Source organism: Nothoprocta perdicaria, unplaced genomic scaffold (assembly GCF_003342845.1).
Source record: "Nothoprocta perdicaria isolate Ctin4 unplaced genomic scaffold, notPer1 scaffold_150, whole genome shotgun sequence".
Taxonomy (NCBI): domain Eukaryota; kingdom Metazoa; phylum Chordata; class Aves; order Tinamiformes; family Tinamidae; genus Nothoprocta; species Nothoprocta perdicaria.
Genome location: NW_020454650.1, coordinates 982,780 through 1,046,008, shown reverse-complemented (window position 1 = coordinate 1,046,008; position 63,229 = coordinate 982,780). Strand labels below are relative to the sequence as shown.

General features: G+C 46.2%; 3 protein-coding genes across 3 annotated transcripts in view; 1 reads left to right on the top strand and 2 right to left on the bottom strand.

Annotated features, from left to right (window-relative positions):
• The first annotated feature begins 2,527 nt into the window (after positions 1–2,527).
• On the top strand, positions 2,528–31,899 carry CDCP1 (CUB domain containing protein 1). The gene is made up of 9 exons (XM_026034837.1): positions 2,528–2,609; positions 17,001–17,204; positions 18,562–18,918; positions 19,881–20,249; positions 24,048–24,275; positions 25,030–25,410; positions 26,820–27,185; positions 28,369–28,450; positions 29,802–31,899. The coding sequence occupies exons 1-9, from the start codon at positions 2,528–2,530 to the stop codon at positions 30,250–30,252; spliced, it is 2,520 nt and encodes an 839-aa protein (XP_025890622.1). The 3' UTR covers positions 30,253–31,899.
• A 10,381-nt stretch (positions 31,900–42,280) lies between these two features.
• On the bottom strand, positions 42,281–50,898 carry CLEC3B (C-type lectin domain family 3 member B). The gene is made up of 3 exons (XM_026034863.1): positions 50,787–50,898; positions 45,375–45,473; positions 42,281–44,077 (listed from the first exon to the last, which is right to left on the bottom strand). The coding sequence occupies exons 1-3, from the start codon at positions 50,896–50,898 to the stop codon at positions 43,677–43,679; spliced, it is 612 nt and encodes a 203-aa protein (XP_025890648.1). The 3' UTR covers positions 42,281–43,676.
• Positions 50,899–59,013: 8,115 nt separating this feature from the next.
• EXOSC7 (exosome component 7) overlaps positions 59,014–63,229 on the bottom strand; it is an 18,474-nt gene continuing 14,258 nt past the window's right edge. The window contains exons 6-8 of the mRNA XM_026034845.1: positions 62,731–62,854; positions 61,993–62,148; positions 59,014–60,442 (exon numbers count right to left, since the gene is read on the bottom strand). Coding sequence (XP_025890630.1) covers positions 60,338–60,442; positions 61,993–62,148; positions 62,731–62,854 — 385 coding nt within the window. The 3' untranslated portion in view covers positions 59,014–60,337. The remainder of the gene's footprint in view (positions 60,443–61,992; positions 62,149–62,730; positions 62,855–63,229) is intronic.

Genomic DNA, 63,229 nt, shown 5'->3' with positions numbered 1-63,229 from the left:
AAAAAAAAAAAAAAAAAAAAAAAAAAAAAAAAAAGCCTTGAACTAAAAGACTGAATTAAGACAGAATTACAGAATTATAAGAATATTCATCTTCTTAAGCAAAAGTCAATAGTTATTTCAAAGGAAAATTCGGTAAAATTATATATGAAAAGAGCGTCTTTTACTCTCACTCCATCCCCACTCTGTTTTCCTTCTTCTTCAAATATAAAAACAAAGCTGAAGTGATTAGAGTGATATCCATGCTGACTAAGTTGCTGTTGGGCTGAGCAGATCAACTCATGTAACCACAGCGGCATTCTTTCTTTACCTCTGGTCCTTACGATTTGCTGGCAGACAGAGAAAAGTTGGACTTTAAAAGGATGCCYAATTAAGAGAATTCACCTTCAGACCACTCTTTAGCTGCAACATCATGACAGAGGACACACCGCCATCATTTGTGCTATATTCTGAGGTTGAGACATTCTAGGGTAGACATTTGGAAAGCCTTGTTAACTTTAAAGCTGCCAGGTCTCCCAGGTCCCCACTAGAGAGTACTGGCACAGTTGGCCTTAGGTGCTGATGAAGATTGCCTCGTTTTCCAGCTACAGCAACTTGTAAGGAAGTGCATTAGCTAAACGTGTCTTGGTAAAGTCAAGGGAAAATGTGTGCAGAGGTTCTTCAGAGTTTCTTCAGTTCTACAAAGAGTCAATGTTTTTTGACATGGAGTGGTTATTTCTGCATGTTTTCCCATGCTGAATATTCTAAGGTCCTTAATCCAGCTATCTGCGCTGTTCATGAAACATGAGATGTGCAAATCTGTTTGGAAGGCACCCTCCTATCCATCCAGTCTGGCCATGGCTGTTCAGTCCCCTCAGCCCTACACAGATGTGCTCTCTTCTCACCTCAGGAAAGTCCTAAGAACTGTTTGTTCCTCAGTCCCCCATCTCTAAACCACAAGGAACTTAACTTAGTTGTTTCACGGAGATGTCATAAGACTGATTACCTAATCTCTATAGAGCTTGCAAAGAGAATTGTATGACGTGCTTCCTTGGAAACGTGAGGGAGAAGAGAAGATGACTGACAGAATATAAGAATTGCCAGACTGAAGGTGATTTCCTGGTCCTGTGATCCTATAATAACACTGCAAATGGTACATGACTGTTAAGAATTATAACGAATGTAAAAACACAACATCCATTTTAAGAAGTCTACCATGTTTTGGCTTTTGAAAAAAAGCRCCGAGTAACATAAAGCTGACATATTGAAGCTGAATTAACTTCAGTAGAAAACTACTGGCCTTTCTTAAGATTTGAAATATGAAGAAGTACAACTAATATAAGCTAAAATTTATCACTTCATCAAAAATCTTTCTTTTTATGCAACCAATAATATTTGTTTTGCTTCAGATAAAATTAAAAACTTTATGCTTTCTTCTTATGTCAATGAAGTGGCACTAGAACTGATTTAAGACATTTTTCCGTTCCTTCTCATATGGCTGTGAACACTCTATGGTTATGGTTATTTCTATAATAACCAGGTGCCTTTTGGGGCCAACACAAGTGAAAGCAGGTTGGCTGGTGCAACAGTATTGCCAAACAAGCTCTCCCCAGGCAATGGCATAAAATTATTTAGAAGCTGAACGGTCCAACCTCCAGAGCTAGAAGTAGCAAGGTACTTACTCACTAGGTGAACACCTGCCTCCGACTTTCTCAGGATATACTGGTTTCTGCATAGAAATTTTAATTGCAAAATCCCCAAGCATTTAGCAAGCAGAGTACAAGCAGCTGCTCACTGAAAGGACTCTGTGAAATGCGGTGACTTGAAACAGCACCTATACTCTACTGCAGCAGTGACAGATAAGGGCAGTTTCGGCTGAACCTGAGGGACGCTTTGGCAAGCAAGTACGCAGCATTAGCCAGAATTTGTGCTCTCAACAAAAGTGCCACAGGGATTTAGTACCAAGAGCATCTTCTGATAGGAATTAACGATATTACACTTGGGTATGGAAGAGTAGTGGGTTTAGTGTCAGGAAGAGCAGGATCCACGGCTGCACTGCCTCTYGACTTACCGACCTGAGAGCGCAGTTTGCGGAACGCCCCAAAGCCCCCAGCCAACCTGGACTCCGCAAGCGGCAGGAATTTCCTGAGAAAAAACCATCCCAGAAACACCCCAACAAGCCACCTCGCGGGACATCCACAACGCTTTGCGATGCGAGAAATTTTCATGAGAGAATTTTTTTGCCACCCTCCCCTTTTGTTTTTCTTTTCCTCGGGCTAAACCTGCTGACCTCTTCCCAGCCCAAACGCTGCCCGCGCTGCGGGAAGGAGGAGAAAGGAGGAAGGAGGAGGAGGAGGAAGGAGCAGAAGGAGGAGCGTCACCTGCGGCCGGAGGCCGGGCTGGCCCGGCCCGGCCCGTGGCGTCGCGCGCTCCTCCCGGCCAGGTGCGCGCTGGAGCAGGAAGCGGCGGAGCGGAGCGGAGCGGAGCGGAGGGACGGCCGAGCCGCTCGCTCGCTCGCTCGCTCGCTCGGAGCCCGCGCCCATGCGGCGAGATGGCGGCGGGCCGGGCGCTCCTCGCGCTGCTGCTCCTCGCCGCGCTCCTCTCGGCCTCGGCGCAGCTCCCGCGGCGGGAAGGTAGGGCCGGGAAGGGCAGGGAAGGGAAGGGCCGCGGCGGGAAGGGAGCGTAGGGCTGGGAGGGGAAGGGAGAGGGGAGCAGCGCGGGCGCCGCGCTGCCAGGCGGGTCCCTCAGGGAGAGGGGGCGCCGCGCGAGCCCCTAACGGCCGCGGGCCCCTAACGGCCGCGAGCCCCTAACGGCCGCGAGCCCCTAACGGCCGCCGCGGGGGTCGCCTCACAGGGCGCCCCGTCGGGGTCTCGGCGGGAAGGAACCGACGCCCCCCAGAGGCTTGCCTGTCGGTTTATTTTATTTTACTTGATTTTACTTGATTTTATTTTACTTTACTGTTGTCCCCCGCTAAGCTTTCGGGAGGTGCACGGTGCCCCGTGGCGAGGGTGGCACGGCGGGGAGCCGCTCAGTGCGGCCACCCCCTGCCCACGCCTGGGGGGTTTCCTCTCCTCTCCATGGAAGGTGGTTAAACCCCCTGCTCTCCCGGTCTTTTTCAGTGCTGGCTTTAAAAATTATTTCTTAAAGTGCCGCAGCAGTACCACAAACATTTCTTCTAACTTATTTCTTATTTTTTTTTTATTATACACCTGGTCTGCGGAAAGGAATGTGCGTTGGGTGTCTTTCCTCCTATAAATGTGTAAAGTTTTACAGGTCCTAGTAATCCTTGTCTGCTTCCCGGAATGAAAAGTTTCCTCTGGTGTGAATGACCCCACTTTTGCAGGGAAATGGGAGGAATTCCTTCAACATTGTTTCCTGCTCTGCAGTTRTTATATATACTTTAAAACTTGTTGAAATAAGGGCCTGCTGCAAGAATCTGTCATTTGCAGGCTTCTTTTTCTTTTTCATAAATACTACTAAATCTTCTTAATAGACCACCTGATAAGCTGTGCATGCTGGCCATCAGAAAGGGCTGTATTTGCCCAGGTAGTCTGAGGCGAGATTGCTGCTCCCTCCCAAAGCTGGTTCTCCCTCGAGCTTCCTTGCTGTTTGCAGCAATCCTGTGTATACAACTCGCACAAAAAAAAAGGAGCATTAAGTCCTGTCCACAAGCATGAAGGAATTCAGCTTACATACACAAACAGAGCATGCGGGATTATCTTCAGTTTCAACATCTGCATTGCCAAAAATGGAAGCAATGGAAGTTCAAACCTGAACGTGCCATTTTGTAGCTGTTAGTCCTCACAAAGAGTCTCCAAGTAYGACTTTCACGAGTACAAAATAACTGCCAAGGTATCTGTAGTCATTACGAACAAGCTGGAGTCTGAAGTGAAATTTAYGTCTCTAACATTTCTATCACCTTGGTTATGTTTACGTGTGGCACTCGACCATCAATCATTACTCTAAACATGTGGTTTAAATTTTGACTGTGTAATCTGACAGCACTGAGGTTTACGTTTCAAGCTATTTAGTCTAGCCCTTTTAAATAAAATATTCTTAATTATGTATAGCCTGTAGGAATAAAATTAATGGCAGCTATTTCCCTCTCCTTTCAAAGGATAAAGAATACTTTATTGAGGTTAACTGTGTTTTCTTTTTTAAACAAAACAAATTTGAAAAAGTTTAATTTTTTTTCTCAAGAAGAAGAGGAACTAGACTTTCCAAAGTTCTTTCATCATTAAGGAAACTAATCAAAAAACTGTCAAGTGCATTTTTTTCCTATATGAGTCCAAATCTTTGCTAGGATATGTGGCAGCCTATTAGTCATATTTTTCATCAGAACCACCCTCAGAGTGTCTGCTCACGCATTCTTTCTTGCTTTGTAGCTGGGCTACATCATCAACACTTTCTATACCTTTTTTTTTTTTTTTTTTTTCTCTCCATGAATCTTCTCAGTGCCGCCCATGAAGCTTCACAGATCTTCCTCTTGAGGTGCAGTACAACTCTGTCCGAGCCAATGTCTTTGATTTTTGCTTGTTACCGTCATGTACCCAAACTTCTCCTCTATTAGGTTTATAACATCTCCACTGGGATTATGCATTCACCCATACTGTTGGCATTTCAAAACATTACACCAGCTTTTTGCAAAAACAGAAGACTTGGCTCCATGGCAGGAGTGAAATTTGCCCATAGCATTATTATCTTGTTGTTGTTGGACCTAATAGTGGGCAGGGTATTGGCTGTGTGGTTGTACAGGGCGCTCTGGGTGCCGCATCTGCCCTTGGAGAGCATAGGGAGGCTAACACGGCAAAAGCAAATCGGATGGGAAGGCACAGGGGAGTTGAAGTAAGATGGTGAGTTAGATGAGGAAAATCTAGGCTATTCTTATTTTTGAAAAACTTCTTTAAAGACAAAAATCGTGTGTGCCCTGGGTCTTTCTTAGCTTAATTTAGAGGAAATGGGGAGCGAAGGGGGGAAACAGTTCTCTTCACAACCAGAGAAGTTATACAAAACACCCTGGTATATCTAATGGTTGGTGGTTGCCAATGGAGGTCCCCCTTCCTGCTTTGTCCCCCATCCTCCCTATCCGTGTGTTTCCTTGCCCCTCTTCTGCACGAGCCGCAGAGCTTGTGCGTGCCGGGCTGCTCTGTGGTCCTCCCRTATTCACTCATGCAGCATCTTCCCCTTTCCCTCTAGGAGCCTTTCCATGCGCRTGTCAAACAAGACAAGTCAAATTTATTTTCCTTTCTTTTTTTTCCCCCTCTTGATTCAGTGTTATGCACAACATAAATAATTAACTGAAACACAGGCTAACTTAAAGGTGGAAAATTACATAAAGAAGTTCATGGCAGTATAGCTGTGTATAGATGCTGGAGTATGGATCAAGTGTTAAAAACCTGACCTTTTAAATGTGATTTCGAATTCAAATATGTCTCTTGAAAGCACTAATAATGAAATTAATCAGACTTTTGTAAAGTCTGCGAGGCTGAATTGTTCTAAACATAAAATCTTGATGATTAAAATTTGTAGATATATTTTTGCATGTATTTATTTTATTTTTTCAGATTTCAGTGAATTATCAGGTAATGTTACTTTGGTTTATGCTCCACCTTTCAGGTAAGTTTTCTCCTCRGCTGACTGATTAGAATTATACATGAATCCTAATATGCAAAACTGCTTCTTTTCAGAAAGCAAGCTATTATCAGCTGCTTTTTGGTGTTCTGAAGTAGCACTGATGTTATAAATAATAGGCCTAATTTTATTCCTGTGAAAGTCAGCGGAAGCTGGATTATTTCCGTTTTGAATCACTCTTCTGTTTACTCGACGAAGATCTCTCCTTTTAAGACCACAGTTGATGTGCAGGAGTATTCAGTTGTACTTTATTACCTTTGAGCGCTTAATGTTTTCTCTCTAGAAATTGAGGTGTGTATATAGCAAGTTTCTTGTTTTGGGTTTTTTTTTTTGCTTGTCTTCTGGTCCTGCTAGCTTAAATTTTTCACTTGGAAATAAAAATATGTTTATTTTCCTCAATGGTAGAYGATTAGTGTTTTGCTCATGGTGCCTACTGCTTCCCTTTTCTGCTGTTGCACTGATTCCCAGGTCTGCGTGGCTGCCTTGCGAACAGCACTGGGAGGACTAACCCAACTGAAAAACAGTGCCAGAAAGGGGGGAAACAGGCCAGAAAGGCTGTTTTTTTTTTTTTTACTCACTCATCAGCACTATACAGTGCTGTGCGTGGGCACAGAGCACTTGCTCTTAGGTGATGAGCGGCACAAGGGATAAGTGCAGAGGGGCAACAGCAGAGAAATGAAGTGGGAATCTGGATACCACTTGTGCCTGTAGTTCTGTGTCGACCCTGGACCTGTGGTGTGGAGGAAAGAACTGCTTCACCTGGATGGCTGCACTMTGCTTGTTTTCTTTCTGCCTCACATTGTTGTCTTGCACAAATCCTTGCAGTCTAACAGGATTTTCTAGACAGGAGTCAGGACTTGCTTTATGAAATAAGGGGAAAACCTTTCCTTTACCAGGTAGCAGGTATGTGCYGTAGCAGTTGTTCTGACTTGTTAATGACTTAAATGAGTTTGTCTTATCTGTAATACTGGAAGAGGAAAAGCAAGTGAGAGGAGGAGAATTAACCTCTAGCATGTTGAAATTCGTAGTACCAATATACAGGCAAAAGACAGTGCTTGGTTTATTGAAATGGTCCTTATCACCCTGCTCGATTCTCACACACACACACSCTTTTTTGTAATAAAAACTTAGGAATTCACATTTGCTAAGATCATAGTCTTAGGGCAACATCTGAGCAGCTTTGCACTTAGTTCACGATAGAAATATTTCATGTTAGACCAGATATAAGGAGCTGCTCTTTCTCAGCGAGGTGGCTGAGATGTGTTCTACATATGCAGGCAGTTCTGAAGCACAGGTYAACTTCCTGCAGGAGCGCCCCAGTGAGGCAGCTGACAACAGTAAACAGTGTCCTGTTTGACAGGGATAGTGTGTTTGCAAGTTGATTAGGTCATAGATGAATAACTTCTAACCTTCTTCCTTCCCGACTTCTCCTTACTGATTTTATTTTTATTATTATTTACACTTTTGTGCTTTATTCTTGGGCCCCATTTGCGTATTTCTGTGCTCTTTGCTGTTTCAGGTGGCCTACCTTGAAATGACTCTAAATTTTTTGGCTCTTTGTTTTTATATATATGGGAACAAGCTGCTGTCATCACCTGACAAGCAATGTATGTGTGTGCTCCTGCTGCATTTTGTCATGTTAGAAAGATTTCTGTATATTCTCTATGTTTCCCTTACGTGTTGGCAGATAAACTGGTTCTATTGTATATGGATTTTTTAGTGGCTTGCATTATAACTAGATCTATAAATAAGAGTGAAAGGTTAGAGTGAATGGGGGAAAATTACTTGCTACTCGAAACAGCTTACAGTAAAACATGGCTTCTGTTCTTGGGAAGTGCTGTAGACAAAAACAATCTGAGAAAAGCAAACACAAAGCTGTGTTCGTTCATGTTCCTGGCCTGGTGCTGCCTGGTTTGTAGTGCTGTTTTATTGCTGAGGCTGTTTGTAGATTTGGAAATCTGGCTACTGGTTACTGCTTTCACAAATGACTTGTTAAAATGAACTGAATTATTCATTGCTTTTGTTGGTCCATCTACTGCAAAGTCTTCCTACTGTATCCCGGGAACCCCTCGTGCTCTCCCTTTGGAACCTTTCAGGCCTTACTCCTCACTGAGGAACTCTCAGGAATGTCCAGCTTCAGCAAAGTGTATGCGGGACTCAAGCATATGGGAAAATGAAAACTGATTACTGGTTTTGATCTAACTGGGCTCTTCTGGGATAACCCTCTATGCTTCCTCTGACTTTTCTTAAGTTTCAGTGATAATGTTCTTTTTTGTTGTCCCTGTCCTTCCTAGCTAATGAAGGACACAGGGAGCTTAACAATCAGCCATATGTGGATGCTGCAGCTTGTCTAAGGGTTTGAGTGACTTGAGCTATTGAGAGGTTATTGCTGATAGAGCAAACCCAAAGTCAGTAGCTTAAGCCACTGCTGTCAAACACCTGGCTGTTTAGCCAGATCTGAACTTTGCACGGTGAGAAATTCTACCCAGGTCAAACATGTTGCATGGACCATATAGGACTATATTAATATGAAGGGTCACATCAGCCAGAAAGCCTGATAACACTAGATGCTCCTACCAGACTAGTTCCTGTCCTAGCCTCTCATTGCTAGGACCCACTGTTCTGCATTGTGAACTATGCCCAGAACTTGCCAATTCCTGTCTCTTAGGGTTTATTGTGTTTTAGGCCTATGGGACATGGAGTCTAGTATGTGGCTTGCCAAGTCAGGAAGTCTGACTACCACAAATTGAATTTATCAACCTTTGCCCTGCTGTGCTTAAGACTAGAGGTGTTATCTTAACAAAGGAATTTCAGCAGTTTCTGGAGCATTAGCTGTTATGTCAAGGTTCTTTGGGTATCGTTATCAAGCCTTGGTTCTGGAACAGGTTGGTTAGTACAGTTTGGAACCAAAGCATTCCTAATTCCTTTGTCAGCTGGTGCCTTTCAATACTGGCTCACGGTAGGATTCAGCCAACAGAATCCTTGTACTTCTAGTTGCAGACCTCTTTTCCCCTAATGTGAAGGAGATAGGACAGTGCAGATTCCTTTGGCTGAACATCTGCTTGTTGCCACCAGAGAACTAATAAACTGACGGAGGTTGTGCTGCAATTAGTAACATCATTGATGGCTGAGCAAATCGGAGGAAGTCTTCTGTGCCTTCAGCTGGCAGTGACAGAGGCAAGACTCTGCTGATTGCAATTAAACCTGGCCAGTGTAGATGATATTAGTGGAATCCACCTGGAAAACCTTATGGAAGGGCAATCGAAGAGAGAAGCCAGAATCCAGTAGACTTGCATTTCATTTCTATTGGGAACATCTTGACTGCTTTTGAATGTCCAAGCAGACACAATTATAGGACAAGACTTTTTCTTTTGTTGTTGTTCTGTCTCATTGAGGAGGGAGGAAAAAGAAACCCTTGCTTGTGTCCATCCCAGTGGAAACCTTTTTAGAGTCATCTTCCTTATGGCACCTGGGGAGTGCCGTGAGGCAGCTCCGAGCTGTGGCTGCTTGGCAAGTTGAGCTGCTCCCCCTCAGAGAGGAGTCTTGTTTGGAGAGGCAATTGCAGCAGCGCTCAAAGGTCAGCACTGGCTGTTCGACCTCCTTGGGTGCAATTGAGATCTTGTTGTATAAAGACAGGAAAACTGCGGTCGCTSAAAATGGATGATCCCAAATTCCTAAGCAGGGAGAGACGAAAASCTGTTGGCAGGAGGTTTGGCATGGGAGGGGCCACTGTTTGGGAAATGTGCTCTTCCACATTGATTAACCAGAGCCAAGACTGATGAGAGGCACGGAGGGGCTCCTGGTGCTGCCCTCCTGCTGCCAGGGGTAAGTGCTCTACTCAGACACCCTTTGGATCAAAGGAGGCTCCTGTGGTGCCTTGCAGAGGGTTGCAGGGTTCCTCATACCAGCCTCGTGTTTTCCCATGTTGTTTCTTCTGTTTTGTACGTTGTGTGCAAGTTGGCAGCCAGCTTACAAATAGAAATTGCTGTGATACTGCTTCCTGCTTCTGCAGAAGCAACAAAACTTCACGCCTGTAAGATGATGGATGTCGTGGCCCATAATTTTCCTTCTGGAATTACAGTCAAACTTGCCAAAATCCGAAGTGTGTTTGCCCCACTATTGTTGGAAAATGACTTTTAAAATGGTATTTTACACATAAATTACATGGATTTCTGAAAGGATTCTAGGGAAATGAATACAAGTACTAAAATTTGAGGTATTACCTACATTTCTTTATTTTTAAACTGAATGATTTTTTTAAACCCTATACTTGTGAAGGCTTATGCATGTTGTTTAACTTCTGAATCAGTAGATTTGTTGGTGATGGGTGCTGAAGGACAGTGAGCTGTAACATCCCAGCCCTTGTTGGTCACCTGCCCCTTTCCTTTCCTGGAGAGAGAAAGCCAGGACGTGCGACGCCTCGTCCCTTTCATGTCATCATCCTGCTCCTGGTGAGGACTGATGCTGTGGTGGCTGAGGAACAAATGTTCCCTCCGAGCTGCCATCTGCAAAGGTGGGGGTGGCCATCGTGGTACAACAGCCATCGGCAGCATCTGTCTGCAAAACAGCCATCGGGAGCATCTGTCTGCAAGAAACTTTTGAGGATTTTAAGTTCTAATTCCCTCAGTGACTCCCTGAAAAAAATGAGTTCAAAAAATATGAACCTTATATTGGGAAGAAGTACGGTAATGGAAGGCAGATCCAAACCAAAAAAAAAAAAAAAATCATTAATCAAAGAAAATAATAGTTACTTTGCACTTCAAAAATAATCCAAAAACCTACTTGCTGTAGAATGTTCGACAAGATGTCAACAGTTTCYAGGAAGGAGGGTGTGCTGTAATTTACAGAAAGATCATCATAGCTCTCCAGTGGCTGTACTAATGAGCTCCGTTTACTGCTTACAGCACTGATTAGTATGTGGGGAAAGAAAAGTAAACAGTGCATGAGTTCCTGACTGGCTTTGTTAATGGCTTGAAGAAAGTAAAGGTAATTACATTGACAAATGTCACCGATGAAAGCTGGGGGAGTGGCTAATTCTTAGGCAATTACGTGCTAGGGAGAAACTGGAGAACTAAAACCAGCAAGGTAACATTCAAAAAAAGCAGGTATAAATGGGTTCAAGTCAGCAAAGCAGGGAGACATTTACTCACAAGCACAAGAAGCTTGTGCTTTGACCTGATGTTGGCAAACCCGGGTCAGCTGTGCAGTGTTGAAGATGCTGGAGGATGAATGAACGATTGGGTGCAACTGCTAGTGCCTGTCTCCTTGGCTGGGCCATTAGGATATGCCCATGGGATAAGGGAGTTGGAACCCATGATCCCCATCATGCAGGAGACCTTGGGGTCTCCTCACCAGGCTAAAGCTGCTTGGTGTGGGATCTTCTGAATTTTTTCTACCAGTGCCATTCTGTTCAGGGACAGGGATTTGTGTGACGTGAATCAGAAATCGTGTAGCTCATCAACGGAGTCACTGCGTTACTGAGCCATGGGTCCTGCTTSCCTCTGCCTTGCAGGGATTTCTGCAGTAGATGCTGAGGCCCTAATGCAGAAATTTCCTCTGTGCTATTTCCTCTGTGCTGATGTTGTGGCATAAGGTGCTGGGATTAGGGTGCTGTTGGGAGAGGTGAGGCATAAGGTTTTGGATTCCCCTCGGGCAGAAYGGGGATATGAATCTAGATACTTCATATCCGGAGCGAGCATTGCAGCTACTTGTCTTCTGGTGCAGCCCGTCTCCTCCAGCTCCCTCGGGTTTGGTGAGCGGGGTCTGAGTCAGCTCAGTCCAACTGTTCTTTATTAAAAAAAAAAACTGAAGTGGAACAAACCCACCATTTGACCAGACAAGAAAACTATATACTTTTAGGCAATATATGGGAGAAAGTTATCGTCTGACTTTTTGACTTTTTTTGTCATTTTTGACTTGTTCTGTCTTCTGTGTTTGTTTTGGTTTTTTTTTTTTTTTTTTTGTTTGTTTGTTTTTCTTTTTTAATCTGTTTGGTGCAATCCCATGAAACAGTTATCCATGGATCCTTATATATAAATGGCTCTTGTAAAATGCAGCTGTGTAGCCAATGCAGATCAATGTTAGCTGGGGCTCCCTTCTCGCTMCTGACTTGGTTGCAAGGTGTTATGGGCAACAATAAAAAATGGTGTCCTGTCCAAACCCTTTCCTTGTCCAAATATACAGCATATTCCCTCCCTCCATGGATGCCACTGGCTCCTCCACCTTCCAACTCTTTTACATTGTCCCTCCCTTGCATACAGGAAAAAAGCCATGCATGTGTATATATAAAAACAAAGAGATTAGTGGCAGTGGCAACAAAAGTAGAAYTAATTCTGTAGAGTTTAGCCTAAGCCCAGTTGTTTTGCACTATGTAGTTAGTTCCTGAATCAAGTTAGAGAGTTCTCAGTGCAATGAAAGCAACAAAAGATTTGGAAATGGCCCTGTTGAGAAAAGGCAAGCCAAGGTGGGTGTGATCAGGGGAGAAGCATTGCCAGGAGATGAAGGCAATGGCTACGAAGATGCTGTCCCAAAGCAGGAGCAACAGCGATGAATTTGCAGCAAGARAAATGCATGGTAAAATTAGGACAGTTGAATAGATAGTTAAGGATCAAGATCAAAATCAGTTAGAAGGGAAAAACTAGGATGACATCAGTTCCCTACGTTAAACACTTCCACGCAGGCCGGCTCGTGGCTGGAGAGGTCCCTCGGGACATGGAGCCCCGCGATTTCGCAGTTGCGGAGGCGCAGAGTAGATCCAGCTGCTTTTGCTTGCTGGGATATCCTGTTGGTCATCGCTGAGCAGCATTCGTGATGCACGCGGGGTCCTCCTGTACAGGAACTGCGCGTGGTTCCCGGCAGTCCTAGCAGGAGGGCATGCAGGGGAGCACGAGCAGAGACAGTTCAGCGTGAGTCACGGGGAGATGGGCTGGCTCTTATGAAAGCACTGCAATAAAGGTCGTTTTCAGTAGCCTCTCTCTAGTGTTGCATATGACTATACTTTCTTTAGCCATTCGTTAGTTATTTAATAGCGTTAAATAATTAACTTTGACATCACTGGATGTACAGTTGTGCATTTGTTTTCATTCTCCTACAGAAAATGAAACTTGATTAGTGTAGTTTATCACATCTGTAGCAGCTGACGATGCTGTTGAAGCCATGGCACGGAGCTCTTATCTTCTGCATCCAAATGTTTGCAGAATTTTATTTTAGCGAGATGTTTATACAGTAGCCCAGCTTAATGCCTGCTCTTATGAGTTTCTGTCAGACAGCTTTGTTCAATCTAGCTGGATATATGATGTGCATTCTTACCACCCAGTATTGTGAGTTTGGATACTGATCACTGTGGCACTTTTGTGATCTTTGGGACAGATTCCCTGTTTTACAGGTGGAAGGCTGTGACCCATAGTCCCTATTCAGGCTGGAAAATGATGGTGAATAGACCCTATTCAAGCCRCCGTTGAGTCTTGAAGCATGAGCTGCCTCTTGCGAGCTCGAACCAAYAGTTTTGTTTTGCCCATGTCTTGCATGCCTACACTGAGAGCTAGGCTGGCTTCTCCAGTGTGCCTGTTGTCTCCTGTCACTGCCCACGGTGGAGGTATTTGCATACACATCAAATGATGCATGGTCACAAAACCTGAAATTAACAGCAATAAAGCCCTCGATACCACCCYGAAACACAGGAAACTGAAGTCAGGACTTTCAAGGATGGGGGAAGTTTATACTTTGCTTTAATCATTGTGGGAGGATTAATACAACTTTTTCAAAACGTTAGCAGTTTCCATTCCTTGCTTTCAGCTCAGAAACTTTTAAAGCTAGTCACCTGCTTAAAGCTATACTTAAACCTGATCCTTCTCACTAAATAGCGATGGCCTTAGCTGTGCATGAGCACTTAGTGCAGAAGTGCTTTCTCTTGGTGCCCTTTGTGCTTTCCAGYTCTGCCTGCTTGGCCATTTACTTGCCCTGTTTCAGAGGGAAGAGGGAAAAGTGAAAAAGTGTACGTGTTTCACAAGAAAATGAGGAACAGACTTTTTGGTGCTCCTTAAACAGTAGAGGGATGTGATAGTTACAGTTTGCAATAAGGAAGCTTGTTTGGTAGTTGTTAATTGCTGATGTTAAACTATTAAGTCATACCTAGATGACATAAAGAGGAAAACTATGTCACTTCGGGGCACTGAATATTAAAACAGAAGCACACAGTGATGTGGAGAACAACGTAGACCAAGTTAGAAATAGTTGTTTGTGTTCTCACACTGCTTTGTCTTGAAGAACCAAGAGGAGCATCTCTTATTGCTAGCTTTGCTTTGCTATTTAATTCTCTTCATCCCTGGAAGTTACCCCTGTTACTGCTGTGCTTGCGTTTGGAACATCCTTGCGTTAGAGAAGGAAATGCATGTGCCTTTTCTTGTGTGCAGCACTGTGAATTTGCTTTAATAGACCTTGCAGAAGGAATCTATGGATATTCCCTTCTACTCCTATGGATATTCCCTTCTACTCCCGGTATCCACACATCACAAGATCATCACAAGATGGATCATCACAAGATGAAGCCCATTGCAGAGAGCTTTATAAGCTCAACCTGTGTTTCAGTAAGTTTCGTAGGCTGCTTCTCCACTGACTGCAGGGAGCTTGAGTTGTGCCTAAGTGCAGAATTCATCCAGTGCTTTATATCCAGCTTCATGTCTTCCCCGTATAGCCTGTGTTTCTTTGGTTCAGGGGCAGGGTTTGAGCTGGGGCTTCCCTTGTGCTGTTGTATCTGCAGTCCCTCGCGGCACTAACGCTCCCCGTCAGCCGCCGCGCATTCGGACCGGTACGTGGCTGTTGCAGCTCAAGGGCATGGGGGGCATGGGGTGCTGCGCTGGAGGGGCTCTGCAAGGTGCTCCCTTGAGGTCCTCCCAGTGAAGACAGGTTTGAGTGACACGCATCAGGCTTTCTGCTAGGGCCTAGTTTAGAGCAGAAATACAGGCATTGCTGGTGGTTATTTTTCATGGTACTAACTGTTTGAAGGGGATGCGGTGTCCAGTGTAAGTTGTCAGATCAGAAGTTTGTCCTGTTATGTAAAAGCTCTAAGAAAATAACTGATACATTTACTAATGATATGGAAGGTGGGTAAATGATTCTTTACCAGTACCTACAGAATTTTGTCATTTGTAGTTTGCTTTACAATCTTTGATCATAGAGGCAAATACATAAGGGCTCATTACATTTCTAGACTTCAAGCGTGTATATACAAGGGCCTAGAGGGCTAGGAGAGGCTCAAGACTAGCAAAATTTAAATGGTAGTAGCCAGGTATCCTGGAGATGATACCCGGAGATCCTGGCCCTCTCCTGCCCTGCAGTCGCTGGCAGGAAGGTGTTGGTATCTGAGCTCTCCAGTCCTGCAGCTGGAGTCTGTTTTGGGGCAGCAAAAGATAACCTGTGCTCATTGRTAGATGTTCAAAGCCATGGCAGTGAGGCCCTGTGCCCCTGTGGTACTGCTATAAAAATCAGGAAACTTTAAATGGTGATTGAAGGAGGAAAAAAAAAAGCAGGAACGTGAATCACGGATGATTTATCCCTATTTCTGTGTTGCTGAAGGCTACAGTTTCARGTGCGTGGGTTGGTTTGGCCGGGGTGAGAAGCGGTGCTCGGGTGCCACGAGAGGGCTCTGCTGGTCCGGGCTCGCCGGGCTGCTCTGCTGGCGGCCGCGCTGCCCAGCCCCTTCCAGGCAGCCCTCGCKGAGGATCCCAGCTGCTGGGCGCTGSCTGCTGTGCGTGGGTGCTCGGGCAGGGGCCRGGGCGCTGGGTGCTGCTCTCCGGGTGCCTTCCCTAGTGCCCGCTCCTGCGCTCTGCGGCAGGGAGGACGCTCCGCGGCTCCCCACGGATGTCCCCGGCCGCCTCCTCTGCCCGGTTCTCTGTTTGTGGGAGTCCATGGGTGAGAGGATTCCCAGCCTGGCCTGTGGGCAGAGCTGTGCCAGGCAGCCCTGCCGATGCCCCGCTCGGACCTCTCCCAACAGCAACCCCTATTCCTATGTCCTCCTATATTTTTTTTGTTTTTCCCATAAACACTAAAACCACGAGTGTTACAGACGTTGTGGCTCTATCATCCATACAGTGGAACAAGGATTTGGGGGGCAAAAGGGAGGAGAGACCAGTGAAAACCAATGGCTGAAAACGTGGCAACTACCTTGTCCTCAGAGGGAAGATGCAGCTGTCTGCAGTGCCACTCTGCTTGCCCCAGCCAAGGCTGGGCTTGTTCTTGGGCAAAGATCAGATTGATGCAAAGAACCTTTCCAGTGTTCTGGAATGTCCAGCCAGAGTTGCTTTGCACCTTGTAAGTTGTTGTTGTAAACTGTCAAGTGTGGCCTATTTGTCAGTTAAACCCCTACCCGTTCAATATGACAGGGTTATTCTGTGGCTCCGTTACTTGGCACGAGGGCTGCTCCTGCTGAGGTAGTGTTGGAAGAAGGTTTGAAATGTGTGAAGGTTGCTCATACTCCCTGTGCTTTCCCCAGGGAAAGGCTTTCCCTGAAGTCCAGGGTAAGTCACATCAGGGATGCAGAGGAGGGACCATCCGAGGCCCCAGATGCCACCTGCGTTGCTGGCATGTGTGTCTTCAGTGAATGAACTGTGAAAGACACGGGGTAGGAAACCATGGCCATGTGCAGCTGTTGGCCGGCCCACTCTTTCCCAAAGCTGTTGTGTCAAATGTTGTGTTGTGTTGTGTTGTTCCTTACTTGTCTCTTCTCTTGGAGAAAATCAAACTGTGCAGTTGTTTAACACTGTCCTAATAACTCAGAATGGATTAGCTCTTGAAAACATCAGCTGGTTTGCMCTCTGGGTTGTCTCTGGTATCAGCAGGCCCCTCTAGTCTGGCGAAGGTTGACCTGGTAGCCCAGGGAGCCCGGCTGGGCCCTGAGCTTGGCCTGCTACTGCAGCCTGCAGCTGGCCACTTGGTTGTTTAACTTCTCAGCATGTTTCCTGAGCCCCAGCCTTGTGGGTGTCTTCAGGCAGGAAGCAGCTTGTGTGATGGAGATAAAAGCCCATAAGCTAATGTTTTGAGATAAAAGCCCAAAAGCAATCAGAAATTTGAAAGGAATAGCTGGGGGGGTTGTTGGTTTGTGTTTGGTTTGCTTAGTTTTAACGTGATACAAATAGCAGTGGTGAAGCTAAACTGGAGCACAACTAATGCTGCTTGGGTTCCATGCAGTGCCTGGCTCCCGACGCCGGCAGCTGGAGAATTTCCATGCTGAGCTGGGGCAGCTGCAGGGATTGGGTGTAGGATCAGTGCTCGAGACTGGAGAGCCTGGATAGAGGCATCACCCCTGAGGGCTCGGCGTCCCCAGGACCGTGTGGACAGGCAGCCCGTGCATGTACGTGCTCGTAACTAAACACTATATGTTTTTCCTCCTCCCTTAGTTTCCTTTACTGTCTCTCTTCGTACCACGGACAACATCACCGTTACGATTAAACTGAGACCTGGGGCTCCACAGGGCTGTCAGATTCGTGCCAAATATCTACCCAGATATGACCTCAAGATAAAGCCTGGGGAGAATGTAACTTTCACCTTCACTTGTAAAACTCCGGAGGAATATTTCATCATGGAAATTCAGAAGAATATTGGTAAGATGCATGTTTTCACTTTTTTTTTCCCTCCCATGTCAGCTTGCTCTAGTAAAACTGCATACCTGTTGTGTTTTTGTGGTGGTGGTCGGGAAGAGGGTCCTTGTTACTGTAGTAATTTATTTCCTATAATCATGGATAAGGAGAAGTCTTCGGAAATTGATAAATGACCTGAAGTACGGAAGTTACAGAAGTTAATTTTCATTCTGCAGGTCATAATTCAGACTTCTTTTAACTCAGTGATTTCAGAAACAGTTAAATGATGGCTGTGGCATCTGTTGCTTTCTCCTTCCTTTCTGTCCCAGTTTATGACCCTACCAAACTTATTTCCTGTCAAAAGCCTCTGAATATTTTTCGTGACATATCACCCATGCTATACATTAAACATCTGGATTCAGTCTGTGAGGGCAACAGAAATATTGTAGCAATATGTGTTGCCATATATTAGCTAAATATTATTAAAGCAAAGAATCTGAACATTTTGGAAGTTAGAACTAAGCCTTCACTGAAGTTGAACGTCACCCCAGTGTATGCCAGTGTGGCAACCTACTCTTCCATGGCATGAACACGTGTGATTTATCAGCAGCATCACAGACTTTATTTGGCATTTGGCCTTGCCTGTATCCTCGTTGTTTGAGGTTGTATTTAAACTCTGATCTAAAGATAGCTCTCTTCATGTTTTGCAGTTTTATTTATATGGTTCATGTAAATAGTAACACGATACTTCTTGATCTACTTGATCCATCACAGTTGTGGTATTTATTTTGTCCTTATAAATGGGAAGCTAGGAATACATCAAACGTTGCTTATTTTGGCTGCCTGGTTTGGAATACTGCTAATCTGGATTTCTCTAAGGAAACGTCCCTGGGTGCTCTCCAGAACTTAGTGGCATCTGTGATTACTCATCACTTCAGCAAATTCTGGGCCTGGGGTATCTGTCAGGGCATCAAGAAAGTGAAGTTACAGTTCATGACAAGCAGTGGGAAGATTTGATTGGCATCAAATCAAAATTCTCCCCCTAAGACGTGGTGAAATCGGGACCTTCTGTTCTTTCACTTCGTTATGCTATTCACTAAATACCTTCTCTGACTTCTGCAGGCAAGGCAAGAATCCTGCAGGCAGTAACTCCCTTGTATTAGGCTCAGCCCTAGAGCTGGCTTATCCTGTCTTATGGTATAGGAGGTCTGTTTAGAGATAGTATTTGACCACATTACAGCAACGCCTTTTTATGAATGTAGGAGAGACATTAAGTGCAACCTAGTAACTGTAGAAATAGCAACAAAAGGGAAAGTAGCAAATTCTCCTTTACTTGTTGGCCTTCAATAGTGTGTCATGGCTGTTTTCTCTCCGCATTTAGACTGTGTATCAGGTCCATGTCCTTTTGGAGATGTCCACCTATACCCACCAGGACTACCTCGTCTTAACAGGACTTTCATCTGGGATGTGAAAGCCAGTACAAAGGCTGGGCTTGAACTGAAATTTGCCACCCCATGGTTAAGGCAGATTGAACCAGGAGCTACATGTCCAGATTTCATTAGGTACAATATCAGCAGCTGCATCGACACAGCCACGGTCAACATCGGCACCTTCTGCAGAGGGGGCTCGGTGTCTCGGGTCAAACTGCAAGGAGGGGTCATCATGGCTTTGTATCTCCCGTGGAACTCGTCTCCCGTCACCTCAGGATTTAACATAGCAAATAGGTCTTCCATCAAAAGTAAGTAGCCAATAACTTTTTCTCAGTTTTTCCTTCCAGTATAACTGCTTCATGCAGGTTGTGGCAGAATTCTCTAAACCTCTGTTTGCAGCTAACCTGCAGTAACTAGATGTCTCCGAGGCCATGCCTGCCTGCATCTTGCTTTGGTTTTATCGTGTGGATGCTCCCACTAATATGTCTTACCTTACTGGCACCATCTTATTAGTATATGCACAGAAGCATCGAGAACTGCCACTTCCCAGCTCCACTGACTTGCTCGCAGTGTCTAGTTTCTGTGTTGCTGTCCCTAATTTTATTCTGCTTCCTGTTTTCTAAAAGGTGGATGTCTCCGTTTGGTATTTGTTGCTCTTCTAGGGTCAAAATCTAGCTCTCTTGCTTACCCTAATGATTATGAAAATTGTTGCTGCTTTTGGTGCACACTTTAAACTTCTTAAAACAAACATATCTAGTTTATGATTTTTAAATCTTATCAACTTGACAGCACAATTAGAATAAACTAAGAGAATTGTTTGTTGCTTGCAATGTGTAGTTTGCTTTATATTTAAACAAAACTCCCTCAACTTATTCGAGGCCTCCTCTCCTTGCGTAGCACTGCTGAAATGGTCAGGAAAGGAAGAGGGGCACCCCCATATTCTTCATTCTTGCAGTCTTGAACTGCATTGCTCCTTATGTGCCAGAACCAGAAGTAGGATCTGGTCTATCTGTCCATGTGCTTGGAAGGCAAATCCACTAATCTGAAAATACAGCCTTAGCACAGTCCTTACCTTTCCTGTACCCGAGGCTGATAGCATCAACTCAAGTGTGCGTGTTAGTTTAATAACCTGGCCTGTAGCTGTTGTGGATGATCCCACTGTCAAAACCAAACAAAATAACTCCCCTACCGCTACAGTGTTGTGTGTGTCTTCCCATAAGCTGCCTTTAATTGCTGCTTATTTTGTGTGTATTTTTTTCCCCTGCCATAGGGTTATGCATTATTGAATCCACTTTGAAGGAGGAGTCTTCAGTCACCCTCATGTCCCCCAACTACCCGCTGGGCTTCCCAGAGGACGAGCTCATGACGTGGCAGTTTGTTGTTCCGTCCAACCTGAGGGCCAGTGTGTTTTTCCACAACTACAGTCTCTCCAACTGTGAAAGGAAAGAGGAGAGGGTGGAGTACTACATACCTGGCTCAGTGAGCAATCCAGAGGTGTTCAAGCTGAGTGACATACAGCCTGCCAATATTGCTGGCAGTTTCAACCTGTCCCTGCAGGGCTGCGACCAGGATGCCCAGAACCCCGGAGTCCTCCGTTTGCTTTTCCAGGTTGTGGTTCAACACCCTCAGATTGATGAGAGTAAGTAGCTGTTTGCCCCCTATGTCTCCTAAAAAACTGCTCTTTAGCAGATATAAATTAGCTCTGCTGCTTTTGTTTGTAAGCATCTAGACTGGGAACCACATGGAAGAGAAGTGTGTGTGCATTTATTTACATATACATAAAAAATATGTCTGTGGTCAACTGCATGTTTTCCAATACAGAAATCAAGGTCAAGCTTGTTTAGATAACTTTATTTTCAACTGCAAGAGTCAACATTTTAAAGACCACTCTTAAAATGTGAATAATCGGCTTGGATTTATGCCTTGGATGTTAAGAGTTATGTTTACCAATGTGAAACCTACTGTCATGGCTGGTCAAAATCCAGAGTATGAACTGGTGAAATGGGAGGGATTTAGAATTGTTTCTCTTTGTGCTGCTAATGACATCCATACAGGCTCTTTTTTTTTTTTTTTTTTTTTTGTCCTTCCTTCCTCTGAATTTTATGTGAGCAACCTGAACAACTTTTAGTGTAACTTATAGCAGCAGGATATTACAAAAACAGCCCCTTACTCATTCAAGTGTTCTTGTGACTTCTTGCTACTTCTTACTATACTAAAAAAGACCAGATTTAAATTTCCAGCCCCCAAACTCAGCCTGGTTTAACACATTCTTCAACATTTAATACTTAGCACTTATTAAAGTGTTTAGCCTCTTGCTCAAAGTGCAAGATGAAACGGTCTGTATCCTTAATGGGTTTTAGTCATTATATCTTAAACTCAGAACGGAGGATGCTAGTTGAGGTGCTGAGCTTGGTGTTGCTGCTGAGCAGTGTCAGGAGCTCGGTGTTGCTGGTGAGCTCTGCCATGAGCGGCTTAGCAGAGAACTCATTTGCAAAGCACCTAGAAGAGGCTTACAGACCCTGGGAATTGTTAGATAAAGAAGTGAGACTTGGGAAGTTTGGGTGTTTGAACAGGGCTTGCTGAAGCACAGAGGCTTTGTTCTGACTCCCAAACTCTTACGACCACGTTCAGTATTAGAGGGAACACATAGAGGATATTGTACTGCCCCTAAGCATGAAAAGAGTTGGTCTGAGGTGCATAGATCTTCTACACATGTAGAACATCTTGTTGACCTCAGTAGTGACACGCTTGTTCCCAAGCTGGGATCACTGCAAAGCTTCAAGTGTGAGTTAGCAGTTCTGGATAAAGTGCATCCCTGGACAAAAAAAGACCTGTGCAATGACTTATAATGGCACTGCACCTATATAAAAACAAGAATGAAAGGCCTAGGAGGACTAGCAGACAAAGACTTGTGATTTATCCTCTGGCTTTTTAGGTTTTTGAGCTCCTGGTAGAGAATGGTAGGCAAGGCAGAGGTAGGGAGAAGCCCGTGCTCAGGCTGCCGCTGCARCAGGAGCTCGGTGCAGACCCTGTGAGTAGCTCAGAGGGAACGAAGCTTCTGTGGCCTGTGCCTTGAGATGCTGCAGGCCCCTTCTGGAAACGTGACTTGCGTAGTCTCATCCCCAGCCCTTTGCCTAGTCTGGCTCCATTGGTGAGCAGCAAATCCACTTGAATCCTTCGAGGAAAGCCTGGTTAACCAAATCCTGTTTGCTTACACTTGTTGTACATTGCATCTTGGAAGACAGAGAGAAAACATATTTGGTTCAACTTTCTCCTTCTTCTACTCTGGAAAGCAAAGAGGAATTTTAATATATAATAGTCAACAGACAAGGTGATGATCTTTTTTAAAATGAGTAAATGGCAGATTGTCTTTTATTTAGTGAAATGAAAGTAATAATTCATGTGGATTTAAGAGAACAGTGGATTCCCTAGGGATTTTAGAAGATTTCATTTGTGAATTTTGGTTATAAAATTTCCACCAAAGATGGAAATATGCCTCAGGTAAGTACTGAAGCTTGTACTGAAGAAATATATATATATTTGCTGTCTCTAGTGTGGAAGTTGAACATAATTCTTTTTAAAAATGAAAGGATATCTGCATATTCTTAAAGCTTCCCAGACATTTGGGCATTCCACAGCTGTTTGTGGTGCTTGTCATTAGATAAGGGGAAAATATAGCTCATGATGTTAAAAAAAAACAACCAAAAACAACCAAAAAAAAAAAAAAAAAACTAAAAAACCCAGCCCTTTATCTGATATGATCCATGTTTAGCTGCTGGGAACAATTTTGTGCAGTGGATAATCTAGGTTCTGTGACTGGCTGGAGCTCTGATTTGGAGATTTCTGCCTAACCTCTTGCTTTTTTGTGTCTGTAGTTTCCCATGTAGGAGAGAAGGCTATTTTATTCATTTTTCGATCATGCCATTGAGCTCCGTGGCTGAAAAAAAGAAACCAAAGGCATAAAGTCTGTGTGTGTGTGTGTGTGTGTTTGGTTTTCCTTTTTGCTTTTTGTATGTGGGTGTTTTAAATATGCAGTCATCTCTCTCCCTGCATCAGAGACATACGTGCCTCCCTAATGGCATAAAATGCTGGGTGTATCTGTTGTTTTTCCGTCCACCTGATGGATAAACGCAGTGATGGAGGCCCCTGCCGTAACGTAGCTGTTTTCCTGAGGCCTTTGCCGTGCTTGCTGCGGGAGCCCCAGTCCGTGTGGTGCTGGGGAGCCCAGCAGGGAGGCAGCACCCGGCACCCTCTGCCAACACTGTGCCCGGCGCAGTGACTCCCTGACTCGGTCAACCAGAGTGGCCATCAGGAGCTCCAGGTTGCCTTGGGCAAAGCTGCTCTGCAGCGGCSGGTCAGCCCCAGGCTGGCTCTGCACTTCCCTTTGCTGAACTTCCTGGGAAGTTCATTCCTCCCTGTCCCAATGAGTTCCTTTGAGGGGTGGCACAACCTGCTGGTGCGGGGGCTGCTCGTCACAGCAGTGCAGACTTGCTGAGGATACGCTCTGTCCCGTCCTCCTTGGCACTCGTGAAGATGTTAATGGCCCCAGTATTGACCCCTGGGACATACCAGCTTTCCCTGGAAAAAAAAGGAACTTGGTGCTGCTGATCACAGCACTTGGAGGCCAGCAGTTCAGCCAGTTTCCAGCCCCTCAGTGTCCCCTCAGCCAGGCTGCACTTCAGGCTGGGAGGATGTTGTGGGGCAGTGCCAAAGCCTCSCTAAGGGCAAGGTGAACAGCACCCATTGCTCTCCCCTCATCCACCCTGGCAGCCTTCTCATCCTAAAAGGCTGTCGGGCTGGTTAAACGAATCTTCCCCTTCTTGAATCCATGCTGACTGCTCCTYATCACCTCGTCCTTCATCCTTCTGGAAGTGGTTTYCAAGATTATCTGTTCCACTTTCCCAGCAATTGAGGTGATGTAATGATGCACATTCAGTCAGGCTATAAATAAATAAACAGTAAGCAASAGAACATTATCTGAGATAGAAATCGTGCAATAAATAGAAAATTTGAGAAGTGAGAAATTTTTGTCGGATCAACTGTTATGGAATCAATAGAACTGCCTTTAAAAGAAATATAAGACACCTCCTAGGGAAAGCAAATTGTAATGTGATGATCTGAACCCTGTGATGAATTCCTTGAATATTRTAGTATAATCTGTTCAAAAGGGACCAGCATATGTGTTATCTCATTTCAACTGAAAAGATGTAAYGAAATGGGGTCTGTATGCAAAAGTCTTGAAATTTTATATTTGAAGAACAGGATATCTCCTGTGTTTGTATTACACTGATCAAAATAAGTAGATGTTTTATTTGCTAGTATAAAAATACCTGTAACACCTGCTCATTTAATGTAAGGGGAAGAGAGGGAGAAGTTCCACTTCACCCCACAGGTTTTGCTAGTAGTTGCTCTGAAATACTTGTGTTTTCTGTTGCAGATGTCACCCATTTGGTTGATCTGAGCAGGGAATGGGATATGACTGTAACGATACACCCGGAAGGGTGGCCCAGCTGGAGCCCCTTCGGCTCTGAACCCATCTGCCTGGTCTGCAGGGATCCTCGCAGCTGTGATCGCGCCCTCACTTTGGTGTCTGGTGCCGTCTACAAGATTTCCTTCCTGTGCAAAGACTTGGCCCGCCTGAGGATCACGGCTGAAAAACAAATAAGTATGGCAAGGGGGCTTCCGCCCTCGTTCCTTGAGAACTGACCTTTTTCCTTTTCCTTTTGGGCACTTTGCAGTGATGATCAGCCAAGCCTGGTCTCTTGCTTCTGCTTCAAATAAAGCATGGCTGGAAATGGGGCCATGTTGTTCACTGCTTTATTGTACCCTTAAAAGTGAAACAGCGTAGTTGTACTTTGAAAGGAGATAATACCATCCGTAAAGAATATTCTTACTAAAAACTATAAAAAAATGGCAACAGAAGAGCCATAAATCTGCTCATTAAGATGTAGGATCATGGCTGCCATCAGGAGAGTGTCTTATGCCATTTGCATGTCTGCTTGGCATGGGTTTTTCCCAAATGCTTTCAAATACTTGTAGAGAAAGAGTTTTAAATTACATATCTGCACCTTAACCACATTACTTAACTGGTCTATAGCAGTGTCCCAGTAGGTAACTGATATAGCAAAAATAATGCATTAAGGAATTTTGCATACATTTATGTTTGTAGTTTTTTGTCCTGCAGCATTTTAAGGAAAGCCCTTGATCRGGTAATAACTTATTTTAATAATTGTCACTAAAAGTGACGAAAGAAAAGTCTATGGCAGTGCCTTCAGATGAATGTGTTCCTCTCAGGTCAATGTTTATGTGGCTTTGACATGCACAAGTGGCAGAACTCTCTGTGTATGCTCTGGTAATGCTTGGTTTTCCTTGGTATTTCCTCTGCAAGCAAAATAAAGGTGTGTGGCTTGTGATTGCAGGCTGCGTTGATTTTTGGCGCTGCCAAGGGAAGATCTACARCCTTTCGGTGCCCAAGGCTATTACCCAGTTGCCAGTTCGACTGCATAAGTTTATTTGGAAGCTCTTGGCTCCGGAGCAGATCAATGTGGAAATTACGTCTCCAACCTCGAAACTTCAGCAACACGTCCAAGAGCAGAGGTGCAGCACGAGCTACAGTTACAGCATCAACAGTGCCACCCCAGAGAGGGATTTAAACGTTGGTGTCTTCTGTCCTGGAGGGTCTATTGAAAAGATTCAGATGAGGAACAATGTTACCATATCTTTAAAAACATTCGGTAAAGGATTCCTTAATGACTCCAGTCGTCAGGATCTGAAAATGTCTTTTGTGCAACATATTAAAGGTAAGGTAGCTCTTTGTACCCCTTTCTCCACTGTTGTATCTTTCAATACATTTATTCATATGTACATGAATAAAAAGAAATCAGATTTCCCTTTTTTTGCTTGTAATTCTGGTATGATTCCTCAGACCAACCTTTATTTGAACCAGTAGTATTATTTAATTCACAGATTCACAGATTCACAGAATATTTAAGGTTGGAAGGGACCTCTACAGATCATCTAGTCCAACCTTCCTGCTCAAGCAGGCACACCTASAGCATGTGGCACAGGGTGGCATCCAGGCGGGTTTTGAAGACCTCCAGAGTAGGAGACTCCACAACCTCCCTGGGCAGCCTGTTCTACTGCTCTGTCACCCTAACAGTAAAGAAGTTGCTCCTCACCTGGAGATGGAACTTCTTGTGTTTCAGCTTGTGGCCATTACCCCTCGTCCTATCGCTGGCCACCAGTGAGAACAGCCTGTCCCCTTCCTCCCTGCATTCTCCCTTCCTGAACTTATACATATTAATCATATCCCCTCTGAGCCGTCTCTTCTCCAGAGAAAACAGGCCCAGCTCACTCAGCCTCTCTTCATACGAGAGATGTTCCATTCCCTTAATCATCCTGGTTGCCCTTCTCTGGACCCTCTCCAGAAGCTCCACGTCCCTCCTATACTGGGGAGCCCAGAACTGCACACAGTACTCCAGGTGCGGCCTCACCAGAGCTGAGTAGAGGGGCAGAATCACCTCCCTTGACCTGCTGGCAACACTCCTCCTGATGCAGCCAGGATCCCGTTGGCCTTCTTGGCCACGAGGGCACACTGGTGACTCATGGTTAACTTAGTGTCAACCAGAACTCCCAGGTCCCTCTCCGTGGAGGTGCTTTCCAGCAGGTCGACCCCTAATCTGTACTGATGCCTGGGGTTATTCCTCCCCAGGTGCAGGACCCTGCACTTGTCCTTATTGAACCTCATGAGGTTCCTCTCAGCCCAACTCACCAGCCTGTCCAGGTCCCTCTGGATGGCAGCACAGCCCTCCGGAGTGTCGGCCAATCCACCCAGCTTGGTGTCATCTGCAAACTTGCTCAGGGGCAATTCTTGAGGAAATTCTTGAGGAAAGAAAAATGCCTTGTAATCCAGAAGGTAGGTAGGTGATTGTGGCAAATTCTGCAGATCCATCTGTGCTAACTGTGAAAATTACTGGTGTGRAAGAGGTGGCAGGTGACTTGTGTTGCTGGTGCTGAGGTGCCACTGGCTGCATAAATTGGCTGGTTGCAGGTATAAGTGATGCATTTTTGTTACGGAGAAGACAGACTGGATAATTTAATCAGCTGAAAGAGAAAGGTAGATAATTTAATAGGCTGAAAGAAAAAGCTTTAGAAACGAAGTGTTGAAACGAGGTGAGTTCTCATTCCTGTATTCCYTTCTTTGCTGCAGATGAATGCACGTTCACTGTGAGGCCAGACCCAGGGGCCAAGCTCTACCTCCAGGCGCCCAGCGGGCCCCACGGGCTGCCTCCCTACGTCTCGATCTCGTGGTACGTGGYGGTGCCCAGCAAGCAGGTCGCTCGCCTGGGCTTCTCCAGGGAGCGCCTGGGCGTTGCGTGCGAGACGGGCCGAGCCTACGTGAACATCCAGGAGCAGAGGCTCGGCGCGGAGGAAACCGTGCGCCGCGAGGACGAGGCTCTGCCCCAGCCCCTGCACATGTACCACAGCTTCTGGGTGAACGTCTCCAACTGCAAGCCTGCCGACAGGACGCACCTCAGCTTGCAGTTCTGGGTGACTTTTGCTGAGAAAAAGATGGGTGAGTCCCGTAAGGTTGTGGGGGCTCCTGTGCCACTTGCTGCCTTTCTTTCCATTCGTGAGAACAGTAATGAATGCTGTTGTGCTGCAGACCTTGTCTTTGTTAGTCAGGACCTCTCTGAGTTCTGGATGAGCACTTTCAGAGCATGGGAAGATATTTTTTCACATACCTTTAAAGCTGGAGGAGGCAGGGAGGGATTTTGATTAGTCAGGTTGTTTCAGTTTTTGAATTGGAGATCACAGCCATGTGATSAAGTGATGTTTTGTCCTCTCAAGTGCCCTCTAGTGAATGACTTGGGATTTGGTTATGCAAGCTTCCTCCTCCTTCCTTCCTTCCTAGTCTTCACCTAGTGTTTGCATTTCCATTAGTTTYAACGTTTGTGTGAGTATGAAATACTCCTTTGGGCAGATCTCACCATTTAGTGGGCAGCACCCGGACTGCCAGTGACAAAATCTATATTCCTCCTGTCCTTTCATCTCCCTGCAACACAAGTCATTTGAAATGTCTTTTTATTTTTTTAGGGTAGACTTTGCTCAAACTATGTAATTTGCTTCCAACTTGCCACCAGTCTAGGTATGTGAGCAGTTCTGTTCTCATCTTTGGGAGTTTACTGAAGTCTGTAGAACTAGATCAAAAGGTCTGATTTTCTACTAGAGGAGGACCAACTAGACCAAAAAGTCTAGTTTTCCAGTTTCCAATTTCCCAATGAGTTTTACAATTCATAGCTGTGGTGGCTTGGGGTTTTCATTCATACCTCACAGAAGAAAACTGTACTCATGGGAGGCTGGTGAGAGGTAACTACTTTATTTACTGAATCTTTATCTGTCTCTCCCCAYACTTTCTCCTGTATCTTACCTATCCAGTCAGAGGCATATGAGACACAGGAGGTAAGTTTAACTGTTGAATTCTTACCCCAAAGGTTCAGAGCATTTTTTTTTTTATTTTAATTTTTATTTGGCTGTGTTCCTCCCCAAACAATAAGCAGCATGTCCTTGCTTGGCCATAAACTGCTTAAAAGTGGCTTGTGCACCCCTAGGTGAGCACAGTCTGAGACCTCCTGCTTTGCCTACAGCTGGTGCTCTTAGCAATCTTGAAAACATTCAAATCCAATTGGCTTTTAGAAGAAATCTCAGTATTTTCTGCATCTCACTCGGTGTTCCTGTGCATTATTGTCTGCCTGTAGATCTCGCAGTGATAATTGCTGTGGTGGCTGGGGCTGGACTCCTCGTGGCCATTGGACTCGTCGTGTGCTGCGTCAGGAAGAAGTAAGTTCCTAATTCAGTATCTGTGACTGCAATTCAATAAGACATTTCTGGAGAGTCACTGGACCCTCCTTATTTCAGATGTTGATATGTATGTTGTCCTTGYCCTTAGGACAAGGGTTGGAAGCATAAGATAAGCAGTATAGTGGGGGTTAAAGTGACAAGAATGCTGTTTTACTCGCCCATGCTTGGCTTTAGCAGCAAGCTTTGCAATAGCTTGGGCTTCTGGYTGTCCTGCAAGGAAGGTATTGGTTGGATTTAATCAAAGGCTGCTGTGAAATTGCAATAAATGTGGCTGCTCTGCTGTCACCRTGCAAAGTTCTTCAAAAAAGCTTTAAACTTCCTTTGCTGGTTTCTGGAAATTAGAGCCAAGCTTATGCATCATTACCCTGAGACAAAGTCCCCAAATTGATTCTAAATCATTAAATTAAGACTTCTCTTTTTTAAAGAGTATATCCTGTTCTATTCCTCATGGTCAGAGGAATTTTACTTTCTGAGRATAGACCAAAGTGAGAACCTCTTTATTGTGTGCCTGTAGAATGGCATGGAGACAAGTCAGATACAAGAAGAGCTATTTATCTTCAAGACAGCCTGTAGCAATTTATTCTGGGTTTGCACACCAAAGAGGAGCCCTTTTTAAAGATGAATGAGCCCTTTGGGAAAGAACTAGGTTGTAGAGAGTAAAGTATATGTAACGTTACTCATGCAAGGAGAGTTTGAAGCCATTGGTAGCTTGGGGTTTCTGAAACACACGTGTTCAGTGCTGGCAGGGTAATTGGATCCTGGAGCTGTAAAGTGGGGACAAAATTACCCAAAATGGTGACTAGAGCTTTGCAGACGTGCAGCTCAGCTACTCAGGAAAGGCTTTGGAAAGGTGAGTTGAATCTTCAGCTCAGCCTTCAGTCCTTCCATTTTTTGTGATGGTCACGCCATTAACAGCAAGAGGTAATTTGGCTTTCAGAAGTGTTTCCAGCTGACTTGTCCTGGTTAAGTCAGCCTCAGTTTGTGAGGGTCTGATGTCAGTTAGGTCCAGTTAATATCTGTGCATTTTAAGAGAGTTGGTGCCCAGCGTGGTTGGAAGATTGCTGGAGTTAATCTTGCCAGTTCCAAAGGCAATAGAGCAGAAATATGAAACTGAATACTGAAGAGTTATTTTCTGTTTTGTTAAGAAAGTGCTRTATTTGGAAGCATGTCTAGACTCAAGAGCGATTCTTCATAAGATTGCAGTGTAGTCTTCAGTCCAGGTGAACTGTCTAATACTGAGAAGCTGAAATGGGTAAATAGAAGCTGTCATTATCTGCTTTACATGCACCAGCCATGTATTTTTCCTGATGCATTGCTTTCAACTTGGTAGCAGGAAGAAGAAAAACCAGAATCCCATGGTGGGAGTGTACAATGCCAACGTGAATACCCAGATGCCTGGAAAACAGGGATTATTCAAAAAAGGGAGGAAGAACAACGAGTCTCACGTCTACGCGGTGATTGATGATGCTATGGTCTACGGGCACCTGCTGAAGGAATCCAACGGCTCATTTGGCCCAGAAGTTGATGTGTACCGGCCTTTCGATGGCCCCGTTGGTAGCTTGCCACCTTCTCCACCTCCTCTGTCTTTCAGAAAAGACATTAAACTCTCTCCTAGTGTAGAGGAACCTCCACATCTGACAGAAACAGACCACGACGCTTACACATTTGCTCACCAGAAATTGGGGGAACCAGAGAAGGAGGGAGATGCAAATGAGAAAAGTAATGGAGACACGAGCACATCCTTGCTGGAAAWCAAGGAACAGGATGGTTCAGAGGAGTAATTTTGTGCCAAGTATAGCAGTTTCTTATGAACTACTGAAGGCCTGCATGGGCAAGGATCTCAAGGAGGGGGGAAAAAAAAGAGTATTATTTTTAAGTATGTTATTTTTATATTGTTTTTGTTGTTTTAACTTCAGCTGCTGGTAGGTTCCAATTTTAGAGTGAATATCTAGCAAACTCAAAAGCAGTAGATGTTCTCCGGGAACATACATGCTTTCAGTTGTGAAAGAGACRACAAAGGTACATCCTCTTTGTTTTGTTTTTTGATCATCAAGACATCAGGAAAATGGATTCCTAATGGTACTGGGTTAAAACTGTGGCAATAAACAAGGCAAGAGTATTTTGTCCAGGATTTCCTCCTCTCTCACAAGAGATTTGTCCTGTGTGCAAGCTGATGACTTCTCGAGGGCCATGTTCAAGCCAGCTCCACCTTGCACAGATGTTGGCTCTGTTTCCTAGCGTCTGAGCACAGGAGGGGACATTGAGTGCCACTTCTACCACTTCCTCCTGGAAAATGCAACACATTTAGCATGCTGGTGGCCATGCAAAGATCCTTTCTGCTGCCCAAAAGAGTCCTGTTCATGTAAATCATTGTGAATACTTGAGCTCGTGATCTTCTAGTTCAGAAGTAACGTTACGGGTGTTTTTCTCTGTTCTCAAACTGCTGTTAAATACTTCTGTACCACTGTGTGGACCTATAGCAAATACTGTTAGCTTTGCTTTTTTATAGGAAGAGTTTTGAAAGCCTAAAACAATTTGCATTTCTGTTGCAATGCCTGTAGTGCTCRTGTTTTACAAAGATCTTGCACCTTTGGACTCCAAGGAAGAGTGAGGGTGCAATGAAAAAATAATGATGTGGTGATCTAGCCATGTAGTAATGCTTTGCACTTGGCCTATAAGAGWTGCTGGTTTATTAAATAAAGGATAAAAAAAGAAGCAAAACTGTCTCTTTTCAGCAGACAGTTTCTCTGGAGTGCAAGATATACGAGTGATCCATAAGGTAAGCCTATATATATACATATAGTGGCTTTAACCATGTTGAAATGAAGGTGATGGCATCAACAACCATGTTGAAACAAAGGTGGAGATCAGCCCTTGATTTCTTATGCAAGTTACCCTTCTTCATCACCTAGTAGTCTTTAAAATTACCTCTTAAAAACTGGAAAATAGCACAGTTCACTTGAGTGCTGTAGTTGGAATGCCCCTTGGTTTCTGTGTCTATGTATCAGTGGACTAAGGGGGAATTAAATTGCCTTTTCCATACAAATATTTGGCTTGCCTAGGTGTGCAGTTAGTGAGATATTTGCAGTTTTGTGTAGCTTTAGACAACCTGGGAAGTTCTTTCTAAAACATCTTACCCTCACTGTTTCTTRACTAATAATACAGAGTGCCTTCTAATTTGTAGACAGTATTGTATATCTTGCCTACAATAATGTTAAACAGATACAAGAATGTCTAAAATGAAAATGTCTTTACTAAAAATGTTGTTGTTTACATCAGAAGAAATACATATTTCTCGCTGTGTTAACTAAGCTGGCATTGCAGCTTGGCTCTGTATGTACTCAATTCTTCACGTGTAATAGTATATATCATTATCACACTGATTGTTAGGCTGGTTCCAAGCAGTATGTTGTATCGGACTTCGCTGCCTGTAGCCTATAGCAAGACCTGTGCCAGGTGAAAGTGCCTTTTAACTGTTTTGTGTATTTTTTGTGCTTACATTTAGCACTGTAATTTACAAATGTGTGTTCCTAGATCTCTGGCTGGTCATTGGGATCACATATTCCAAAATGTACTGGAGTATTCTAATGTCATTTGAAAACTTGATTTCTGCAATACTGATGACTTTTTCTCAGGTAACTGATTTGCCACAATACGTTTTATCAGAGTAGTCCAGTTGTGCCTTCATCTGGTCAATATTTCTCTTTTCTTGAAAAGGAATGAGAAATTTGTTAGAGAAATTCCAAGCTATCTCATCCTCTAGCTCAATTCCTGCAGTTTYTTTTCTGCTAAACCTTTTAGTTCATATTCCTTCTAACTGAAGAGAATGTWATAGAGTTCAGGCTTTGCTCACAGCCTCTCAATTTTTGAAGGAAAGATGTGATGCTTGTTGATTGTTTATTTAATTCAGCTTTTGATATGGCAATATAAACCTTAGTTTACAGTTGTTTCCTATCTGAGATTGACTTTCACTGTGCTTACGTGAGCATGTTTGGAAAAGGGTTCAGACTAAATCTGTTTCATTTTTCATTGAAAGTTTTGACTTAATCTTTTTTAAAAAAATAAAATATGACCATACCATGAGCTGGAGTGATTATTGCATTATCTTTCTCATAGATATGTGTGTGTTACGTGATTGCAGTTAAATATTGTAAACCTAAGTATTTTGTGGCCACCTTGAAATTTCCCAATCTCTGCAGTCCGACCAGCTTTTGATTTTAGGCTCCTACATGAAAACAGCAAAGCCTGGAGTGATCAAAGGAATCCAGTAAAGATTTGGTGCTTCATAATGCACTATCGGCACTGAGAAATCCTATGAAGTGAGGAAGCTTCCTGGAGGATTTCCAGAACAAGTAACGTTTTAGATGAAAAGAGAGGAGAATAATTCCATCACCTGATGTATACATGTCCAACTCTGCAGACATCTTGCTGGGAAAACTTGTGCAGATCTTAATGAGAGCYCTTGGAATACAGGGTCATCCTTGAGTATTTTGGGGCCTGCCTATAGCAGTGGTGGCATCCTGGACAACAGGAATGTGCATCTGGAGGACCTCGTTCACAGTGAGACCATCCTGCAGACTGCATGGTCATGGTTTGCCTGAAGCACAGCCAACAATATACTGTTAATTGCTGCTTTTAAGGGAAGGTGTTTAGATGTTTTGGGAGAAGCATTGTAAAATAACTCTAGCTTCCTCTATGACAGTGATTGGTCCTGCAACTTCTTGGTAAGAACATCCTGTTTGTACTTTACTCAACTGACATACAAAATTGAATTCCAAATTAATTTATTTTCAGGGATAATAGCACAAAAGTACACTTTATTACTAGTCTTTCAGGCCAGAAGGGAACTTCATGAAAATGTATGAAGCCCTTATGAAAATGTATGAGGGGAATCTGTGTGTATTGCTGCTTTCTTACTTGTTTCTTTTATGATTTTGAAGCAAATTTCATCCATGCAAAGCAGTGCTTGAAATCCCTGCTACTTTTTACGGTTTTGATGATTTGGGGAATGCATCTTGGGCTGAATTGGTCAGATCAACTCTTGGAATAATCAGATATTAAGCAGGGGATTGGCCAGTCCTGGTTTCTCCTCAGAAACTACTGCTTAATATGAATGTAAATGAAGAGACTCAGTTGTTTGGGTCTCGACTAAGACGGTGTCCTGGAGCAGCTCCTATGCAATAGTCTTTAAAGATAAACATTTCTAATCTCAGCAAGGTGTCCATAGAAGGAGAACATTTCATAACCTCCTGGCCAGACTTATTTTATTTTGGAGAGCAAAGTAAAACAGGGACTCTGTTCCTGAGACTGTTAAAGCTTGGAGGGATAATATTTCTAGCTGCTTAGGCTTGATAGCATGAAATGCTTGAAAATCCTCATGTAGCAAAACACTCATAAATTGTTTTATTTTAAGCATATTGCATAGTCCAAAGTGCAATCTCAAGATAAACCAAGAGTCAAGTTCCTATGTTTTGGATTAGAGGGAAAGTTGCAGAGCACCATTAAGAAAGAAGGGTTGTTGACACCAGAATACATTTAGATCTCAGCTCCTTGACCAAAGAAAATTCCTCATGCTGCCATGAAAAAAAATGCATCCTGTGATATGTGTAGATCTGTCAGTTATATTTAATATATGAATATTTAGGGAGAAAAGGGCATGGAGGAAGCAAAATGGAGCATGACCTCAGCTGTGAGTGCATCTGCACCAGCCTGTGTCTAAAGGCAGGTTCTACTGAACAGAAAGGTGGGAGCAAAACTGTTCCCCAAAAGCCACTGAGGTTGATCTTAAGGGTTTCTAGAGCTCTCTTCCTTTAGGATTAAGGTGTTCTATGTTCAGCTTAGTGAGGGTTTGGTTTCTGGTAAAGCACAGCTCCCCAACAGTTCTGTGAAGCAGAGGAACCGTGCAGTGAACAAGCAATCCACCTTGAAGGAAGGGCCAGGCCTGTTGCGGGGCCTACAAGTTTCCAGCTGGGTGTTGTGTCACYGTAAATGAGGCACAGCAAATGGGTGCAACTAGCAGCTGCCTTAATATAATCAAAGTTGTTTTTGTAGCTGCGTCTGCATCTGTCTTACGAGAGAACGGCCAAGYAACCACGTACAAGGAACACCAAAGGAAGAAAACTTCGTTGTCTTTGGACACTTCTCAAAATTATCCTGGTACAACCACCCCTCTGGTCACTTGCAGATGTAGAGGAGGAGTCTCATGGTGCATCTTGTCCTAAATACTTTAACATGGTAACAGTCTGTCATTGTTTGAGACAACAGATCCAAAAAAATGGTTTTCGTTTCTCTGAAAGGTTTCACTCGGAGGGGGAGTTGGGGTGAAGAGCTGGGGGGAAGCTTGTGCAAAATTTTGTCTTTGTGGTAAAACAATTTTTTTTTTTTTAATGTAGGAATAATATGATTTCAGAATGCATTCTTTTAGAAGTTACCAAAACAGTGTTCAATGTAAAACACATTTTCCACTGCCCTTTTTGTTGTGATTATTGTTAATTTTGCTTCAGAACASAGTTGAACTTTGAAGTGACTCTCCAAAGAAAATCGCTGTGTCCCGCACACAGATGCCAATAGCCTGTGAAGCGAGTGGGGACTTGCCAGGGAGCAGAGGCGAGTGCCCGGGGCCTCTTCCTGAGAGCACCTTCCCGCATATCCCAGCAAGGGGAGCGTGGAAGGGAGCGCGATGGGGCCGGGCCGGCTACCCCTGCGAGATGGAGGCAGGTACGGCCCTCTGGGTGCGTTTGGTGTCTTCTGCAGGGTTTTTGTTGTGAGATTCACAGGTTTGAAATACAACAAACAAGAAAAGCTTGTAAAAAGTAACATATTGGCTTTAGGATACGCCAGAGACCCTGTGACAGCTTGGGCCTTTCTGCAGCCTCTCCTAGCAAGGGCTGCACGTTGGTTTCCATCCCCACGTGTGTGCAGATGGGGCGGGAAGCCAGGGAAGGCCTCGGGCGGCACGAGGGCCTCTTGCTTAAGCCTGAAACCATTTTCTAGGCGAGACCCAGTCTCTCCATCACTAAAGGCGACTTCTTCCCTTTGCAAAGTAAATTGCATGAAGTTTAGACGGGCCTTAGGCSGCCTGGTGGATGGCAGTGTGGGAGCTCAGCTCGTGGGTTAGTCACTGCTGTAGCAACGAGACTGATTCACCTTCTTCCTGACATTTATCTAGGGCCTCTGGAGGGAGAGGTACTAATTACGGAGTATTATTCAAGACCACTGCAAGCTCTGTCCTTGCTGCTTGCCAAGGTAAGAAATGTAATGTTCTTCAGTAGAGACTTGTTTGCTCTCTGGGTAAATATTGGAGTTGAGATGAGATTTTCATTTTAGACTCGTATCTTTTTGACCAAAACAGCAGCTGGTTTGGGTTCTGTCAGGTTCCTTGGGCTAGCTTTTGCCTAAGGTTGTCTTAGGGTCTAGTGAACCTTTGCTTACTGCAGTAAAAGTGATTTCCCTTTGATCTTTATTTTAGCGCTACAGACAGAACCCCCTCCACAGATTCCTCGTTAGGTAAAATGTAACCACTGCAAGACATCTGCCAACTACCTGGGCATAAATCTAGTTTTCTCTGTGGAGGACCCTGGCCTTAAGCTAGATTCATCTCATGGTCTCAAGAATACCAAGCCAACGATACCACGCCAAACTATCTTAGCATCTGCTTCAAATCCGTCACTCCAAATGCTTTTTATTTAGAAGTGTCTTCTTAACGAAAAAGAGAAGTAAATTAATGATATATTTCTGTTTTTAAAGAACTACTTATATTTAATTGGTAGATCTAGGAGGGATAAAAAAATAAAAAGAATTCTGCATAAATATTGTTCCATAATAACGAGTTGAAATGAAGCTAGATAGTCATTTGTATCTAGGTGAACATGAACGCTGCACAGTTCAACAGAAATGTTTAATTTTGTCCCTACCAGACTACAGGCTTGTGCTACAGGGCAGGACTGCACGAGGCTTTCAACTTGAGAGCCCTGCCGCATCCACCACCACGTTATCATGMCATAGATATTTGGAAACTTTTAAAGTTCTGCTACTTACAAAAATAATGTAACTTCTGATCTCTTCAAAGGTGAAGAGCTGAAAGATAAATGCTGGAATATTCTTGTATAAGAAAAAGTAGCATTTGTGCAAACCCAAGAGCTTGAATCTTTATAGGTTTTGTATTTGCAGAGTAAATTGAACTGTTCTATTTCCTGTAAAATCAAGCCTGGTTAGATATTTGGTATCTTTGGAAGTTTGATATCTTACTTTCAGAGCTCAACTTTTCATCTATTCAAAAGACTAAAAGAAGTTGATACTTTTTCCTTTTTGGAATCTACAATTTTGTAGATCAAACTTATACACGTTTTCTTAGATTTTTCTCATACTACKGGGAACTTCAAAACTTGAGCAATCTGTGTTTAGGTTATAGCTGGAAATAAGATAATTGGACTTGGAGATGTTGAACTGTACATTGGGCAGGTTTCTTCAAGCACTTGGTTGCTGACTGAGAAGCAAATTTTTGTCATCTTCCCCCRTTCTGTTCCCCCTGTTCTGTCTTGTAGTTTTGCATCTTCTCTTCCTCTCCTCCCACATTCCCCGGTCAGCTGAATTCAAACTGTAAGTCAACAGAAAGCATTTATTTAGTTTATTTTGTTCTCTGTGAGATTTATGCTGCAGCGAAATAACTTTAGCCTCTGGCTACAGCCTATTTCTTACCGCAGCCACACCTAAACCTGCTCGATTTAACTGAATTTTATGTCTCTGCTGAGCCCTTCCCTTCCCTCTGGCTGTAGAGATGAGATTTTCAATAGTGGTTTTCCACGTTTTGCTGGCACAAATCCACTTCAGAGTTGAATGAAATGGCAGTGCTTGWAGTAATACTTTACCTTTCATTTCAAGTAGCTGCAGAATTCTTTGGGAAAACATGAATTTGGTTGAGAGAGGCACAAATTATTCTGAAAACTCTCTCTTCTCTTTRCATGAATGACCTCCTCTATGAGTGATACCCATTTGTCCATCAAATTAGATGGAAACATGTGGTACAATAACCCAGGCCCATGAATGGTGCTGTGAATCACATAACCTCTTTCCAAGGTAAGCTTTACAATGTCTGTAATTGCTTCACTAACATTTGCAGTAGCAGAAGTGTCTCCCCGTTCCGTGCTTTAAGCGATGCAATCGGGACAACTTGTGACTTTCTATCCCCGGTGACCAAAATAGAAGATCTGTTCCCCTAAGAACCTGTTACAGGTTACACGGTTTCATAGGGGTGGGTTGCTAGTCCTCTTTGTGATTAATGACTCTCTGTGTTGAGTAAGTGCAGTCGTGCAGCTGTCTGTAAGTCTTGGCTGTCTTTTGCTGTGGTGAGATGGGAACAGGATATATACATATACATATATGTAAATGCACCTGGAGTCCCTTTGCCTGAAACAACCCACTTTAATACCCGAGGTTTCTCATTGCAGGGCACTGAGAAAGAGGGAGGAGACCAGGAAATGTCTTGCCTAGTCCCGCGGGCTGCAGCTGGTTTTCCTGGTCCCTGATCTCCAAGGATGGGTGAGAGGAAGGATGATCACAGGCTGACACCTCAGCACCCCTGGTGCTTTTTTGGGCTCAGACCTTTGCACCCACGTCTCTGCTGCAGGGTTTGCAGCAGTGACCAGCTTGCTCTACAGAGCAAGAAGGGGAAAAGGAAGAACAAATTGGCAGATGTCCCAGGACGTGCTGGCAGAATAGGGATGTCTCCCTCCAAAGAGCAGGAGCAAGAAAACTGTCTTGACCTTGATGCAGCCAGGTCCTGAAATTCAAGTTCGTGATTTTCTAYAGACATTCAGGGTCATTCAGGCCCCCTGGTTACCTCATGGAGAAAGGCTGCATCTTTGCACCCATGCACTGCTCAGTGCCATTTTGCATGGTGAGCTGTATGCTCTTTTATTCATTTGTTTATTTATTTAACTGTGCATTCAGCATTTGGTAAAGGCCACAGGCCTGAGGTGGTTTTAAATCTGTCTCTGGACGCTGCCCACATCTGTAATTCCAGGAGACTTAAAAATAGAAAGCTTGTATAGGCTTACATAGTAATGCTTGTCCAGAGAAAGAGGAATTCTCAGTAATGATTTGTGTTTGTTTTGAAGCTTTTCACATTTTGTACCTACATTTTATTTCCCGTAATACCATGTTTTCAGTTTTTCTGTCGTGCTACACTCTTATTTCTCACTTTGTGAGCATCCGTCTCTTTTGTGTCTGTATTTTAATTTAGGAATGAAAAGTGCCGGTGGTTGCTCTGCTTCATTTTTTTTGGAGCGTGTTTCATTTCTGGGCTGTGCAGAAAACTCAGATCACTCAGACTGTCGGCACACAGCACCCCACCCTCATCATTCGCTCCAAGTCTGTGCTGTTCAACAGACCCAATTGTTTAACTGTGTTCCTAAGCAGGGAGGCTATTTCTGGACTATTTCCTGAAATCTAGCTCTTCTAAAATCTCCCCTCCTGAGGTTTTGGCTTTCTGTTCTGACATATTGTAGAAGAAAGTATAAAAGCCAAGAGCTATTGGTTTCCAGGCTGGTATTGCAGCCTGGTAGGACTAGCAGCATCTCTTACAGCTTGAAGCCTGKATCCCCTGTGCTTGGAGAACCGGGCAGTTGGATTTGGATTCAGGCAGTCCCAGTGATGGAGACGGCATCCGGGCTGTGTGTGAATCCAGAGGAAATTAAACCTGCCCGTGGACAATGCTGATTTAACTGTAACACAATCACATATCACTGGCATTATGCTCTGCCACAGCTGCACCTGCCTACTCATGAATTGCGTTTCGGTACTGATCTTTTAGTATACAGTGTATCTTGTTTCCCTTTTTTGTGTTCTGGTGGGCTTCGTTCAGTTTGCTTTGGGCTCAGTCGCTGTATCCACTTTGAGCTCTTGCGATGACTCTCGGCACAGCTCTGAGAAAGGTTGTCTGGAGCTCCAGGGCCACTGCAACCTACAAAGTCACGGCTCACAAGACAAAGTGTTTKTGGCTTCCCTGGTAGCCTTCCCTTATAGGAAGAATTTCCATGTGGCAGCTCATTTATGGGGTGTCTGAGGTCATGAGTCTGACCCTGGACCTCTCGCTCCTCTCTATGACTCTAGAGGACCCAGGTGGGTAGGTTGAAACCTCTGTTGGTGTCTGTGTCTGCTCAGAGCTGCTGAGGCTGGAAGGCATCTCTGGAGACCCTCCTGTCCAACCCCCATGTTCCAGTAAGGCCACTTAGAGCGGGTTGTCCAGGACCATGTCCAGCCAGCCTTGGATATCTCCAAGGATGATGCAGTGCTGCAGGACAGACACCTTGCTTTGAGATCCCTGTGATTCACCACTGACGGGTGTCACAGCGATGCCAAGTGCTCCTGTAACCACAGTGGGAACCTAAGGTGGCCTCAGTTTATTTCTGTGTGTGGTGCAGGCTTTATTCCCTCTATTAGGTTTAATTCTGTAAGATGTAGCGCTTCCAAAGCAGTGTTTTCCAAGCATAGCTTCTTGAAAGATGATTTTGTTGCCAGTCTGTAAGGTTGCCAAGTGATTTGTTGATTTTTTTTTTCTCTCTCATTATTAGACTCAGGGTTAGCTTTCTAGCAGGGCTTAAGTGGAAGCAAATGTTTTCTGGGGCTCTTGTTATATTCTCTGTGCTGAGGCTGCCAGACCACGTAGGGGTGCACAGACATGTGCAGCATCCCTCGCCTTACCTGGGCGAGGAATCAGGCCCTGCTCCAGGGGCTCCTCTACCTTGCACAGGGTGTTTGGTGCTTACGGAGGAGTCGGAGCAAGCAGCGAAGTCTGCAGCGGGAACAAGGCCTCACGGTGCAGGGGGCGGATGTTCCTTCCCTTTGGAGAGCTGCCAGTGCATCCTATGGGGGATGCAATGCTACAGTCAGGGGCGGGAAGCGCTTTCCCTTTGGGACAGGAAGGGAGTGTGGCCTGTGGGAGCTGCTCCTTGAGAAGATCATGGGGAGAGACGACACCTGATGTGGTGAGAGATGGGGACAAACCAATGCAGGGAGCTCATGCTTGAGGCTGGGTGCTCATTCTCAATGTCACTCTATCTTTCCATGGGAGACTGTGGCCKTCCCTGTGCCCCGTGCTCTGGGTGTCTCTGCTTGAGCAGGGATTGGACTAGATGATCTCTAGAGGTCCCTTCCGACCTCAACCACTCCGTGATTCCTCCATGTCCCTGAGCTCATTGTTGTGGGCTTTCCTGGTCTGGTAAAGAGGGAATCCCACAGAAACATTGAGTTTCAGGACCCAAAGCACTGCTGTGACTCCCACACTCCTGCCCACCTTTGCTTGCTGCTGCTGTACTGATCCCTGGGCCCTGCACTGGCTGAGGCCAGGAGGCATCTGGCTCCTGGCCMGGGCATTAATGTACATTACTAATGAGCTATTGACTCTTGGCTCTTGCTCAGTGGGGTGTTTAAGAGTTTAACTGTTTCGTGGTTAACCCTCCCACTTCTAACCAATTGATCCTTCACCTGCACTTACGGACCTTGATGAATCAGGGTCAGGGCAGCAAGTGGTACAAATCAGCCTTTCTCCACAGATGTCAGCTGTGCTGAGCACTGCCTGACAATCTCCCCTAGTGCCTTTTTCCCTGTTTTCACAGATGTACCTGCCTTTCACACTGCATCTTTCCTCTGCTCTGCAAGAGCTGCACACAGCTGAGCAGCGTAATYGGTGGCACAAGGCCTGAGGCAGAACCCATCTGCTTTAGCAGCGAGGGCCATTTCAGGCTTCAGGCACCACCACGTGATGGCTTCAGCATGATCACGTCCACATTTCTGTTTTCTTGTGGAATAACTGAGGTTCCTCTGCTCATCTGTGCTGCAGACATCACCACCCTTGGCAATGGTAACCCCAACCAAATGCCAAGCACTTTGGGAATGGCAGGTGTTTCTCTCTGGCTTGCCATGAGTACCAAAAAAAGGAAAGAAGATCAAGAAGGAGATGCTGGTCCCAGCCCTGCACAGACGGGACACGTCTGGAGGCGACCCGGGCTCCCAGTTCAAGCTTGTTTCATTGTGGGTCTGGTCTGGCAACGACAGTGGTGCCTTTCTGCTGCTCCTGCTCTTCTCGCAGAGCCGTGGCTGTGCCCTTCATGGAGGAGATAGGAGGCAATCTGGGAAGCGTCGGCTCTGCCTTGGGAATATGAGGGCCGCTGCTGGGGTGCACGTGGCTGCGGCTTCCAAACACGGGGCGAGACTCCGCAGGGCCAGGATGGGCCTGGCTGCAGGATGGACCTGTCTGCAGGGCCCGCTCCTGCTTTGGAGTGAGATTTCAGAAGCAGAGGGGGAAGCAAATCTTATTTGTCTGTGTTTATGTTTCTGTCCCCTGCCTGTGTCTCTCCTGTGGCATGCAAACATGACGCTAATAACAGGGAAACTACATGAGRGAGCAGGAAACGCTGGCTGGCCGGCCGGCTTTCTGCTCTTCCCCCCTGCTTCTGTGCTCTCTGCTCCTCTGACAGGACCCTGGCACCACTCTGAAGCAAAATCTAAGGCGCGTGCGAAGGAAGCAGCCCAGTCAAATTAACTCAACTTTATTCTTTCAGCAAGCTATATATATTTTTATTTTATGGTCGTTTGAACAGCGGAGAGTTTGGCAATAACGAAGAGCCTCAGCAGTCTGTGCTGCCTGTGCGTGTGTTTCCATTCCTCCAACTTGGCTCTCCCCCTCGGCGGGTGGGAAGGCACCGAATCACGCTGCTTTTAAACCAGGAGACACTGAAATAATTCCCCCGTGGCCCTCCCGAGTGTTACATCCTGACACCTTCTACCTGACCAAGGGCTGTGTAACCTACACCAGATGTGTTACCAGAAAGCACCAACGTTCAACGAGCCACAAACAGGTTTTGGCCAACAGTAAGCAAGTCAATGTGAATAAAACCTCACTAAGTTCCCACAGTGGCCTGCAACATTTTTTTTTCTCCCATTACTGCTGCTCATTTATATCTTTTGGCATCCACCCTTTACTGAGCAACTGCGTGCTGAGGCCAGATCTGACTTTATGAGCYCAAACGGAGCTTGGAGGACTCTCCAAGTCTTGGAGTCTCTTGGACTGAGAACTAAAACAAGTTCTCAGCTTATTTTAGCTGAGAATTGGGCTCTGACCAACAGGGACTGGTACATTTCAACTGAGCTGCTATCACTAAAACAGATCCTAAAGTGGCAAAAATCCCTTTTCTAGGGATTTGTTTCCAATGGACARTTGTCTTTGATAGGAGAGCCTCATCTATAACGGCATTAAAATTCTGACATTTACCTAATACTGTCATCCTCTATTTCCTAGAACACATTTGACTGAGTAAGCTCTGAAAGACTCACGGCTTCCCTCYTGCTGCTGGAGCACAAATAAAGCTTCTGGTGGGATTTTTGAAAGATCTGGTGCTGGGGGTAGTAGCTCTCACTGAAATCAGTGGAACTTCTACCACTGGCTAACAAGAAATGAGCCAACAAAAAGGTAAGTGCTTCTGAAAAGGACACTCMGCAAAGCAGCTCGTGACTCTTACTTGCTGACTTATTTATCTAAGTAATGCAACTCGTGTGACCACCTATGGAGTTGCATGGCTCGCTCAGCCACTAAGCCCAATTCCATCTCTCACCATAAAGCAGAAGTAACTATCCCTACTCTTGGAGATGGGATCTTCCCTGGGAGGATTGGGGGGGGATGCAGGGAGCAGATCTGAGGGCTGCGAGTGACTAACACGTGGTTCTGTGCACCTCGTGCCCAGCTCCCACCGCTCTCGGGGTTTATGAGGGAGCAGAACAGGGGGTGAAGGCACAGAGCAGCTTTGCTGGTCTTCAACAACGTTCAGCAAGAATGGAAACTGCAGAGCGGCCGCCCCAGAGCGCCGGACTGGCTGGTTTGCAAAGCTGGCGCATTGCACTAGTCCTTTGCTGAAACGACCAAGCCATCCTAATAAATTTCCCGTGTAAAAAAATAGATCTATAAACCATGGCCTAGTAAGAACGGTGCAGCCGCTAGCAGAGCTGGCTGCGGCCGCATGCGATGCAGCTGAGGTCTAACTCTCCCTAATCCATTGCCAAGCCACGACAAGTTTCTTTGCGAGAAGTGACTCTAGCTGTGTGTGAGTGTGTGTGAGCGTGCACGTGTGTATATGTACACATACACATACCTATAGCTCTATAACCCTGCTGCCAAGTGGGCCAAGCCGGCCGGCAGGAGCAGCCCCGGCTCTTACACGATCATGAACTGGCAGACGTAGGGCAGCTGCTCCTTGCACCTCTTGTCGAACCACTTGCCGATGGCGGCCCCCGACAAGGCCGCGCAGTTTTCCGACTTGCCGCCATCCGGCTGGGTGGTGATCTCAGTCTCCCAGTTCTTGTAGCGGATGCTGGCGCCCGTCATGTCGACCCACTTGCCCTCRGCCGCCAGGTCGTTGAGGCCGAGCCAGATCTCCACCTCGTTGCCGATGCTCTTCCGCATGTAGTCGTAGAGCGCGTCGTTCTCCTCGCCGTTCTGCGGGGTGCTGAGGGTGCCGCCCTGAGAGATGCAGTTTTCGCTGGCYTCGTGGTACGTCTTGGCCTCAGTAAATGCAAGAAAGCATTTTAGGTGGATTTTGGTGCCTTTCAGACAAACTATGAAGCCACCACACAAACGAGACAAAAAGAAGAGGGATCTGCTTTAAAAAACACACACGGCAGTTAAATTACAAGGTTCATTTYGCCTAGTGTTCATGGCGCCATTCCCAACAGCCTGAGCATCCCTAGGGGCTCTTCACAGGAAGCCACATGCTGTGGCTGCAGGGATATGACCTCTCTACTGGTCAGCAAAAATGGACCTCCAGGGTGTCTGTGTCACTGTCCTGGGTTTCTGCATCCCCAGAGCAAAGCTGCAATGTAGATCTCATTCCCCTTTCCCCAATTTCTTTATTTTCCAGCTGCTTTTAATCTTTCTCAAATTCTTTTGGAGACAAGATTTTTTTATTGTCTCTGCTGGGCATTGAAGAATTTTGGAATAAAAGCATATAAATATAATTCAATCATCTTAATTATGCACACATGAAAAATGTCTGACTGGAAGTGTTGAGCTTGCATTGCTTGTGTCTTYAGGGGAAATTTCTACTTCCATCTGATTTTATTGGTAAGAATAGCATTGTTTTGGTAAGCCTTAAACCCCAAGAGCTCAGCGTATTCCATCCAAACAACAACTAATTACAGGATACATCAGCATCCAAACCAATTAAATCTCAAGCTCAGATCTAAAACCTTATGCTTGCGCTGCTCTTGTTTTAGAGCCAAAGTGCTCCTTAACCTGCATTCCCACTGCATCCCTATTTCATGTCCTGCAGACCCCTGGCCTATGGTGCTCCACGTGGAGCGGCCATGGAGCATGTCCAGGAGATGACTGCCTTGGGACCACCCTCACACYGCACATGGGGGAGTTTCTCTGGGTAAAGCTGCAATACTGCAAAAGAAGCCGGGCAAGCTCACCCCTTTCCCTGGGCTTTGGGCAAAAGCAGATGGCAAAGAGCACGTTTGATGGAAGTGCAYAGCCATGGGTGCGCAACAACCCATCTCTCTGCCTCGTGAGGGAAAAGGAACATCTGGCTTCGTGGCACAGAAACACCAGCAGCTATACAGGGAGAAGCACTGGTGTGGTGGGAGCGGGAACATATGCTGCACAGCTCCAGCCATTAACCACCCCAGGAGCTTCATCTGCTTGGGAGCTCTGCAGGACACCCCCGGAGCTTCATCCGCTTGGGAGCTCTGCAGGACACCCAGGAGCTTCATCCGCTTGGGAGCTCTGCAGGACGCTCCTCTGCCCGACGCTCCCGGCTCGCTGCCCCATGGAGCGCGTGCCCAGTGCCTCCTCTCAAAGGGCTTCATCGCGTCCCCTCTCCCAAAGCGCAGCCTGTGCCGGCGAGCCCTTTACCTGTCTGAAGCGCTTGCTTTTCCTTCAGCAAGGCAACCTCYTGGGAGATGTTTTCCATCATGGCCTTCAGCTCCTCGATCATCTTGACGCTCACGCCATCTGTTGGAAGGAACAACGGGATGAGCGCCCACAGCGCCGGCCTCCTCCGGAGAGGCGGCTCTTCCCGGAGAAAACAACATGGTGGGAAGAGGGCCCTTCCAGCCCACGCGCAGCCCCCAGCCCATCCACCAGAGCCTGTTACCCCCTGCGCTCCCACGAGGGAGCATCCCACCACGTCCCACCATGTCCCACCACGGCACGTGGGCCCAGCGATGTCCTCCAGGGAGCCCACGGCGCCCGGGGCCAAGGCACGTCCAGCCGCATGGGGGTGCCCCGGGCAGAGTTTTAACCTCTGAATATTAATCTTTCTTTTTAACTGCCGAAAGCTGCCAGGTTGGCTGTAACTTACCACTAAAGTTTATGTTTTGTTATTTTTCTGCCTCTGGCATTGCTAGTGGGAGAACGAAGAGATCACAGAGCTACTTTATTTATTTATTTTTAAACCTACTTACTGATAACATACAGTAAGTCAGAGACTTCTTTCTTTGACTTTCTTTGGCTTACTCCTAGGAAGTACAGACCCAAGCCTTCTTTTCAAGGAGGAAGCCTGAGGAAAGGATGACTGSAGAGCAGAACTAGTACATTAAGGGTGTCCCCCAACATCATTTTTACTCATTTTCTGTCATTTTYCCCCCCTTTACTTTGCTTATCGCTCAGGTGAACAGCAAAGTCTCACGTGTGACCTGCTGAGTAAAGGGCCTGCATACGAGGAAAGACCACAACAGTCCCTGCACTGTGGGCTYCAGATGAATGACACAGCTGCTGTCATAGTGTACAGCTTAATACTGAGCTTATTTCCAGCAGATCAAGGTGTCCTTGGGGAGGAGAGTGCACGGTGATGGCAGCATCGCCCCAATGGGAGCAGTCACAGCTGCTCTGAGCTCTGAAATGAGCTGGCAGGGCCGCTTCCCAAAGTCTGCTGGAAGCACAGTGATGGGGTCAGAAAGATCTCCATGGTGTGGAGCTGCAGCCTGCTACAGGCTAAGCTCAGACCCACTGAGGACCTTAYACGTTGGGGACCAACTCAAACCGGGCATTGCTTTCAGCAGGGATCCCAGAGGGCGAGCAGAGGAGCTGGATCGTGTCCCCGTGCTGACCCCTGTGCTCATGGTTGGCCTCTGCTGGACGTTTTCCAGGGCTGGGAGGATTTTTCTCTGCGGAGATATTTGTTGCTGCAATAAATCCTCATGGTCATGAACCCGCGTGTCACCGAGGCTGAGCGTTGTGTTTGAGTGCAGACGAGACCGTGTAGCTACAGCTGGAGCTTGATACTGCCCGTAGCGTCCTTCAGCAGTGGGAGGTGACCTTTCTGTACTCACTGAGCTTTTCTTACATACTGCATCTTAAGTCTGCTCTACACTAAGCTGTGAGTAGCAACAGCTCCCACAGGTGATTTGGAGGAGATACCTGCCTGGTAGGAGAAAGCGCCCACAATAACTTCCCCCCACCCAGCACCACAGGTGTSGGCTTAAAAGGAGCTACCAAGAGCCTTGGTCCTCCCCTTCTTGCTGTGCTTGGTGGGTGCATCGGGGTCCAGGTGCTCCATGGTGCCCCCCMAACTCCCTCACCGCCTGCCTAGGGCCTATAGGCCAGGTACCAAGCGCAGCTCAGGGACCCCTGGTTGGGGTAAAGGGGGCTTTGGTTGAACAGGGAGAGGCAGCTGCACYTGTGAAAATGAGCACTGACAAGTCTGCACTGTGACTCACAGGTGTTAATCAGAAGATATCGCTAATAGGTTAATAGAAGAAAATGGTCAAATGTTGGTAGAGAAGGACAGAGAGCCACCAAAAGATGTTCATGTCACTTTGAGGGACATATGTTGCAGTTGAGCTTGCTACAATGGGAGGAGGGCTTCCCATTGGGAGGTGACATTTGCCAGTAAGGGTTCCCGGAGCCGGCAGTGCATGGGGACAGGGGCAAGCTGTCTGTTCAACGGCAGAAGTGCTCGTCTGGGTCATCTGCTCTTCCAGGCACCACGTGGGTCACAGGCATGTCCTGTGCCAAGGCCCATGCMGTCTGCCTGATGGGAATGACGCTGCTTCAGAGAAAAGGCTTTGAGGTTGGAGAGCTTGTCTGCTCATTTTGCAAAATGTCCCCTCAACTAGCTMCTTGAAAGAAGCAGTAGTGTTTTGGGGGCAATCACATTTAGCCCCTAGCCTTTGGTAAGCTTCAGTAAGAGACCACCTTCCTGTCACTGCGGACAGAGTGGAAACTTCTTGGCATTTCCTTCAGRATTTCCTATGGGTGTTTGCAACCATGTAGGTGATACAGTCCTTAGCAAGCAGTTCTGTTCAGCATGTCTTGAGCACCCTTGTGCTGTTGGTTGAAACCCTCTTCTGTGTCACTGAACACACCGTCATGATCGATCTGCAGCTTAGCACAGCCTCTCTTCAGCTACTAACCAGAACTGTAATTTCTTCTGCATAAGAACAAAAGAACTATTATGCCTTGGATGTGATGGGAAATTTGACATTAAGGAAATTGTATTCACTATACTTGCCTTTCTGCTCCTTAGATGATACTCTTTTACCTAGCTTGACATCTGGTAGTTCTCATGGTGTGACAGAAAATGGGACAGTTTTCACATGAAAGCAGTAGGACAGATTTCCTTGAAGATCAAGTTGATGATGGGCTGAGTTATTAACTGAGGGAACCAGAAACWGCTTGGAAAATCAACAAAACCACGAACCAAGAAGATGATAGCGCGCCAAGAATGTGAAAGGACCAAGCACACGAGGAGGAGGGTATTCAGCTACTTTAGTTATGGCTCAATTAACTTTAACGGGTTTAGTGAACACTGAGGCCCTATTATTATTTTGGTGCCTTTGATGAAACATTTTGTGGGGAAACAGCTAATTAATGCAGTTTTTTTTTCCATGGCTTCTCTGGAGGTTTCCCTAATGGAATGGGATGAGTGTCTTTTAGGTTTAAATAATGTCCAAAGGCCATAGAAAGGTGTCATTAATGAGWCTTGCTGGAGCAGCTTCTTAGGTTGTTCCTTTTGGATTGAAGGGAAAGTTCCTGTGCTAGAGGATACTTGTCAGCTGCTATCAGAGGTGTTCTTGATAGCTGCCCAGGTCCCTGCTTCCATGCCCTTTCCCACCTCGCTTGCAAATCCTTAGCCATGAGATGTTCCAGCAAGCAGCGAGCTCCATGGGGCTCTTTGTCTCACCTGGCAAAACGCTGTTCCTCCACTTAACTAAGGGACTTAGTTGTTCTTAAAAGTTGTTCCTCCACTTAACTAATTAAGGGATTGTCTTAATGGAGTGAGCAACCATTTGTCAGGGGCTTGGAAGTGAAGAACGGACCCCTTACCATTTGACATAATGACAAGTAGCTGTTAGATCTCATTCTCCAGAACAATGAAATGATGTATTTTCATAAAAGAGCTATTTTTTTTTTCCTGGTAACTCTTTTTCGGTGGTTAATTCGCTCTTCAACTAAAAAAAGTACCACAACTATGTCAACAAACATTGACTTTTCTCTCTTTTTTTTTTTTTTTTCCCAGAAATTCTTGTCTGTGTGCTGTTTTTTTTCTCAAGGCTCCTCTCCCTAGTCTATGATCAAGGCTATTGCAGCTCGGTTTGGCTCTCACTGAAGTCAGTGTGGAGGCTGCCAATTTTGTCCATGGAAGCTGGAGAAAATCCTGGGTAAAGCAAAGTTAAATACTAGCAGAAGCAACATGAAGAAGAGACTCACCAAGGAGATGGGTCACAACGTTCAGTTAGTTATGAAAGCTTCATAAATAATATACTTGTGCCTACAAATGGGAGTTCTCTCCAGTTTTTCTGTGTTCTAATTGTATACTAGATTCTAAATTATTCCTTCTGTGCACTATTTTCATCATTTAAGTATCTTTAAAAGCTGGATTTGGGTTGCTTAGCCCTTCCTGTCCCTTTGTGTCCTGCCGCTGCTCCCCCTTGTCCGCAGGAGCCCCGCATCCCTGGGAAGCTCCCTGCCCACACRTGTTCAGGGAGGCTGTGCTGAGACACCGCTGGGAAAAACACCGGGAGCAATTGGAGGGAGAAAAACAACAACAAGAACAACAGCAGCAAAAAAGGGCAAAATGAACTTGAGATTTCAGCATTTTCTATACGCTGGGGTTTGGCTTTTTCATTTCCAAACACAGCTTTTGCTTTGAAACAGACCCACTACAAGCAATAATTACAAATAAAAAAAAGAGGGGGGGAGGGAGGGAGGGAAGGAAGGAAGGACGGACGGACGGACGGACGGACGGACCAGCTTGGTGTAAGGCGCCTTTTTCGGTTCTAGCGTTGTGGTTTGGCTCCACAGCAAAGCCACCAGACAAAGTGCCCCAGCCCTGCAACCGCCCTGCTACCATGAGCCCTGTTATCATGATCTGGTTCCTAGCAGAAATTTGGATGAGATGGAGCAAGAAACCAGATTTATTTCGTCTCCCCTACCTGGGACAACTGCTAAGTGCTCTGCACATATGTACTCCATATCAGCCTCAGCCTGAAAGTAGAGCACAGAGGCGGAGTGAGCAAATACGTAGCCATTTCCCAGAAGATCTGCCTGGAGAAAACTGGAGAAATTTCTCAAAGACGAGATCCGTCAAAAAATAGCCAATGGGAGCGTGTACAGGAGGAGCCCAGCCAAGTGAATTCCTCAAGTGTTTCTTTTTCAAGCTTGCTGCAGACTGAGGAAGGAATCTGCTCAAGGAATCTGAACTCACACAACTACGGGGCAATACATCGACCAAATAATAGCATCACACATCTATGGGCAGCACTGCAAACCTCTTACTCCCCTGAGTTGTCCTTAACTTATGTGCATTGTGTGAGAGAGAGAAAGAAAGCATTGGAGAGCAGGAAGAAAAACAAGAGGAAATCCCCCCCAAAACTCCTGGGACCTGGGGCACTTTGCCTGTAGCTCTGTAGCAAACCTGAGTAGAGGGATCTCTTGCACAGCTTAATCTAGACTTGGGGCAAATGTTTCAAAATGAAGATCTGTGCTGATATTTAATGACTAACTGATATATTGCTCCTCTTGTCTGCCTATTCCCACTGCCAAATCTGCAAGAACTGCCTGCCGTCCACCACTTGTTTCCTTCTGCAGAGTGAAGGGGTGGGAGCAGTGGGGTTGGAGAAGCAGAGACCTCAGCAGCACTAGCTTCAGGGCCAGCTTGGAGAAAACCCAGGGCAAACACCACCATGCAATTTATGTTTTTTTTTATGGAAAAAGTCTGCTCTGCTGGATTTTAAGCGCTTTTAAAAAACAGTTTAATCAATCCCAGCACTTTTAGGAGAGTGAAGCATCATCCCCCGGAGGGACGGTGCCGAGGCTCCCTACCTTTCTTGGAGGYGGGCGGCTTCTGGCGGGCTTTGCCGTTGTGGCTCTGCTGCGCGGAGAGGTGCGCGAGGGCCGCGAGGCAGAGGAGCAGGCAGGCTCCGCGGAGCGCCATGCCGCTGCCGGCCGAGTGGCGCCCGCCGCAGCCGCCCCCGCTTTAACGGGACGCGCCCGGCCCGCCGGAGCCTCCCGCTGGGAGCGCGCCAGGAGCGGCCTCCYGGCCGCCGGCCTCCGGCGCCGCTTCTGTTCCTTAGCAATTTTTTTTTTTTTTTTTTAAGGAAAGACCAAGCTTGCTGAGAGGAGTCTGACCTAAGTAGAGAAAAAGGTTAGGAGGGCAGCCAGGCTCGTTTCCTATGGATTTGGATAAAATCAATCGAATCGAATCAAATCACAGGTTGTTGCAGCAGAAGCCACTCGCTTGATTTTGGGTCCCACCCGGGAGGGTCAGGAGGGCAGATGTGCCCTGAACRCCCCTTGCTTGTGTGGCAGACCCTTCAGGACAGGGGCTTTGGGGCACCTCAGCGGGGCCTGGGGCCCTAAGCAGAGCCCAGAGGCCAATGTTCCCCACCATGACCAGCCCACACATTGGGTCACCTGCAGCCTGGGGCTGGCGGAGGCCACCACAGCAAACAGCACCCCTGGTTTCTGAGGGTGGTGGCAACCTACAGCAGAGAGAGGATTGTGCTGCTTGTCCAGSAGCCGGTGGCACGGGCTGGGCGGACTGTTTCTGAGCAGGTTGCTGTCGGGGAAGGGATTTTACTGACACATTTACAGCCCATTCTATGATTCTTCCTCCTTTTTTTTTCCAGCTAGGCCACAAGCCAGGGAAAAGTTCTGCTCACTTTTGGAAAGAGCATCCATGTTAATTACTGCACCGCCTCATCCAAGGCTCCCAGCCACGCTTGTTCCCAGACTGAGGCATGAGGGAGCYTCCGTCCAAGGCTGCGCTCACACAGGAGCCCAGGTGAAACCAGGACACGCGGCTGTCTCCCTTCAACCTGCCCAGAGACACCCTGGGAAACCAGCCCCGGCCTGTGAAATGCTCTGGGGAGGAACAAGGAGCATATTCCTGGAAAACAAGTGTGTTGGTCTGACCCGGGACCTGCTGCTGCAGGGCGGCAACAGAGCGCGGCTCTGTGCGTGGGGGTCTACCCCCTGCATGAGCCTGGAAATGTGCTTCAAAATGTGGGTTTAGTTTGGTTTTGAGAAGAAGTGTTCAGGCTTTTAGAGGTGAAAAGGGTGAGGGCTGAGAGCTTTACTTGGTGTGGYTGAAACTCTCCCACAAAAGCTGTTTTCCCCCTGTCCCTCTGGAGTTTTATAGGCATAAATATGTTTGAGCTAAACGGGGCTGCACCTGGAAAAAAAAATGCTGTTGATTTCATTTGGCTATAATTGTGTCACTTTTGGTGAACAGGGAAAACCCTGGCCTTCCATCCAACATGAATGTTGTTCAGTTGCAGTCCAGATTTGAAGCCAAGGGAGAATGGGATTGCTCTTCATTTCTCTTTTCCACACACACACACACACACACACACACACACACACGGTCCCACACAGGTTTAAGCAAAAGAATAGGGATTTCTTGGGATTTACTAAGCTCCTGCTTGCACCACCCCAAACCAAGATGGAGCTCAAGAGCTCCCAGACACCCACGCGGATGCCCACAAGTTCCCTCCCCTCCGTGCTTGGGCAGCATCTGCTCATCCACAGTACTTCTGGTCAGCTCAGCACCGCCGGGTTTTCCTTGGCTCCAGAGTTGCTCACATGCCTTTTCGTTGATTAATGTTCCTGCCCAATGGGGAAAAGCTCAAATTCTCCCTTTGCTGCTACATGTAAAATTAATTAGTTGACTCTAATGARGCGTTAGCTGATGGCTCCGATCCGCAGGGTGTCTGGGTGGCAGGAACCAGCTGGAGCGACGCATTTCCGCAGTGCCCAGCCCCTTGTGTGAGGTGGCAYGAGATCCTCAGCACCGCTGAGCACAGGCCCGTGGCTGAGACRGGCTCTTCCCCCTCAGGGCTGCTTGGCTCGACTCGCTCGGCGCTTCCCAGCTCCGCACCAGGAGCCCTCCTGTGCTCCAGAGCTGGTGCCTGGGGCTGAGGGGGCCCAGGAGGCCTGTGGTTTCCACGAGGAAGTTTCTCCTCCGCTGCAGGTGCCACATGGGGACGGGTCACGAATGGCAGCCCGGGGAGAGATGAGGCTTYGCTGCAGCCCCGGGGTGGGCGCGGGGTCCCAAGGCACCGGCCGGGGCATCGGGAGGCTTCTCCTGCCGGCCCACGGGTCCCACGTTGGATCCATCCTAGGTGGGACTGCCAAAAGCACCAAATACCRGAGTTTAGTCTTGGGGGGAAAAAAAAAAAGTTTTAAAGCTTGCACCTGATTGTAATGTGGAATTTGAAAGGCTTTGCCCCAATTCTGTCTTAAATAGACTGAAAAGCCCCTCAAACCTGGACATCCTGGCGGCTCACAGGCCCGCAGGAAGGCCTCGCTGCGGTGCTGCCGCGACGGCCCAGGCCCGTGTCCCGCATCGGGGCGTCTCCGTGAAGGAGCACGAGGCCTGTGCCCTCCGTGCCCCTGCCTGGGCCCTTGCTGTGCCCACAGACTGCAGTTCCAGCTACATCTTATAAATATTGGTGCTTCTCTGAAAGCAAGCTGTCTCCTTGGCTAGATAAAACGCTTTTGAGCGCYGGGTGATTCACGCTTATTATGCAAGAAAGGCATAGGAGGACAGAGGGGTAAGGTAATCCTCACCTCCTCAGCAGCAGCAGCAATGCTTTTTATTAGATGGGCTAATATAACTGGAAAAAGTAGGTGAGGTTTTGGGCACACAAGCCCTTCCTTGCAGGGCTGAAATGGAGGCAGCAAATTTCAGAACTCAAAAACAACAGCTGAGCCTTTAGTCCTTCAGGGAAGACACAGAAGCTGCTCATGGAGAGACACCAAAAAGGGGTTGGAGAGGAGAAATTACCTCATGAGGAAAGAAAGAGATGCTTTATTTATCGAGGGATTAGCGAGAGGGAGGAAGATTATGATATGCCAAGCAACCCGCTTGTGTCTATGATTTTTTAAACCTGTGGGATTATGAAGTTCACTTCCCAGTAAAACACTTCCCTTGTTTCCCACCCAGGCAGACCCAATTCCCATTAGCTGAGATGAAAGAGGGCAAAAGAAAATAAGTTTAGGGAGAAGGTCCCAGGGCTGCAGGAAAGAATGAACAGTGCACTGGAGGGGAAGGGAAGCAGTCAGAAAAGTTTACGTGGCTTTGGGAAACCCAAGAAGTAGCCTGTGATGCTGAACTTGGAGGGATTTCAGTCAGCAAAACAGTGGCTGGAATAAGGCTGTGGAGGGAAACTGGATCCTTCTGGCAACGCTGCTGASCTGTGATTTCGTGCCCAGCTAAGCAAGGAAATGGGCAGCGAGATCAGAGACTATTTTGGTTCAGCTCCTAGGAAATGAGTGGGTACTGCCAGGCCAAGACATGAGAGAGAGCCTCTGTGCCATGGCTAGAAAGTAGAAGGGTGGACCAGATATAACTGTGTTTGCAGAGTTTCAGTGGACTTATCAGCATAAACAACATCACAACAGGTAAAAATGGAAAGAACTGAATTTATGGATCACTGTTTTTGAGACTGATCCAGATGGAGTGCAATAACAGTTGAGGAAATGGTTGGTATTCATGCGGACAATGTTGGGGGAAATGAGGGAGTCAGCCCTTTGCCAAAACATTATACCCAGTGCCAACATCACCAGGAAACCGGCTCTGAGCCTAGGCAGGGACCTTTCCGTTGCATCTTGCAGCAGACATGAACGCTTCCCTATTCCCTGACTCTGCGGAGGCCACAGGACAGAAGGATCGGTGTCAAAGGAGGTTCGTGGGCTTCACGTTGGATCCCAGCCAAMTGTGGAGAGCTTGGGTTCAGGTGCAAGCTGCCTCTCAAAGTCCTCGTGTTTTCAAAAGCTGCTGCACCGAAGGACTCACCCCACTTCTGCCTGGAGCATCCAGACTCCTGTGGGCAAGGGGGAAATCTGTCTTCCTTCGCYGCCTTTCTTTCATGTGCCTGCCATCTAAATCCTCCTAAAAGTCTGACCAGACAGTGGAAAAATGCAGCCAAATGCCTAAATCTAATACTGAAACTCTGTAGAAATTCCTAACTGTGTGGGTTCGCTGAGCAGTTTAGCCAGGCTGCAAGAAACCACCTCAGCATTAGTGGAAGTTGGTGTTGAAATAAAAGCCAGTATTTTAGTGCTGACAAGCAGATGGCAGTAATGCCAGATTAGGATCTTACTGCAAATCGCTCTCATATTTGAGTGATTGCTTTCCTTTCACCGAGATGTGGTTGCTGAATTAAGGGGTTGCAACAGAATTTCACCATAAGCCTTACACACTTAACTTGTGTGGGTATAGAGAAAAGCTTGCATGCCCAGATAGCAGGGAGAAAGCAACCCTTTACCATCCTCTTTTACTGCCCTCCCAGAGTGTAGCATGCTCTTGAGAAGCTCCATCAGATTCAAGCTGATCCCAGCAGGAGCAACGGAGAGAAGCTTCAGAAGACCTTAGAAGACTTAAATCATGRCTTTTACACCCATAAGGGTGCCAAGCACGGCTCTATCAAAACTCACTGTTTACCAAAACACCTTGGGAAARCATTGTGTGAGAGAAGGGATGTCCYTTGGAAGGGAGAGCCCAGCACCTATGCACAACTGGCCTGTCTCCAGAAGCATTGGCCCCTGCAATGGCAAATGGCCGAAAGAAGGTCTCTGCACATCACAAAATGGCCAAGATTTCTTTTCTTTTTTCTTCTCCCAAGGCATCAGCTGTGGGGTCTTGGTAACCATGAACTTTTGTGTCTAAACGAGGGAAATCAAATCCGATCTACCACTGGTGTTACATGAAAACTCTCAGGGGCCTGCATTGCTGATCTTACCCTAACCTCGAGAACGGGATGAACAGGATGACAAATAGAAATATTTAGAGCTCTTGGGATAGCCTCTGTCCTGTTAAAGTGTTCCAGTCTATGAAGTCGCGCTTAAAAGCATAAATGAAGAGTCATCAATGGCAGTCTAGTTAAGACTCCAGCATTATTTTGTAGGGGCATAAAAATGTCCTTGTTACTGGATAGCTAGAAATATGGTTAATTAATAATAATATTAATAACAACAATAATCAGAGGTAGTAGGCACTAGTCTCTCTGTGAGAAGATGGGTATCTAAGTGCCCTACTTTCCTAGTTGGGCTTTTCTCTGTTTGCAAGTTGCTGAAACCAGCAAGAGCTGCTGATGCCTTGAAAACTGGGCATCTGTGACTTAGATCCCTCATCAGGGGTCTGGCCTATTTAAACTGGGGTGCTGTCAGAACACTGGCCTAGAAGGAATAATAATTTTTGCTTTTGGGAGAGTCACAGGCTCTGGTTACGTCGCTCTCCTGAGCCAGGCCTGCCTTGGACGTGCAGGACATGGCTGCTGGGTGCCGTTCTCTGCAGACCTGGCTTAGCCAGCCTCCCGTAGTGACTTCAGACACACTTTGCCACACTGTGGAGCACAGCGGTTCCAGCAGAACCCGGGCAGACAAGACCTGGGGCATCGCTCCCGTCRTCTCAAGCTGTGATTGAGGAGGCTCAGCAGAGACCTGCTTCACTGTTATTAGGCCCCAGCTCCGTATGAGAAGTAAACCCACATGCCACATGGTTCTCGAATGTCCATGGGGTTATGCCTAACCATATCCCGGGATCTCACTCATTGCTGACTTGGTGATTGTGCAGAGACTTTGGTTTAGAAAGTCAACAGCTGAAAATCCACTTTTCCATCAGGAAGCAGYAAGTATTCAGTGAGTGAACTCAGGCCTGGGAATGAGCACCCTCCTGCCTGGGACCAGACCAAAGACTGAGGCTTGGGAGATTGAAGTTTTAATTTTACAAAAATCATCCTACAAGGCACAGGGGGTAAGGACCAGGGCTCTCTCCACTCAGGTCTCACCAGTCACAGACTTGCACTGATTCTTGTCCCCTCTCTGGGGACCAGTGGTAGTTTATGACCAGCATGGTATCATGCAGAACTTAGAAAAATCCCGCTKTTGAAAAAGAGGTGGTGTCTACTGAAGTTTTCTAGAAAAACTGGAGGCAGCCCTAAATGGTGGCGTAAGTCCCACCATTTCCTACTTACCCTACTGCAGAGAAAATGCAGAAACTCCCTGCGATATTATCCATGTCAGATCAAGATGCCGAATCATGGAGTCCCAGAACGGTTGAGGCTGGAAGGGACTCTGGAGATCTCCTCCAAGCCTCCTGCAGGAGCAGGTCACCCAGAGCCTGCTGCACGTGGTCGTGTCCGTGGCTGAGGGTCTCCTCCCCTCAAGCTGCTGGCATCGCTCTGCCGAACGCACCCGGGAGAGCAGCGGCCTTGGCCAGGGGGCACCTGGCTGSCTCGTGCTCACCGCGTCGCCCACTTGCACTCCCAGCTCCTTCTCCTCAGAGCTGCTCCCAGCCTGTCCTGGTGCACGGGGCTATTCCCTGCTAGGAGCAGAGGCATAAACCTGGTTGCAGAACCACTGTGCTGAGGCAGATGGTTTAATGYAGGTGCCATGGAGCCTCCCTCTTCCCCCCTGCCTCAAATCCCATCCAGAAGCAGCATCCCCCTGCCTCAGATCCCATCCAAGCAATCCCCTTTGCYTTCCACTACCCCACTACTGTGCTGAATGGCTGCTGGAGCTGCAAAACACCAGCTCACGAGGCTGCCTGGCTCRCTGAGTGTCGCCTTCACCACAAACACTGATCTGGAGGCCCGTGAAAACAAATTACAGACCCATGGACCTACAAAATAGCCCTCCTCCAGCTGCGAGTAAGCTGTACTCGTCCAACAAACCTTAGGCTGGGACACACAGGGAAAAAAGGATAAATGTCAACGCAAGTGCAAGCCCGGGAGGAGCTGCCGGACTCCTCAGCTCTAGTGCACAACTTCCAGCCACTCGACACTCCCAACAGAAGCAATTAGAGATTTCTGGGACAAACACTGAACGCTCCTGCTCCACAGATGTTTCCTCTTAGCTCTGCTGGCCTCGAGTCAATGAAAACGTGGCAATATCTGCACAGCAACACATGGAACTTTCCACCAGCCCGACTGGGAACRGGAGCCGTCCTGGTTGAAACCTCTGCTAAAAATCTCCAAGTGCTGTTTTCGTTTGGGGATGGAGGGGAGGGATTAAAGGGAAATATGGGGGGCAGCACAGTGCGACAGGCCTGCGAACCACGGCCTGAAGGGCTCCTTGGCAGATGTACGGGCTGGGAGGGCTGTAGGCCTGTTTCTCCCTGTGGGAGCTGTTCATGCTCTGAGGAGATGGGTTGGTGGCCGCRGATGCCCAGGGGCTGCTGAGGACAGCGGGGAGCTGTGCAGGGCTCCTGGCCTGGCTCGGAGCTCACGGCTCGGGGCAGGAACAGCCTCCGGCGCCACGTGAGGGAACGGGCCCTTCAGGAGGTGCTTTAAGCGCCCGGCTCGCACAGACCCTCTGGAAGGGAGGACCTAAGGGGGCACAGGGCCAACACGCCCATCAGTAACTTACAGGAACAGCAGGAGCTCCTTCATTTGGCTGCAAGGATGTGCAGAAACACGCTGATCATTAATTAACACATTACAGTGTTCACCCCAGAAGTAGTGCTGGGAAGCTTTTGGTACCACAGAACTGCAGTGAAACAGGCCACAGGGAGACAACAGCTCAGAGGTCAGCTGTGGCTTAAGAACACACCTCATCTAGGCTAGCTATTTTCTGGAAAATTAAACAATACATGATGAAACAAACAAACAAAAAAACCTGCCTRTGATAAATGAGGCACATGTTTGTCCTTCCTTCAGCTTTTTACTTTCTTCTACTCCCTTACAAGCAGCTTTGCCCAGCCAGGACCAGACTGCAGCTGTTTTAACAGGCTGCTAAGTTAGTCTTTGCCCCAAGAAAAATTACTCTGTAGCAGGGTTTAAAGACAATTGTACATATTCATTGGCAATTGACAATTCATATTCACAGTAATACAGGACATAACCTATATAAGGATACATACAGGACATATCCTATACATTATATAAAGTACTGAAAAAAAACCCTTTGAAACAAACATCATATGCCAATTTTATGGATTGAGTTTTATTTGTTTTTAATATGACTGTTCATCATACAGTTTAATATGGTGGCTACCCATAGGTGCCAGGCACACTGTAACATTAAGGGTACCTTGAACGTTTGCTCCAGGGCAAGGGCTGTTTGCAATCTGAAGGATTCCATATATTTTAACATGATTGTGGTTATTCATTTAAAGTTGCACCATGTTTTGTCCTGGATCACAGGTCTGTTGCAGAAAACATTCCCCTTCTCCCCAACAGTCCCTACCTTCCRTTTGACAGAATCCTACTGGCAGTAGGAAACTAAAAAAGGAAATTGAGGAGTCAGCTTGAGTAAGAGCCAAATGATTCCTGGATTGTCACAGAGCTTTTGCCTTAATGTTTATTTGAATTCTTGCAACATAACTCTTTCTTCAGACTCTCCCATTCGCTGTTTCTTCCTGCCCCACAGGAGGAAGAGCTCTTGCTCTTTGCTGCGCCTGCCAGTTGGTGCAGGGCACCTATCGCTGTGAAGAGCTGGTGATGGTCTCAGAACGGCGGCTTTCTCCCTTCCTCCTAGCTTCGATGCAGTCCATTTGGAACCTGCCTTTGTGAAAAGGCCACAGAAGGACAAGGGCCCTCCCCGTATCCCAARCTGTACAAGCATCTTGCTTTTCACTGCGGCCTGGTCCAGCAGACACCTGCATTCACTGCCCATGTCACTGCACGTGGGCCAGTGGAGGACACTTACTTAGGAGGACAGGGGTGGAGATGGACAGCAGTGAYGCGCAGCTCTGGCCCCAGCACGGGATGCAAAGCACCATTCCTGATAGCAACCATGCTTCTCCAGYTGAATTACTATGTTCTTCACCACTCATTCATCTTACCTCCTACATGAGCTATGCCCATCTCCCCAGAGACCAGGAGATTTTGGCTAGGGACTATTGTACCCATTGTCAAAGGGATGGGCAGGGCTCTGCTAGCAAAGAAACTCTGCTTCAAACCAGAAAGTGGAAAGGTGGGACCAGGTTGTATCTRGAGTAAAACTTAACCGCATTTTGTTCAAAGGGAGGTAAGAGATTTGAAGGAAGACTTCTGCCAAACACAGTATTCTTACCCCAGTASGAAAAATTATGTGGCTGAGGAACAAAAATAATAATAAAAAATAACCCTGGAAGASCCCAAATCTGGCTTGGGCTGCGCACTGAGGACATCCCCACACCTGGAGGCTACACCAGCCAATTCCCAGGAATTGCATCTATTGCTGTTGCTGTGCTTCTTATGTGCAGACACTCATCTGGCTTGAAAGCACCACCAATTTCCTTATTCACACTTAAATGTAGCTTTCCTCAGGCTTAGCAACATTTTAGAAACTGCTGAGCTGGAMGGATGCAGGTGCTGGAACAAAAATATCCTTTTTCCATGCACAAACGGACAATCAAATTAGAAAAGTTTTGAACATTTAATAAAAACTCATCCTAGAAACCCGACTTTTTGCCGTGTGGTCCCCAAACGCTCTTCCTCATCCAAAACCTTCTGTAGGGAGGCGTGCAGCAATTTGCCCACTCTCTTTCCCGTCTGCAAGAGAAAGAAAGCAAAACAAGTCTGAGAGAGACATGCTTATAAACAGGAAGAYAACTCAAATGGAACACTTCCTTTGACAAATATTTTCCTCTTAATGATTAATATACACCAGCTGCTATAAGAAAAACAAGCTTTAATTAAGAAAAATAATACTGGAAGTCTCATCCTAATTTAATTTTTGAAAAAAAAAAGGTGTGCATAGAGGTAGCGCTCCCATTCCTCAGAAAGGGTCTCTGGGATCATCGATGCCAGATCCGAGTACCACTGGATTGCTCCAGGTCGAACTCGCATCAGACACAAGCCCACATCCAAATTAGCCAGCTGAATTCTGGAACTCCGGGACTTTGTTTCCTAGTTAAGAGTTCAGTGTGGAATAAGATGGATGATCAAAGTAGTGGCTCTGATTAAAATCTTTCTTCATTTAGTTATCAGATGATCTATATGGGAGTGAGCTTCCACCACAAACCTGAATTTRACGTAAACATCCATCTTTTCATAGCAGCTTTACAACCTAAACCTGAACTTCTGTACGACATGTAGTTAGAACTGAGTTAGGTATTTAGTTAGACTCAAAAGCCACCAGGGAGACACAAGGATTGGCCACAGTTGGTTTCTTTAGGATGCCAGAATGGACAGGAAGTTCCTCTGCATCTACTCAGATGACGTTAAGTGGGGGTGACTTCACTAGATGTAAATAAATAGCCCATGGGTAACACCAAGATTAGCACTGTGGATTAGATAAGGCACTTATCTACTCAACATGGAATTTCACTTGAAACTAGTTGTTTTCAAGCTTGGCTCCAATTCCTGCATTCCTCACTACAGCTATGCCAGTATTAGTTTTACATCTCTAGAAAACAAAGACAGTTTTAAGTATTTAATTTTTGTTCTGACTCAACGTTCAAAACGCATTTCTGTCTACTGCTTAAGGCCAAGGCCAGGCATGAGAATTTATACYGGAACTCAAGAGTTTTGAGAACAGCCTGGAGAAATGTTTGAAATTGAATTCTCATGTGGATGTGAAAAACAGCCAGATAACAGTATTGTCATGGGGTAGGAGCAAATCAAAAACTCAATAAAGAAGCAAAGAAAAACAATAGTTAAATGAGAACGGTAAGCTTATCACAAGCAAAATGAGCGGTGTTACAACAGAACGTAACGTACTAGCACCTTGAAGAACCATCTCTAGTTCTACAGGGCCTTTTCTCTGCCTTCTCTGCTTTTCAGGGAAAAAGAAAAAAAAAACAAGGAAGAAACATTCTCTAAAAATGTCTTAAAGTTTATCAACCTAAGCTTTACAGCTGTGAGGTGCTTACACTGTGTGCATTAAATAAATCATACGTCTTGGGCATCTGAAAGTTTTAAATAACTTCCATCCCTATGAGATTCTGTTTCAAAGGCACTGCCTGGGACCTTCAACAAATCCCCTTGGGCACTAATAAGAGCAGAACTGCTGGTGCTTTAAAGTCCTTATTGCAGCTTCCCATTGACTCAAGTTCCAGTTTGTTCAGTATCCCCCAAGACAGAAACTCTTCAAAACTCACCTCCATCATCTCGAAGATACTCTCTGGATCCAGGCTACCTTTCCCCACTTTCTTCATACAAGTGAGAGCACCTTTGCTGGTCACAGAAATAAGCWGGCTGGCCAAAGAACAGGCTTCTTCCTGAAGGGTGGCATCCACCACATGCCTATACCCAATCTGCAAGTTAGAGACAAGGTTACCCGTTAGTTTGCAGCTGTCTGGGCCCTTTGSAGAAGCTGGCAGGGATAGCTCTGTACAGGCAGCACAGCCCTTAAAAGCAGCTTCTGAGCCCAGCCTGACTGCACGTATGTAACTGAAGGGAGAGAAGCACAGCACTGGTTTGAAAGGAAAGGACAGTGCTACACCCACAAAAAGAGCTGTGTCCCCAGCAGTAAAAGTCGTCCTGCGACTCCCGACAGATTGCTCAATGCTCACAACAACACTCATTTGTTGTAATTTACGGAAGTATCTGCTGCTCTGGCTTTTGAGCACTGGGGATGAATGCACAACAAGCAATTCTGCTGGCAAAAAGAGACTTTAAGCATGCAGGAAGCGGAAAACTGCAAGTCAGAATAAGAAAAATCCTTATTCAGAAAAAGCTCCTTCTAATCAAAACAGCAGCAAGGCTGAACAAATATATACACATCCTGGGCACCTCCCCTTTCTGCAATTCAGTTTATCTCTAAAGAAACCCCCAAGCAGCTGAAGCTCAAGTGGGCTGAAGTGTCTCGGCAGCAGGCGCCGTTTTGTGCAGCTTACTTTGCTCAGCGTGACGATGCAGGGCACCTCGTCCACGTTGAGTCGAATGCAATCGTAGGGGTCATCAGAGAGCTCAATCTCTTTGGAGCCTTCGTCCATCTCCAACACACGCACCTTGGGCACTCTGTGCAAACAGAAGGACATGCAAACAACCCATCACTCTTGGAACAGRTAAGAGATAGAGGCATGCTGTAAGTCTCAACTCCAGCAAGTGGCCTTTTCTCTAAATAAGGTGAGATGTTAGAAGAAAAAAATAACCTGGAATGTTATCAAAGCACTAACAATCAACCCCCTGAGCCCATGTAAGTGGGAAAATATTTAGAATGAGACCATGTGTATGCATCATTCAAAGCATTAGATTTTAATTTGAATTCTCTACTGTGTCATAGGCGAGCAAACAGAGATTCAGCGTTGCCTTTCAGAGCTTAYATATTGCAATTCTGAATATTTCTGCATAGGCTTCTTTAGAGAACAGCAGAGACATTATCCAAATGGAACC